The following is a 70,837-nucleotide window of genomic DNA, read 5'->3' on the forward strand; positions in this document are numbered from 1 at the left end:
CATGATTTTGCTAATTACTCAATTACCCATCTCATGATCTTGCTAAAAAACTAATATTTTCTTAATTGGGTTGTCCAATCCGGGTTTCGGATGAGTTTTTGAGATCTGGGTTGTGTTGTTTTTTTTTTTTTTTTAGTTATGTAAAGTGGGTGTTAGTTCAATTGTGGAAGTTGAATTATGACTCCTTCAACTTATATAACATTTAATCCCTCTAACCTTCTGATTCATGTGCTCTGGCATTAGTGATTTGATGAGAAGACACTGTTAATAGAACAAGTCAAAGGATGGTGCTGATTGGTTTGCTTCGTTGACATTATTATTATGCTAGGTTTTTGGTTTTTCCTACAAGATCTTATGAATAAAGTAACTGCCCATTGTCCATCTAACTAAAAGCAGTTAAAAATTCCAGCCATATTGATTTACACATTCACTGCCAAACTTATGAGCCCTAGTCATCCCCACATTGCCACATGACCTATTTATGCAATGAGTTTAAACAAATATGAAACTATGTACTATTGTACCAACAAGTGATGGGTCTGAGTGGTGCCGAGGTCTCAGGTTTTAGCCTTGTAGATAGAAAAAATGTGGTTGGAAAGGAAGAATCCGACTAAAGGTGGTCAGTTAGGTTTTCCAACTGAGATTAGTCATCGACAAAACTGGTGAATATTACATACCAATAACATGATAACCAAAAAAAATATACTGTTATTTCCTTTGGTTATCACTAATGAATTTGAAAAATCAATAATCACATAAATTATAGTTTCAAAACTTTGTACTATAACACCAATTCTATTTCCAATTGAGTGGCTTTGTGATTTTATCCTAAATCGTAATGTATTGCTCCCTTTCTCCTCATCTAACTTCAAATTGAGTATGTACTTATCTCAGTTTCTTTCTGTGTGTTTCTGCAGGACTTAGCAACACTTCCTTCGGAGGTTGGTTTGTCTCCTTGATGAACTACTGTGAATTATATAAATAGCCCATTTTATTCTTGTTATAATTTTTTTCTACGTACACATACTTGTATGATGGTAGGACTGTAGGTATTAAAGTAACATTGTTCTCACTTATAAGTAGTAAGATAGATACATATTTCTTCTCCTTATATGAGATCATCATTTAGGATCCTAATCCCATGCATCTTTTTTATGTTTTCCTTTTTATTTTAAAAACAATTGACTCCTGGGATATTTTCATGTTTAAAAAATCTATTTTTAGCTTTTTGTTTTATGTCAACGCAGTATTCATGTCAATTTGCTAAATAAATTTTTGGTACTGTGTAGCTAAATATTGCTTTGAGGCAACTTAAAATCTATTGTGTTTAAATTAAGGCATCAAACTAATGAGAATGCCTATATCCTTCTTGTCCTATACTAAACTCGCTTTGATTACATGTTGCTTCATGGTTCAGGTGTGCTGTTGCCCGCTTTAAATATGAACAACAAATTTTAATCTTGTACTGGATAAGCCTCTGCTAGAAAAAGAAAATGAAATCTCAATAACACAAATTTTATTTTGCCTGCATTGCATTGTCATAAAACATATTGTTTTTGACAATGCTTGTTTTGGATTCAACTAACATTAACAAGTGCCGTTTCTTTTTTCTTGATTGGAACTGCTATTCAGATTGTGCAAAGCCTGACCCAGAAGTGAGTGGAGACACTGAAAAGAATTTTGCTGAGCTATTGACAGAAGAACTCAAGCTTCAGGAGAGCCAAGCTGTGGAAAATCAGCAACGTGCTGACATGGCATTGCTTGAGGCAAAAAAGATTGCATCTCAGTATCAGAAGGAAGCAGACAAGTGTAATTCAGGAATGGAAACGTGCGAGGAGGCTAGGGAGAAGGCTGAGTTGACATTAGTCACGCAGAAGAAGCTAACTGCATTGTGGGAACTTAGAGCACGTCAGAAAGGGTGGAAGGAAGGGCTTGCCAAATCTCATGCACACTCTCAAGGGAAAGTACAGAGTTCTTAGATACGTTACACAGCCACCTCCATGGAGGTGAGTGGTTGCATAATACTACAATAGTTTTCAAATGTTGGTAATAGCAAAAGTGAGTCATCGAGGCTCATGTGTTCATGAAAGGTCAAGTGTAAAATGCAAATGTTGTATTTCTGTCATTCATTTTTGGGTCTTTATTCCATGTGTAACACGGTTTAAAGCTAGAAATCACCAAATGTTGGGTAAAACTTGCATAAAAAATAGACTGTCTTTTTTGTATTATTTTGGCTTCAGATTTGAACCAAGGCTCGGACTGTTGCTTCTTCGTTGTGTTTAATTAATTTTAGATTTGATTGACAAGGATAATAGGGGAATCTCCTGGGTCCATCAACTAAATTAATTTTGCTCAATCATTTTAAAGTATTTATTCAGTTATTGGAGCTTAGTTAATATACAAAAAAAAAATCATGATTTTTTTTTTTTTGGTTTTATCAATCAATCGTTTCTATTTGTGATAAATATCAGAATAGGCCGTATTGTATAAGTACTTGCCCATTTGACCCTGGCAAGTTGCAACAATGTCCTAACTCGTATTCAAGTGAGTGAAGAATGATATCCAAATTGACTGTCCATGAATAGATTTCGTAGTTAAACCAAGTGTACTATGTAATACAGGTTAAAGTTGGTTTAAAATGAAATGATATAAATAGTAAGTGTATGGTTTTTTTTTGTTACAATAGTGAGTGTATTATGGTTTGCTCTAAGACGTTGCTTGTTTTAGATTAATTCAAAACATGTATTATGGTTGCTCCAAGAATGTGATCAAGCAACCATGCATCCGAGACTAGCATTTGTCTAGACACCTGGTATGGACTCTTCTACTATTTTAGTTGAGTTATTATAAATCTTCTAATCATAATTCTGTCTTAGATTCCTATGAATAAAAAAAACAAACCCACTCCTTGTTACAAGGTCACACTTTCCACTAAAGTTCACTCATCACTGTCTAATAGGAGAGATCTTATAGCTTTGGACAGAAAGAGGAGCTTTTAAAAGAATCCAATCATCTTTCCAAAAGCAAGCTAATGGAAGTACCAATCCCCCAACCTGTGGATCCTGAAATGATTCCCACATTTTACACACACCTTTCCAAACATTAGAAGAATTTCTCCATGTACTTCAATTGATAATTGTTACAGGAGAAAAACAATCGCAGTATTCAGCAATAAATTTGATTATTTCAGCTTGATAATTAATGGAAAATGGGGGGGGGGGGGGGGGGTGAGGAATAGGGAAGTGCGATTCAATAATCAGTGACTCATCCATCAATCTATGCTTTTATTTATACCAACACTAGCCATTCTCGTAAAAGCCTAAGCCTAAGCATTAGACACACATGAAACGGGCTGGAGTGGAAAACGAAATTAGAGCACTAATGCATGCTTTGAATACTTTCATGTACAGAATAACAAGACATCATGATTAGTCTGACATTTCCTTAACCGAGTGTTCAAACCACCATAAGCAAACTGATATTTGTAAACTCCAACCACAAAGACGGACTTGTTACTCACTTCAATGCTTTCTTGGACTTGTTACTCAACAGTGAAACAGTCCCCATCTGAAAATTACAAAATAAATATACATGTTACGTGTTTGAACTCTGAATGAATGAATCAAGCCAAAATTGATTATTGAATTATATTTGTTTCACCACTAGTAATAGGCATATTGAAGTCCAACCTTAGGAATAATTTTGATACCAAGTTTTTTATCAAGGTTTTACAGCCAAATCTGTTATCTACAATCCTTTAATAATATATTAACCATCCTAAAAAAGATTGAGAAAGCTCAATTAGCAGATGTTTATGAACAAGAAATAAGAAGGCGAAAAACCTCGAAGTGTGTTTAGATTTACTGAGTCAGGAAAGTTTCTAGTCAAAAGGTTTTTGGGGAAATTTCCATAGGTGGAAAAATAAAAAACATTTCTCCAAAAGCGTGCTAATCTTATCTTGAAAGGGGGAAAAAAACATCGGAACAAGCAAGGGGAACCAATGAAATGAACATCCATCAATCCAATTTTGACAAGAACAGTACCTAAAGCAATCGTAAAGTGCACATACCATTTTTTGATTCCTGAGCTGAAGAATAATTGAGTGAAGAGGAATCTAAACTGTTCCCCTTATAGAATCAGCAACTTGTGGAAGCCGTATGGCAAGATCATCCAAGTTGGAGGAGTTTTGAATGCTCAATCCTTTCTCATTTGCCAAATGCAATAGACATATGAAGCACAAATGAGGAGAGATGTCGCTAATTGTTGCAGCAGCATTGCATTCGCTAGGAAAGTTGGCTAATATATTCTTGAAAGATAAAGTATCTTTTTGACCCTTTAGAATAAAGAGAGGGTCAAAAAACAAATCAATGCAAGCATTAGTACTTACAATTCAACCACAAAAAGAAAAATAACTTAGATTGTTTATTTACTTAGACATAATATAACGGTAAGGTAAAAAACTAAAAATGTACAGTGTTAGCAATGGAACAGAATCCTGAAGAAAATTGAAATAACACAATGTCGTGAAGGGAAAGATTAATTTTAAAAGTTTAAAACTAGACAACACATATTTTGCACTCGCACTCCTAGGAAATGGAGAAATCTTGACATACCTCTAAAGGAAGTTTAACAGATTCTTGAACATGGTCCCAAAGAGTAATTTTCAGTGCATGAACATCAACTTGTTTGGAAGTCTTGTCATACTGGACTTCAATTTTATTGACCTGAGTTATTTGAAAATATGCATATGCGTGAGTTCTAACTGCAATATTTTCAACTGAAAAGTATTGATAACAATTATGTTTAACCGTTATTCTTTCATCACTTTATCTAAAACAACATATCAAGAGCAAGTGTGTAAATTATTCACTAAAACCCACCTGACGAGGCTGAGTAATTAGAGTGTTGGAGTCCTCCATGTCACTATGAAGATCACCTCCGTAGTCACCAGCGTCATCCCCACAAACACTTCCATTATCCCACGAAGGGAATGATTCATATTCGTTGGATTGTTCTCTAGATCCATCTGCAAAAAACACCAGAACTTGATACAGACAGAATCTAGTGACAGCTGAAAACATGCTAAAATGTTCTCTGAATTTTTTAATATTTATGTCTATAGAGCGAGAGATAAGTTCACATTACACCGAGTGTGATGTTGGTGTAATTTAATAGGATCAAAATACACCACATAAAACTAGGGAAAATGACACTTTTTAAGTTTTAAAGTTATAATTTTAGCAATTCAACTATTGTGTTGATAGTCTTATGAAATAGAATAATTTTACAAATTTTCATAGAATTTAAAAATCAATCCATACTTCACACACGCATGCACACATGCGCACACACATATTGAAATCACAAATTTAAAACTGCAAATTTTACCTGAGAACCTGTTTGCCTTCCTCCCGAGACACTAAAGAAAATAGAAATCATCAGAGATGTAAAATAAACACAGCTGCATGCCTTCACATATATAAAAGAAACTTGACAAGAAATCATCAGTGAGAACACTTTGAAACTCATATCTAAAAGAAACTACCTTCACATTAGACAGAAGAAATAACTTGACAAGATCCTCTGGCTGATAGTGGCAGTCCTCAGGAAGCTTTGTATTGCAAGGCAATCTGCTTTCGGGAAGCAGTAACAATTTGGGATTCTTGGGAGGAGAAAACGTATCTAGCACTTTTTTCTCAAGAGAATCTGTGAAATTTAAATCAACTTCTGTTTGTCTCTTACTCTTTGGCTGCCTACTTTTTAGGGTCGACCCATCTTCAGAAGTAGGATGAACCTCTGAGACTACAATAAAGATTCTAAAATAATTACCATACTGAATGCTAAAAAATATATAAGTATTAAAATCTTTATCTGGCATCCAAACCCCACCTTTGGATTTTCGATACTTCCAATGATCAGGCCCTGCCCATGCGTTTTGTTTTGAACTAAAACCCAGACTCAAAAATAAATACCCCTCAACATTTTCAAATCTGTCATCCATATCAGTTTCTGGGGAAGGAAATTGCTCAGCATTGTCCTACAAGTACAAGATTTGGAATATTTTAAAACAAGTGCATCATTCACATTAAAATATGTAAAGAAAAATTTTAAAAGCTCATTCAAGAAAGTCATATATGTTTCTATGGTTGAAAAATAGAAAAACCTGAGGGTAACTGGAAAAACTTGGATCTGCATCATTATAGTCAAGATCGGCAACAACTGTTTGGTCATCATGATCATCACTCCAGGCCGTGCAGTTCTCGTATTCTTCTCTATCAAAACCATTTTCATTATTATCAGCATTGTCAAGATCTTCAGCTGAACTCGGGCCTTGAAGTTGAATATCAGTGGGCCTTCTGTTACTTTCATCAAATTGGTTTACTATAGTCCTGAGACTTGGAGAAATTTCATCCTTTACACGCATGTCCAACACCATCTGATCAATACAATCTACAGATGAAAGTAAGTCATCATTGTCCACATTGAATGTGTTATTTTGCAGATGTAACAACAGTTTCACCATAGTATTCAGGACATCACAAACCTTTGAGAAAAGAAAGATCAATAGTATCTGAAATATCAGATTGATTTTGGCTTGCCATACACTTAGCAGGCACTTCTTGTGAATCAAAGAGCACCCTACAGCCACCATATACACCAAGATTATTCATTAAAAGACCCTTGGCTCCACCTTCATCGAATTTTGCTGTTGTTTGGCGATAGAGAGGATCCACGACAAATGCAGCTGAAACAAAAAAAAAACAATAATATAACCTATTTTTAGCACAACCTCAACACCACGCCTCATCAAACAAGTAACAGAAACAGAATAGGATTTGAGATCACCATCAAACTTCTTTACATTAAGTGCCTCAAAAGATGATTCCAATGTTGACAAAGGTGACAACTGCATGAAAAAACAACTCTTAAAACTAAGCAAAATGTTTAACCAGTCAAGTCCAGAGATCCAAAGACAACAGACCTTTTTGCTCGTTTCTTTCCTGCTTTCTTCTTGTCTACTTTCAATATTAACACCATCCAGGGTAGTGTCTGGCATCATAGCTTAGAATTAGGGCTAATTGAGAACAAAATATTATAAAACCAAAAGTAAATGTACTGCACTCTGAATTTTAAGTCATTCATTAATCATTAGTTACCAAGCATTATTTAGAATTAGAGCAATAGTCATATGATAAAGAAGCAAAACAATCCCACATAACCTCCACTCACAAAGCAATCACCGAGGGAGTTCACTACAAATGCAATTTTCATTTTTCAGAAAAAGAAAATGATAAGAGGGTATATAAATCACACTATGCTTGATCAAAGGCTATATAAATTGCATTGTGCTTGATAAAAGGGTATATAAATTGCAACCTTCCTCAGCTTCTTGGCCTGCTCTATTCATCCCACCAAGAACTTTATATGCCTCAGAATGCACTGAATCCACCCTTAATGAATAAATTTTGACTCCAGCCTCAAGAGTGCAGCTTGCCTGCCCAAAAAAAATTTCAATTTCAGTTAACATCTACATCTACATCTACATTCTACACAAACATAACTTCGCTTCTAGTGCCATTGCTGTGAGAATGGTAACAATTTCACTCTTGTTGATAAAAAAATCACTCGTGTAAGTTGATTTATGCAATCCATAAACAACGAAACAACCCTTCAGCATACCAATTTAAATATGCGTGCATTGCATATGCATTTGTTAGTATCGCAGGTGACACAAAACTATGCAATAAAAAAACCCTAAACAACAAAAATTATCAAACTGCAAATTAATCATAGGCTAAACTATTTATTTAATCTCTATACCTGTCCTCATTTTAAGTTTTAGTTCCTTGACAATTTTTTGTAGTGCTTTATCACCACCAGAAAGTTTACAATTTTCTCTCTTATTCAATGTTTGGGACTAAAGCTTAACTTCCACACATATGTAAGAACTAAAATTTACAATTTTCTCCAAACTGAAACTTAAAATGGATACAACAACCAAGGGGGCAGAAGAACAATTTAATCTTAATTGTAACATACCTTTTGAAAATTAGTCTCCGCATCATGCTCTTCTTCGGCCTTGATGATATCAGTAAGATGGTCAATCAGGTTCAACTCCCACGTGTTTTTCTGATTAATTTTCTGCACAAACACACAAATCAAAAACAAAAAACAAAGAGAGAGTCTTTTTTATTTTTTATTTGGGGGGGGGGGCTGTTTTACGTTTTCGCTGGCGAGTTTGATGCAGTTTTGGAACAAGTCGAGGATCTGCTGTTTGTTGAGGCCAGGATGGGAATTGGCCTGGAGGGGCTGGTTGAGGGCGAGGCTCTTGCGGCGGTTGGCGGCGGCGCGTGCGTCTCGTGCCCGGGCGCGTTCGAGCTGGTCGTTGTTGGAGCCCAAGACGAAGGGGCTGGTCGGAGACTGGATGCGGAGTCTCTGCTTCCGACCCATCGCGGGATTGGGGCTTAGGGTTTCCGCCATGGGAGGAATTTGCTTTGCAGAACGGTGATAGGGTTTGTGTTGGCTCGGAAGTGAGAACGTCAGAATCACAGAGACAGAGATTTGGGAGAAACGGAATTGAAGTGGTTTCCCTCCATTTCTGAGATTTGAATTGGTAGTTCGCTGAGAATTGAGAAAAACACGCACTTTACTTTTCAAAAAGAAGGGCACGTGTCTCAAATGGGAATCGTGATAAAAATCAATAAACCTAAAAAAAAATTTCCTTAGTGCAAGTGATTCGGATACTTCTTGGTTGAATTTTTATATTAGATAAAGTGGTTGTTCTCCACAAATAAAGTCACGATTCAATCTGGACAAAATATAATTAGAAAGAGATTGTATTAAAATGGATTATTTATCTTTTGAAATGGATGAATATTTCATATTAATATTATCAGTATTAAAAAAATTGATTGATATTTTAATTTTAATTTATGTAATGTAAATAGTAATGTATATAATAAAATAAATTTTAATGAAATTAAAATTCATAATGAAAAAATATTTGAATATCTATAAAATAAAAAATTGGAAGGTTTGAGTAGGTATAAATTAATAAGAATGTGTCTAACATGAATAAGTAAGGAACATGATCTATCATGTACCACAACTAAAAGTCTTTAGATTTATCAAGTTGTACAATGTTATCATTAATTCATCATCATTAGCAAATTTCCTCCGAAACATCTCTCTCTCATGCATAGGGGTGTTAATTTGATCCGCAAACGGGAATTCCCACGAGATTGTCTTGTATGGGGCCCTACAGATTGGGATTTTTTTTCCTGCGAAGACAAAGACAAGGATTACACCCTCCCCCCCCCCCCCCCAGCCCAAGGAAATTACATAATTATCCTTATATTAATCATCATCTTATATTTTTAATATTAAAATATTAAAGGTTGGTCTTATATTTTTACTACATTTAATCACTTAACACATACACAATTACACACACACACTGATACAACACATCAAGTAACAAACACACCACCATTCTTTTTTAAATTTACTTGTATTAGAATTTAAATTTTTTAAAAAAATTAGGGACCTATAGGGGCTGTTGGGACTCACAGGAATGAGAACAGGGGGGGAAAAATTCCCCAAGGTGGGGATTGGGGACGAGGTGGGGGTTAGTTGGGGGGCGGGGGCAGGGAGCGAAGGAGTACTCCCTACCCCACCTCGCCTTGTTGACATCCCTACTCGTGCATTCTAACATGGGCCTCTGGCGACAATACCTCTGACAATGTCTCTAATGACCAACGGTGCCTCCAATGACCAACAATGCCTTCACCTCTACTACAGTTTCGTCTCCATTGCACCTCCATTGTGTCATAGCTCTGCCTCTATTGCGACTTCACCTCCCTCACAACTTCATCTTTGCCCTAGATCCATTGTCATTGCGACTTCATTTTTGCCCAAGATCCACCTTCATCAAAGATTAGTTGTTGTTTTCGCACCATCTTTGTCGCGACCTGTCTTTGTTGTGACTTGTTATGTTCTTCCCCAATCTCTTACTCAAGCTATTCTCTTATACTCCCATGTCTAACTTTATTTTTTTCCTATTTTTTCAATTTGCACTTGGATTTTTTTTGGCATAGATTAAAAGATGATTGATGTTCCATATTCATTTTCATTTTTGTTTTATTTTATATGATCTAAAACTATAATTTCTAAATTCATGTTTTGTAAAGGATTCATGAGGTAGTGATGGAGTAAGGTTAGGAGTTGTAGGACTAGTGCAAAAGATGATTTCGTGTTTTCATATATTGATGGCTATGGGATCCAATGTGCCGTAGGCGGGGCGGGTTTGCCTATCCTCATCTCGTCCCCATAAAAAGACGGGTGGGTTTAGGTTTATAAAAGGTGGGGGTGAAAAAATGAAACACAACTCATTTTCGACAGGTTTTATCGAGTTCAAGGAAGGGAACTCATCTCACACTTTAAAGAAATAATATTTGTTTATATACTTTAAATAAATCATAGATTAAGGTATTAATTATATTTTAATTCAATCATTATATATAATCTAATAAAGAATAAATAATGTAAACATATTTAAGAATTAATTTATATTTTTAGCTAAATGTATAATTTTTAATCTTGTTATAATTAGGAATATGATTATAATATTATTTATTTAACTGTTAAAATGATTATTCCATATTTTAATAATTATAAATAATAAAACATGAAAATAATCATGTAATTAATAATTACATATAATAATAGTATTATATATAAATATATAACTATATTATTAATAATGATAAAAATATATGTAACATGACAGGTATGAGAGCGAAGGCTGGACGAGGGAGTGACATATCCAAATTCAACCTCAACTCAATTCCAATCAAAATTGGTTTTTCGTCAAAATCAGGGTGAAGTCGGATGGGGCACCCACAAGTTCGTTTTTATTGTCATGCCTAGGTGTTGCAAATATCGAAAAAGAAGTAGAAAAGAGGGGAATATTGCATCACCGTTGGAAATCGTCCTAACGACACACATGGTGGAGAGAGAGGTTTTTGAAGGTTGGGGAAAAAATTTGGTGTGCAAGATGTATGATAAAATATTACATTTTAGATCAATCTAAAGGCTATAAATAATGGTTCATGATAGACCACTTAAATCATTAGTCCACACTATACTTTGTCATAAAAGTACATTGTAGTAGTATTGTCTCAAATGAGAATCATTATTGTTGCTCTTTTTTTCCTTTTTTGTTTCAAAATAAATATCTTGTAAGGCTTAATTACAGTCTTTATCCCTAAATTTGAGGGATGTGTTTTTTTTTTAGTCCTAAGAATTTAAAACATGTTTTTCTAGTCCCTAAATTTTGACAAATTGAAATTTTAGTTCCTAGCATTATAAATTGACAACTTTATGATAATTTTTAACACTTTGTGACTGATTTTTAGCACTTTATGATAATTTTAAAAAACAAATTCAAATTGCTAAAAAATAAATAAATATGACAATTAAAAATTATCACAAAGTGTCTATTTATTATGATAGAGACTAAAATGAATAGTTTATAAAAAATCAAGGACAAAAAATAAGTTTAAATTTTAGGGACTAAAACAAACATATACATTAAATTTAAGGACTAAAACAACAATTAATTTTTTTTAATGAACCTTACTCCTTAAGTCAACCTTCTTGCTTTTTCCAATAAGATGTACACCATGCTAGAATAATACAATTATGAATAGTTCAGTCCACAACTCCTATACACCAACTTTATTGCAAAATAAAAATGTGAAAAGCATTGTTTTTTTTTTTTTGTTATTTGTCATCAAACCAATGGATTCATTTAACTCCAGTAATTATCTCAATAAAATTTCAGATAAGACTAACATTCAAGTACGAAGGTAGAGGTGTTGTAAGAAATAATTCATTGTTGAAGTCAAATGACACCATTAAATCATGTGCTAGCCAATTACATATTCTATTTAGGTATACATGATTATTTACACCATCAATATCAGGCCAACCGACATCAAACTTATTCCAAGATTACCTTTTAAATTATATATTTATCATAAAAAGAAACATGGGGTAGAAGCAATTTTTCCATGTCATGTTCATTATTAGTTACAGGATAAAAGTCCATATGTCAAATCTCCTTGTAATCATCTCTACCATGGCCATAACCAAACCCACAAAGATAAGGCATAAGGTTCCCATCAGATGATGGAAAGTTAGTGGGTTCTACAATACAAATACAATTGTTGTGTACCTTGGTGGAGACAAAATTTGTCATTAACAGCATAGTCCAAAATATAAAAACATTGGGTATTCTCTTGAACTGGAGGTGGTCAATCTAATTTGACTGTATGTTCAAACTTTTTTCCTGAAAGCAAATAAGAGATGGATGACCAAGGTCGTGATACAACGAAACATGTATCGTGGTCACAAGAATAATTACTATTAGATATGGAATTGTTGTTAAATAATAATACAAATTATGTAAAAATGATAATTAATTAACTATTAAGTTTAACTAGCAAAGTTAATGGGAGAGACAAAAATACAAACAAATATTTGAAGACTAAAACCGGCCAAACTTTTTTTAGGTATTAAAAACGTAAATCATGATAAAAAGAGTGATCATTTTCATGATTTATTTTTTTTTCTAATGATTTTGAAACCACGAAAAAAATAAAAAAAAAACATTAAAAATAATAGTTTGTCACGTGATTATCGCATTAGACTAATAGTCAACATGATTTGTGGCATGGATGCCAATCTGGATGTTACATGGTCACTTGATTGTTCAAGTTAACTACAAGGACTAAAGCTTAGGCAGAAAAATTATGTGAAGCTAATAGTGATAAATGTTTTTTAAGAGATGGAAGTAGAAGGAAAAAACATATAAGAAAGAAGATACATATATGATGTAATTTTCTTTGTTTGTGTCGGGGAGAAAGTGAAATAAAAATAAGAAAAATAGTTAATTTCTAATTTTTCTCTAATTTAAATTTCATATTTTTTTTCTCATTTTATTTTTTTCCTCCATGCTAAACAAAAGGTTAAAAGCATAAAAGATAAGGAGAAAAACATTTTTTTAAATTTTTCTTATATATAAAATAAGATGTTGAATATAAATCTTTTTACAAGTATATACAATATACTTACTTTTTAACTCAATTACTTTAAGAAATAAAAATTGCATTGACTCAACAAAATAAGATGAAAAATATAATAAGAGAAATGTTATGGTAACACTATATAATACAATATTTTAAATATATTCTTTCTCATTATTTGAAATATATTAAAAATCATAAAATTCACTAAATCACATATCTTATTTAAATATTCTTCTCTATTAATTTTATAATTTTTAATACATTTTAATAAGTAACAGAAAATAGTACATGCAAGAGCGTTTTGCTACCCTCATCATAAATTAATTATACCGTATAGATATATCAAATACAAGTAGTAATTAATATTTAAAATAAAGTATAATAATTTATCTTATCTTATCTTTAAATAGGTTTCATGTTATATCATGCTCCAATTACAAGAAAACTAAGGACACAAAAACATGTCAAGGGCAAGAGAGTAATTTTACTGGTTTGGGTTCCTCTCACACTTTCCTGGTCTATTCCTATTTTATTTTTATTTTTCCTCTGGCGGCACCTCCATTCCAAATCGGACCCTTCTTTCTTCCTCTTTTATTTCTTTCCAACAATAATTCCCTGTTCCTCAGTTTACCCAACAAACACAACACCTTCGCTTCAAGTCTCCCAAAACACACATAACTAGGAACCCGCTCCTTCCTTAACCTCTGCAACTTTCTCCAATTCAAAAGAACAAAAACAACAAAAGCACCCCCATCATTGAGAATCGTCTCAAGCTTCGTTTTTTACGTGCTGGGGTTGCTTAGATTTCAATTGGGTATAGAGAATGTTCAACGGTATGATGGATCCCGATTTGATGAGAATCGCTCAGGAGCAGATGAGTCGCATGTCACCCGCTGAGTTGGCTCGGATCCAACAACAGGTGTGTCTTTTCTCGTCCTCTTATGGTCTCTGCGATTGTGTTTATCGAGACTTTGAGGTGCAATGTCAGGATCAAGGTTTTAAATCGCGGTCGCGCAGTTTTGTCGCGATCCTTGACATTGCGGGAAATTGCAATCACTATGAGTAAAAATACCATGATGTTGCGGCTGAAATTGCTGTTGTGGAACGTTTTTAAAACATTGGTATTCGGAAGGAACGGAATTTTTTTGTGAATTCAACCCTCTCTGATGCCGGAGGATAAAAAATGGAAAACAAAAAATCATGGCCCTTGTTTAATGGAATTATAAATCTCTGGGGAGATTTTTGTAGTTCAAACCCTTCTTTTAATGCCCATATTTTGTGGAATTATAATTTGAACGTTAGGGTATGGAGTGTTGGTACTTAGTATCTAGGATAGAAGTGTGGTGATTTTGGTTTTTGATGTGAGGGAACATGTTTTGGGTTTTAGGATCAAGGTTTAATTGTGGTGTTGTGCAATGTTTCTTTGGATTGCAGATGATGTCTAATCCAGAGCTGATGAGGATGGCCTCCGAGAGCATGAAGAACATGAGTTCTGAAGACTTTAAACTTGCTGCTGAGCAGTTAAAGCATACTCGTCCGGAAGAAATGGCTGAGATTGGTGAGAAGATGGCTAATGCGAGTCCTGAGGAAGTGGCAGCGATGCGATCCCGGGTTGATGCCCAGATCAAATATCAGTTGAGTGCGGCTGAGATGTTGAAGAAGCAGGTTAGTCGTATAGTGAGAACTTCAACTGATTGTGTCTTCGTGAAAACACGAATCATAAACAACCACAGGATTTTTTTTTTTTTATCTGATATTTGATGAATTATCTGTGACTTGGGATGAATCCAAGGTTTTACGCAAAAGAAAGCCGGAGTAAGTTCCACTATTCTTGCAGTACACCCTGGTTGTGGTTTGAAAGAGTAGTTAACAGGCACATTCTAATTGCTACTGATGAAAGCATACTATAATTATGTGTTATTCCTTAAACCTTAATAATCCACTGAAAAACCAAATCATGACACCCTGAGGAGAATGCTTTTCCAGAATTATTTAGGCTTTGAGAACGATACATACATACATAAAATTACATTTTGGATAATACTTTAGTTCCATAGAATTGTCTGATTTGAAAATACACTTTTTGTCATTGTGTAACAAGACACAGATGTTATACTCTATCTACTACCCTGATAATTTTTTTTTTTATAATTTTTCAGTTTCTGTTCAAATCTATCATGTGCCTTGATGAACTAAAATTAAATCTTGCAGGGAAATGATCTTCATAATCAAGGAAGGTACAATGATGCTTTGAAGAAGTATATACTTGTAAGTAAATTTTTTGTGGCCGCTTAACATCCACTTCCACACCTCTTTCTCTCCACTTCCACACCTCTTTCTCTTATTTATCCCTGTTTTGAAAATTGAGACTTAGGAGGAAATTATCTGTTTCTTTGTTCTATTACATTAATTTCTTTTTTTATATTCTAGGCTAAGGAAAACATTAAAGAGGTACCATCTTTCCAAAGTAGAAAGCTTCTTTTGGCATGCTCTCTGAACTTGATGTCCTGTTACTTGAAGACAAGGCAGTATAATGAATGTGTAAAAGAAGGTTCTGAGGTATCTGTAATTCCTTTTCTTTTATGATGTTAATTGTAATAGCCAACTGCAATATTTAAGTAGTTGTATTATGAGGAAATTTATCAGCCTAGAAGATTGGAAAGAAAAATTACATTGTAATTGTATTATGCAAGAAAATAATGCTCCCTTCTGCCTTGCTTTTGTAATAATGCAAATATGGTCTTAGATTGTAATTTGTTATTATTTTAATTTTCAGGTTCATTGTTTGAAAATTGGCTGTTTATCATAGCAGTGTATTAATGTGCTTTAACTATGGTAGGTTTTGGCATATGATGCAAAGAATCTTAAGGCTCTTTATCGAAGAGGTCAAGCATATAAGGAACTAGGTCTTCTAAAAGTGAGCTTTCTTGTTACTTAACTGACATTTTGACATTAAGGTTGACATTGTGTTTTGTTTATATTCAACGGCATTTGTAATTTTTTTAGGATGCCGTTTCTGATCTGAGCATGGCACTTGAAGTGTCCCCTGATGATGATACAATTGCAGAGCTTTTACGGTATGATCTTGCTCCCTTCTACATACCTGCATCTATTTTAGAAACAGAACTATTTATTGATCTACTTATTATATATATGACATATCTGCTGTTGTAATTGATGGGTCTCTAATTATTATTTAGGATTGATTTTTCATCAAATTAATGTAATCAATTGATTGTATGCTAAATTAAGTATATCTGTGAGGTGTTTACCATTCTGCTTTTTCTGATAGAATCTTGTGTAACCTATAATAAAGGAATTGATATATTGGAAGTAAGCTGATATGAAGTGCTTATTTCAGGGATGCCAAGGAAAAATTGGCAATGGATGGTGGTGAGCATGCACCTGGAAGTATGTGTTCCCCTCATTTATTTTCTACTTTGCCTAATCCTCATGAGCTTTATGCTTATAAATAGATGCCAGGTTTAAGTTAACCTTGTTGGCGTCATGCATGTAGGACTAGTAATTGAAGAAATAACTGAAGATGTGCCTTCTGGAAGCTCTTCTTTGGAACAAACAGTGGTTCAACCAAAAAAATCTGGTGACTCCTCTAAGAGTTACAGTACAGCTAACAATGGAAATCCAAAAACAAATGCAGACAGTTTAGATGCATTGAAAAAAGATCCTGAAGCTGTCAGGTAGTTAGCATTTTTATAAAGTTTCTAAGCATTTTATGTTTATTTATAATTTAATGATTGGCCTACAAAAGATTTATGGTTCTTTTTTTTTCTTCTTTTTTTAGATCATTCCAAAACTTTATTTCAAATACCGATCCTGACATGCTGGCTTCTTTGAATGCTGGACAATTCAAAGACGTGTCTCCAGATATGATTAAAACTACCTCTGATATGGTTAGTAAAATGTCACCTGAGGAACTTCAAAGAATGCTTGACATGGCTTCTTCATTTCAAGGGGACAACCCATTTTTTAGAGGAGGTTCCCCTGATTCTTCTTTCAACCCTGGATCAATGCCTCCAAACGTGACACCTGATATGTTTAAAGCAGCAAGTGATATGATAAGTAAAATGCCAGCAGACGAACTTAAGAGGATGTTTGAAATGGCATCCTCACTGAAAGGGAAAGAATCTACTCCATTAGCAGCAGCAGTAGATGAGAATGAAAGAAATGTTTCGCGGTCAAACTTACCATCATCAAGTACTAATGGAACTACTGCTTTTGGAGAATCAAGTTCTCATAACGTGTTTTCAAATATGAGAAATGCTTCTCAGTCAAACTTCCCTTCCTCGAGTACCGATCTACAAGAACAGATGAGAAACCAGATGAAAGATCCAGCCATGCGGAAGGTATGCTTGTATTTCTTGTTAAGGAGATAAAATAGCCTCTAGCTTTCTTCCACATACCTGGCTGGAATAAATGCAATCAAGTTTCCTCTTTTACTTGTCATGTTACTAAGTAGTAATTTCTGATTTAAGTATTTCCTTTAATTATGTAAATGTGTTGCTCTTTAGATGTCACTTCCGTTGTCTAAGATTGACTTTTCATATTCTCATTGTATTTTCTTTTGGCAAGTAGTACAGGTACTCTATCTTGAAACATTCTTGTCTTTGGTATTTATATGTATATTCCCTTAATTTTTTAATGTTGTTTTGGCAGATGTTCTCATCCATGGTTAAAAATATGAGCCCGGAAATGATGGCTAACATGGGTGAACAATTTGGTGTTAAGCTTTCACCAGGAGAAGCTGCAAAAGCTCATCAAGCCATGTCATCCTTATCACCGGAGAGCTTGGATAAAATGGTACCTTCTCCAAACTTTACAATATATTCTTAGTTTGTATTCATGAACAAAATTTTGTACCTTACATGAGGATGGTAAAATGGAGGTGTGGCAATTCCAGGAAATGTAAGATAAAATGCAAGAGAAAGTGAGACTTAGCTTGTAAAACATTTGACTGCAAGATAATTCCATTGGTTAATTGAAATAGCATATAGGGTAAGATAAATTTAGGTTGGATGGTTATAGACTTGTACAGTAGTACTAAGATGAATCTTTTCACTTTGTCTTTATAGATGCTTTGGGCGGACAGGATTCAAAGAGGAGTTGAATCCGCGAGAAAGACGAAGAACTGGCTGCTAGGGAAACCTGGCATGATCTTTGCAATATTCATGCTCATTTTGGCTGTCATTCTTCACCGGTTAGGCTTCATTGGTGGCTAGAGTAAGAGGCAAACATTGTATTATGAGATTCCTTAGGCATTCAAACTCAGGCATAACCTTCTTGTGTGATGAGAATATGAGAAAATGATTGATTGTATTCTCAGCCTAGAGACAATGGAGAGAGGAGGAAGGGGACATATTGGTTATCTGGAAAGCAATGCCAAAATGGCATCTCATCAGATATGTCCAAATTGTGGATGTGATTGGCACTTATTTTTTTTGTAATATATTAGCTTTTGAGTTGTTTGCCATTTAGCACTTGTAGGGACCCTACCATTCAATAAATTTGTAACTTATTTTGTCATTCTTATACCCCTAGTCCCAATGTAGCATTGGTATGGTGCGTTATTATTTATAAAATTTACATGATTCCCTTTTATATGCTTTCCTCACTCACATATGGAACCACTAATTTGAGGATATAGTTTTATCCGAGTCTGAATATGATATTATGCTTTATCTAGTGAGTTGTGACTAAGGTGGACTTGTTAGTGAGTTGTGACTATGTCATTTTCCTACCAAGTCTTCAGTTCAAGTGTGGTGGCTGTGGTCTCAACTCTCACGTTTGCTTATCAATTATCAAGCTGAAGACCAAACAACCAAAAATAAAAAATTGCAATCAACCAAACAACCCACTGTATAGCCATAGTCAGATAATAACAATTTGGTTAAATACATAATTTAATCTTTACGTGTCGCGGATTTTCAATTTGGTTTCTATAAGTAAAATTTAAATTAGTTTTGATATGTGTAAGTGTTACTAGTTTGGTCTCAGTTGTCGTGATGTCGTCTCTAACTGATCTACTTTGACCGTTAAGTCCCTTACAACATTTGTAATTTTGTCTAATGCATTATTAATTTAATCTTTATATGTATAGCACATTTTTAATTTGATCTCTATAATATAACATAGTTTAGCCTATTTAAATGTAGCACATCCTTAATTCTTATAGAAATCAAATTAAGAATGTATTACATGTGCAGATACCAACTTAAGAATGTGCAATAATATAGGGATTAATTTAATAATTTTTATGTATAATGCCTAATTTGAGAATTTATGACATGTGTTGGGATTAAAAATCACTAATTTTTGGTGGTGTTACTTTTTATTTAATAACTTTTTTTTCCCCTGATTTAGAAGATCCATCAAAATGGACAATTTCTAATTAATTTTAATAAATCATAAAGAAAGTTTTAAAGAAGAGTATTATAGAAAATATCTTTAACATTTCTCTTCAATTTTACTTTCTTTCTGCCTTGACACGTGGTCATTTTGTTAATTCAACTGCGAGAGTAAAATTATGCGAAATTCACTTTAGCAATAAAATTACGGTGTTTATATAAATTTTATAGTAAAACCACATTTTAGTACTCCATAAAACCTTTATTTTTGGTAATTTAATCCCTTAAAAATAAATGTTATCAATTGGAACCTTTAGACATGAAATCCTCCCTTTTTCAGTCCCTATGTCGATTCACACATACGTTAGACAAACCATCATCACATTTTAGCATGTCTTTGTCTTGTTGCTTCATCAAACCATCATCAGATTCTTTTTTCCAAACCAAAGCCACGCCACGTGCTCCTTTACTGCAAGTGCCACGGAGACATTCGTGGGTGGGGATAAGGATGACACAGGATACCTCCTGGACGGTGTCGTTTAGGAGCTCTATAACTTTAGAGTATAATCTTATTTTAATGTCAATTTACTTTATAAAAATAATTGTTATCGATAAAACCTTTTAAATTTAAAATTATTTTTTTTTCTTAATTTCTTAGGTTTAAATGAACTTTTGGTGTTGAAAGTATATTTTTTTATGAGGTTTAATTACTCATTTAATTGTTATAGTTTTACGATTCGTATTTTTTTAGTTTTTATAGTTTAAAAATGATTTTTTTAGTCTCTATATTTTACATTTTAATTTTTTTTAGTTCCTATAATTTATATTTTAATTCTCTTATAGTCTATGTAGTTTTAAAATGATTTTTTAGTCCTTATAATTTGTATTTTAATTTCCTTTTATCCCTATAGTTTGAAAGTGTATTTTTAATTCTCTTTTAATCTTTACCATCAAAATATGAGTAATATTATCAATTACAATTATCTACAAAAATATTAACAAGTAATTTGTAACTAATTTATCGCAAGATAATTTTTAATACAAAATAGTTGATAATTTATAATTAATTATTTTTATATATTTTTTTTAATAAGGATTAAAAAGTAATTAAAATATAAATTATAAGGACTAAAAATATTACTTTTAAACTATAAAAACTAAAAAAAAATTAAAATATAAACTATAAGGACTAAAAATATCATTTTCAAACTATAAGGATTAAAAATATATAAATAATGAAATTATAGAGATCAAATAAGTAATTTAACATTTGAATGACTTTTGTTCCTTAAATTTTAATGAAATTAAATGAATCCTAATTATTATAATTGTGGGATTTTTGTTCCTTAAAATTTAATAAATTTTGTTGATATATGTAAGACTAACAAATAATATTGACATAATGACATGATGTTGATGTAACAATCAACACAATGTTAATGTGCTATTAAAATGTAGAAGAGAAATGATGAATTATCATAATCTTTAAAATATAGTATTGTTAGAAATGGACTAGAGATTGACTAAACGTGATGTCTAATCAAAATTTCTCTCCTCTTTTTCTCTCGTTTAAAGCAAACAATCCCTAAACCATATGGTGTAGTTAAATTATCAACGACAAGGAATCTACCTGCAAGCTGAATAACAAATGTTTGTATATGCATATCCTTTTTTGACTAACAAACGACATGTGCTGTCTATGCATTAGAAAATTACCTTCTGGACATAAGTTGGCAATTTAGGCATAATAATATTATAATAACGTAATTGCGAAAGTGAATTATAAATTAAAAATACTCAATTATCAGATGACCAGCCAGAAAAATTAAACGGAAAACCACTAACCCATTAAAGCACTTTATTGTGAAACCAAAACAATAGACATAAGATGATAATCATAAACAAAAACAACCACAAGGGAGCAAGGCAAAAGGGACACGCGACCATGTGTGTTATTATCATATTTTGAAAATGCTACTCTTTTTTGTTAGAAATGCTGCTTCATTTTAATTGTACTAGTAAATATCAAATAAGTAATGTAAATGAATATATGTTACATGTGAATACGAGTATTTTAACAACATGTTGGTGAATGGGTGGAGACGGATACACCCGCATATATAACATAAGTTAAAATTTGAACTTAAGATCTAAATCATTCTAATGAAAATAATGTAATTTGAATTTATACTTCAGAGTTATGGACATGTTTTAAAGAGTTTAGTACGTTCTCATGGAATTGTTCAGTATTATATATATTTGTTGCTAAGCAAAAAAAAAATATTTTTCATTGTTTTTTTTAGTTTTTTAATATTCATGAATAGCCATGGATATATGTGATTTTACAAAAATCTACGGATAGTTGCATAGGCGGGCACCAACACATACTTCCTGGTAGGATTCTAAGATAATTTTTATAGCTAGACTTCGATTTCCCTTTAAGCAAATTATGAAACTAATCTCTAGTTTTAAATTCAATCACATTTAAATTTTTTCATCTCTCTCCAAAAATGCATCATATGAGAATCAAGTTCTTCCCGCAAACTAGCCTAATTACAACTAAAACAATTTAACTTATATATAAATGATTTAATTGTTCACAACTTTTAATTTATGATTTTAATAAACATAAATCGTTAGTGTAACATTCTTTTCTTGGACTGAGTAGAGTGTAACAATTTTTATACTGTTAAACTATAAAAAATCATTTTTAATATACTTTTAAATAAATTTTATAAAAAATAACAAAATTATCATACACATTACACATACAATAATTAACATGTGCTTGAATAATGATAATATAAAAAAGTAATTCAGTATCACAAAAATCCATATAAAATCTACCTAATTGAGTGCGATATTTTCTCTAATCATAATTAATTGACCATCCACATGTTAATAAAGGAAACTAATTTATCAATTATATTTTTTTCCCACCTTAGGTGATAGTGTTGAAAGATGCATATCCAGAAGCTAATCATTATGCGAAACAATTAACATATCTGGCTCGAAATAGCTCTTCTGCCAGTTATGTGAGCCAACTGACGAGTATTTTGGTGCCTCGTTTTCCAGATTATTTTTGTTGATGAGATTATTTAGTGTGTTTTTTCTGATAGCACAAATTTACAGACATATAAACGAAAAGGTAATAACTAAATTCAGTAAATGTATTTTGTTTAAAGGCATATTCAGTTAACGTATGCTTGGTATTCACAAAAAAGAGTTAACATATGCTTGGTTATGAACTATTTTTTTTTATCAGTTCTTATTGGACTTGAATTTCTTTGATAAATTAATTAAATTGATGATAGGATATCCAGGTGTTTAATGTACATTTATGTTTAGAGGAAATGTACATGTTATGTAATGATGAAACAATGTACATGTTATGTGGAACCAACAATTCTGATGAAAATAGTAAATAGATCATCATGTATATGTGTATATATAACTCATACCAGCCAGGTTAGGTAGACTAAAAATATTAATCACGTAACTATGTCTTAGCCTTGCTTGGTTAAAACCTAAAGCTTCTAATATAATTCTAACAATTCCAAACATAGATTTTAACTACTTATTAAAAAAAGAATTTAAACCGTCACAATTAAAAACTAATTTGAAATCACATGCTAATGCTAATTTCCTTAAAGCACCACCTAACCTTATATCATGTTTGACACACGATTTTACAATCAGTCTATAATTGACATAGACGAACAGATCGTAACCAAAATCTGCTCTACTTCCGCGTATGATTAATTAAATAATTAAGCTAGTGGCCACGTGACGTATGAATTTCCAAAAAGAAAAAGAAAAAACGCAGTTTCAGATTTCAGTTATTCTAGAATGGTCATGAGCAGCTTAGATATGATTAGGAGCTAGTGTGTTTTAGGAACTAAAGTATACGTACAATACAATAGTGCAACACAATTGCTGAGGACAAAAAAAATAAAGAAAACTAGCAAATACACGTTTATTTTACGAAATCTGGATTGATTTTTGGAAACATGAAACATGAAGATCGAAATATATATTTTCATATTTATTATAAATTTTTATAAAAGTATTTTTGGGTAAAAGGTAATAATTTCCTTTTTATCGTGTTTTTCTAAGTAATATTTTTATGGGAATGTGACAATTTATTGTGCAATATACATATGTAATTTTTTGTTTATTTAAATTACTTAATTGAATCTGAGAATTGAGTGTAAGAAAATGTGGTGAAATTAATATTTTGTTAATTTTTTATTCAACTTTACATTAATGTTTCTTAATTATATAGTAACTTTCCATAGGAAAATAGGGTAAAAAAGTAAGTAATGGAAAAAAAATCTCAATAATTATACATCCTAATATTTATCTATAATAAATCCTAAAAACATAATAGAATCCCAACACTTATGTCTACCTCTTATTCTTGCTTTGTTAGAACATCTTCCATCATGATTTTTTATATAGGTTTTTTAATCATTTTTTTTTGTTTCCACAACACTTTTTGTCATTCTCCCACAATGTCATGTCACACTTAGCACAAAAAAAACATGATTTAGCGACCGACTGATTCGGTCTCTAAATCCCAAAATTTGGTCACTAAAACTCTTAGCCACCGAAATAGCGATCGAATGGTGTATGTCGCAAAAATCCTAGTTGCTAAACCCTTCGCGATCGAATTTCTATTCGGTTGCTATTTCACCACCGAACTACTCAGTTGCAAGCACACAAAATTCGGTTCCTTGATATTTGATTGTTATTTTGCTTGAGACCAAATCAGCAACCGAAGTGTAGGGTCGCTAATTCGGTCGCTAACAAGTAATTCAATTTTAAATATAAAATAAATTAAAATATGATATGGTTACTAATTTGGTTGCTAATAAAAATTTAAATTTTAATTGTAAAGTAAATTAAAATAAAGCACGATCACTAATTCGGTGGCTAAAAAATAATTAAGTTTTAAAAAATAATAATAATTTTGGTTGCTAATTTGGTCGCTAATTTTAAATTCTAAAATGCATTTTAAAAGTCTTTGGTCTAGTTTAATAATTAATTTTTAAATTTAAAATAAATTAAAAAAACAACTCGATTGTTCAAAGAAAATGAGCCATAATTTTTATTTTTTCATTTATTAGATTTTAACTTGTTTAATAATTATTAGTTGTAAATATAATTTTTAGTTAAACTATATAATCAAACTTGTATATAAAAGTGAGCATTCATAATCTATAAATACATCTAATAATAAAGTTCTAATTAAATATTGATAAAGTGTAAATTCAAAGTTTAATAAAATGCATTATGAAAGTTTAAATTCATAACTAACATGACATAATCAAACTAAAACAATAGCCAAAATGATCAACTTAAGCATCGTCAACATGGTGTTCGGTTCCATCCACATCTCCTGACTTTGTCGATCATGATTCTCTATCAGCCACAACATATTTTCCTCAAATGTCCTCTCCTTATCTATCTTTGCCAAAAGCTTAACATTCAATTTAGTAATTGTTTCACACATTTCTTCTATTTGGTCTTCCATGGGAGCAATAAAAGTAGATAAAGTTGATAATGAGCAACAAAACCTTTGGTTCAAAAATCTAGGGTGTACACGTTTCCCTTGTAATGTGGACGTCTAACAACATTTAAATATTTTTTAATAAATTATAAAATTTGATTGCTTATTATTTATCTAATTCAATAAATTTAATAAAAATAATTAATACATAAAACAATTTGAACTTTGAAGGGAGTCTTTAAAAAATTTAAAATAAAAAGAAACTTCTTTAAAAATTCCAATAAAAGAAAGATAATAGTATTTCACAAGGATGGCAGTCAACTCCAAATTAACAAAGCATAGGGAGTATTTCTATTTGATTTGATATGTTGTCTGTTGTCTCCTTAAATATTTGCACTTGTGGAATATGTTTTTTAATCACACTTTTGAATTTTTCATTTTCCTTGTAATATATCTTTTTCACATAATAATGCTAACTTTAAGCCATATTATAATTTTGGAGGTATCCAATGGAAGAGGAATTTTGCCACCAAGATGAAGGAGATGAGAAGGAGACAAGGAAGGACTAGAAAAGGGGAAAAATCAAAGAACTATCAATGTGGCTGTTTGAGGAGGAAAAAAGTAGTTTATCGGAGTTATTTTAGTTTACTGTTTTTTTAGAAGAAAGTTTACTATGTTATAATACAATTATATGTAATTTATAGTTATATTACTAGTATTTATCGTCCCATTCAAACAATGATATGGCTTATTTATCTTAATCAAATAATGTAAATATTATTTTCTTAATTGAAAAATATTACTAATATACTAATTTCAATATTTTTCTAGTATAAAATATATTTAAGTATATTATATATTTATTACAATTCATAATAAATAAAAATTTTGTTACTTTACTTATATAGAAAAAGGAGATTTCAGTCGCTAATTCGATCGCTAATCTCAAAATAGAAATATGCATAGCGACTGTATTATGCTCAATCACTATAATCTTGATATAGCGACTAAAACCTCTTCGGTTGCTATCTTCAACTACATATCGATCACTACTTCGATGGCTAAAGTACTTTTTTATTTTACATATACAGCAATTGAAATAGCCACCGAAGTTTTCAGCGACCTTTAGTTTCGGTCGCTAATTCTATCGCTGACACAAGTTAGCCATCATGATCAAATTCGGTCGCAAATTCAGTCGTGAGTTTTCACCATTAACTATGTGGTCGCTACTGCGGTTGCTAACAGAGACCGAAGTTTTTCGATCGCTAATTTTGGTTGCTAAATTGCATTTTTCTAGTAATGCAAAATTTTACTTTAATGTTAAGAAATCATAAAATTAAAAAAATTCACACATTTATATTTTTTTATTATAACTTAATTATTATTCAAATAAAATAATTAATTCATTTTTTCAAGTTCCCTAAAGTTATTGTGTGCAAAACATTTGAGATCCTTCCTTCCCCACTACCTTGTCTCACTTCGTCGTTCTCTTTTTTCTCTTCAAAATAGGATAAAAAAGTAAGTAATGAAAAAAAATCTTAATAATTATAAATCCTAATATAATAAATCCTAAAAACATAATAGGATCCCAGGACTTATGTCTACCTCTTATTCTTGCTTTGTTAGAACATCTTCAATCATGATTTCTTATATAGGTTTTTTAATCATTTTTTTTTTGTTTTCACAACACTTTTTGTCATTCTCCCACAATGTTATGTCACTCTTAAAAAATTCATACAAAATTTTATTTTAATGTTAAGAAATCACAAACTTAAAAAAATTCACACATTTATATTTTTTTTATTATAACTTAATTATTATTCAAATAAAATAATTAATTCATTTTTTCCAGTTTCCTAAAATTATTGTGTGCAAAACATTTGAGATCCTTCCTTCCCCACTAACATTTCTTTCTTTTCTCTCTTCACACGCCCAAACCTTTCTCTCTCTCCAAAACCTTTTCTCTCTTCAGGCATCACTAACCCTTCTCTCTTTTTTCTCTTCACACGTCCAAACCTTTCTCTCTCTCTCTCCAAAACCTTTTATCCCTTCAAGCATCACCAGCACCACTCCTTGTCACTGGTGCTGCTCTGAGTGACTGCAACCACGGTCTCCATCTCCCAGCGTCCACCATTAACTAGCAACGATCCTCTCCACTAGCCACCAGTGTCGATTTTCTCCACTGCAACTCATAGAGTCACCGACACTGGTCATCGTGCGTCTTGCATCGACGACTCCAGCCATCATTGCGTCTCCATCGCACCTCCTTCACTGGACTTGGAAGTCTATGAGGTCATCAATGTTGTTAGAGATTTGATTTTCCCCTTTCCCCCCTTTTTCCCTTTCATCTCTTCAATTTGGTTCATGGAGATCCTTTCTTCCTTAACCCCCTTTATTGTGTTGTTTTGAATTTGGATGTGAATTAGATTTTTTTGTTCAACTTTTATGAATTTTGAAATTTATTGTGGTTGTTCATTTGAGTTTCTGTTCATTATTATTTCTCTTGTGACAGTTATTGTTCCTCTAATTCGTATATGTAATATACTTGTTAGCTGTGAATAAATTATTTTTTTAATATTAAAAAATTGTTTCTTATAAAGGAATGACTCTGAAGAGTGAAAAAATGCATCCTGCCACATGGGTTTGCTCTAGTAACAATAAAATTTAAAGAACGAATTCTTCAATCTAAACACCTAAGAAAAAATTATATAGTTGGAGATGCTCTTAGAGTTGTTTCTTAATGGCTTTGTCCTTCTCACATTAATAAAAATGTGAATCTTTCTTTATTTTAGGTCTTCAACAGTTAAGAATCACAATAAATCAACTATATAGCAAAAATGTAAAATTAACTGTAATAATAACCGTTAAATTCCGTGCGTATATTGGTATATACTATATAACGTATAAGGAACGGCTGCATCACTCGTGTGTCAGTCTTCTGTCTATTTTTCAGTGTAAAGTGCCAACACGGCTTCCGTCACAACCGCTCCCATTTCCAATCCAATTTCTTCAAATTCGCTCAATTCAATTCTCTCTCTCATCCCTTTTTTCAAGCTCCACCATCCCTTCTCTCTCTTTCTCTCTCAAACAGAAAAAAAAAAAACCGTTTAAAACAATCTCTCTCTCTCTCTCTCTCTTCAATCAATGCCTCACCAAGTCATGGTCCGTTCGCAGCCAGCGAACGGCCACCGGAGGCGCGGCGTCGGCGAAGTGGCCGGCAGCGCCGCGGCAGACTGCACTGCCGTGTGCTGCTGCTGCCCCTGCACGGTCGTCAACCTCGTCGTCCTCGCCGTGTACAAGCTCCCGAAGGGGCTCGTGGAAAAAGCTGCGCACAAGAGACGACGCCGTATGCCGAAGAAGAACAACACCGGCGACGTAAAAAACGGCGTCGTTTTGTTGCAGGCGCAGCGTTCGAGCAGCGTGGAAACGCTCGATATTGCGGTGGGGCCCACGCGCTTGGAGGAGTTTATGAAGAAGGAGTGGGAGGACGAGGAGAAGGGGAAGTGCGAGAAGGAAGAGGAAGAGGGATTGGAGAAGGAGATGTGGGCCCGGTTTGCAGGAACTGGATTCTGGCGGAGCGAGTCTCAGCGTCAACCATAACCGGAGTGGACTGAAATGGATTATCCGCATTCACGCATTCCTGAATTTTGAACCTTCAAACAATTGAATATTGATATTCAACGGTTATTGCGATCAACTGAATGCTTGAATCAGAGGGCGTTGAAACGCCGTCGTATTCTGAAGCGCTTCGGCGAGGTTGTTTTGTGGGGCACGTGTGTGTGTGGTTCCTGGAGATCATGAATTCGGCAGAAGCTATGTTCCTGAGAGTGGAAAAAGCCACATGCGATGGTTATGGTTATGGGTTTTATTTTGCTTTCTTTCCAGATATTTCTTATTTAGAATCATCTGGTACAATTTTTTTTGAAAATGTTTATATTTTTTTTCTGAAATTGTTAGGATCCAAACATGATGATTAGAATTGCTGTTTTGGATTCGGGTGATGTTGATATGGAGGAACATCCTCTCTTGTATATAACTTTTATGTCCCCTCCGTTTCTGCCATTTATAAATATAATAAATTAAGAACCTTTTGGTTGTGGGTGGTTTTTGATACCTCCCTCCTATTCTGCAATTTGATGGTAGCTAGATACGCTTCTCTTAATTTTAAGATGGATTAATTGTTTTCTGTTTGTCTTACATACATGGAGCTAAACGATGCTGTCTTAGATTATTGTTTTTAATCAAGTAGGGATTACAGACAAATAAATGGTGAGGGATTGAAAAATTAATTAATTTTGATTAATTGATTTTTAATTGAAATTGTTTATGTTTAAATGTTTTTTTATAAGTTAGAAGTAAAATTATTTTGAATCCAACCTAAAAGTTATTTGAAGTTATTTTTACTATAATCAATTATAAATTTAGAATCAATTTTGAACTCTTATCCAACATAATACTAAACATATAAAAATATATCAAAAATCAATTCAACAACTTCAAACCAAACATGTTGTACATCCGTTGAGAAGTAAAAAATTATGTTTGTGGTATACAAATTGCAATAATAAATATGGAAACAACATATATATCAGTTTCTGCTCATTTCTTTCTTTTAGGGCACAGTTTTGAGGTCAAAACGTGAGTGCTAGCTACATGCTGATATCAAACACCTAACTACTAGGTTCTTAATAAACGGAAAAAATCATATCCAACGACTAACGTATGAGATAGGGAACCTGCAGACACTGTAATGTTAAACGCCAATATATGCCACTTGGTGAAAGTAATAGGTATGTATGACATTTGAGTGTATGTAGTTGTCGTTGACCATGTCTTGGCATTAGAGCAGTAGAATTAAAATCCATGCTGGAAATTTGGAGGCTGAATGAGTGTGATGGTTTACTAAACCATCCAGAACTTAGTCCCTACTCTAGACAAATTTCCTGTTCAAATTTATGGTGAGACAATAGCCTATGTGTTGAGTTTGAAATTATAGTTGCAAAACTTGACTGTTATTTTATTTGTATAAGAAAATCTCCTTCAATTAATTAAATTATGCTTTTTTTTAATCAGCAAATGAATATATTAATCAAGGTACCATAATCCATAAACAAAAATTCTGATCGCACCCCCAAGGTCAGCATGCACGGTTAGGTTGTATATATACCCAAATGATGAATATAGATACTAAATAACCATGAAGCAAGCACCAAAGAGACCAATGATAAATTACATCAAAGAAACCTAGCTTCTACCCACAACAAAAATACATTAATCCTTCCTGATCACCAAGCATAGCCATCACACAATAATATGGCTTATATTCCCCTTTCCATCCACCTTATCCCAGCTATGCATTGAGAGAATGAGTAGTTGAAGCTTTTTGATTTTCCTTTTAGCCAAGACCACGAGGTGATGAAGCTGATTTTCTGCATTGGAATTTGTGGATCACAGTGGCTTCCATTGAATATGCAATCATTTCTCAAGTTCCAAATGTTCCAAATCGTTGAGGCCCAAATAACCATCCAAGCTTCTTTGGCTTGTGAAGAACGTGCTGCCAAAAATGAGTCTCAGGGGACGCTGGTAGAACCGTATCAACATGTATCCACTTATAACATTGTTTCCAAATTCCCATCACCTTGTCACGTGTAAAGAAGCAGTGACTTAAAGTTTCTGGATTATTTGCATAAAAGGGACAAACAATATCTTGAGGATCTTCTAAAATATTTCTAATTTAAGATTATCCTTGGTTGATAATCTATCCAACTTCAATCTCCAAATTAGGAAAATTGCCTTTGGTTGAACTAATTGAGCTTCCAAATGCTTGGCATCAACTTCACATTTTGGCTTCCCACCATCTCTTCATGCAATGCTTTGTAAGCACTTTTCACCGAGTAGGCTCCCGAGGCATCCTCCTTCCACCACCACATATCATTTATATCTCTCCTTCAGTTTTACATTTTCCAAAATACTTTCTAGTTCCTCAAATTGATATTTTTCCCACTCGGAACATGGGCCTTCTCCACTCCCAAACCATATATATATAGCCTTGGAAACTTCCACAAAGCTCTCCTCCCCCGCCCAATTATCCAACCAAAACCTTGCTTTGTCACCCTCACCTACTTTCCACCTAAACCTTGTATCAAACCATTTAGACATGCTACTCCCTCCACACACCCCACACAAATCCCTCCACTAAATAGATGTTTTGTTATCACACTCACCTCTCAAAAGACCTTTCCATCCCAACATATTTAGAATTTAAAACTTCCGCCCACAACTCGTCATTTTTATTAAAAAGAGCCCATCTCCACTTGGCAAGTAGAGCTTCATTAAACAAAGAGATATTTTTTATGCCTAGCCCACCATGCTCCTTTGGACAACAAATTCTATCTCAACTAATCCAACACACCTTTCTTTTTTCTCCCTCACCCCTCTAAAGAAATTTTCTTTGAATGACTTTAATTTCCCTAGCTACTTGAGAAGGCATTTTGAAAAAAGAGAGATAAAAAATGGGTAAAGAAGATAGTATCGAGTTTATCAAGCAAATTCTTCCCTTCCCGCATATGAAAGAGACTTGTATTTCCATTGGGCAAGCTTCTTCTAGAATTTTCCAATGATTGACTTCCATGTTGTCACTCTTCTTGGATTGGCTCCAATAGACATTCCCAAGTATGTGAAAGACAATGTAAGTAGGCTACAATTTAACAATCTTGCAAACTTCTCCACTTCACTACTCTCCACTCCCACCGCCCCAAAAGAGATTTTGGAGAAATTAACTTTCAAGCTGGATACTAGTTCAAAACATCTCATGATACACTTAATGGTAATCACATTCTCCAATGTTACTTCTCCCAAATTAATAGTATCATCCATGAATTGGAGCAAATTAACTTCCACTTCATCTATTCCCACACGGTAACTAGAGAATAAATTCTTTGATATAACTTCTTTCATTAAACTGCTAAGGCCCTCCGCAACTATAACAAAATGAAAGGGTGCGAAAGGATTTCCTTGTCTTAGTCCCCTTTGCAATTTGAACTCATTAGATGGACTCCCATTGACAAGAATCAAGACCATACTAGTATATTCAAACAATCCTCTATCCATCTAATTCACTTCTCATTAAATCCAAGCCTTCTCATCATGTAAAACAAGAAATCCCTATAAATAGAGTCATATGCTTTCTCATAATCCGTCTTAAAGATGAGACACTTTTTTTTCTTCTTCTAGCTTCATCAATAACTTCCATTGCCAACCACTACACTATACACAAGATTTCTTCCTCCAATAAATGCACTTTGTCTCTTGTCAATGACACCATCAAGTACTCTTTTCAACCTATTAGCCAAAATCTTCGCAAGAATTTTATACATGCATCCCACAAGAGAGATTGGTCTAAAGTCACCCAAACTTTGTGGCTCATTAACTTTTGGGATTAAAGTGATAAAAGAAGAATTGCTACCTCTTGGAAACACTCCATGCTATGAAATTCCACCAAGAACTGCATAGCATCATCCTTCAACAAATGCCAAAATAGCTTGATGAATTTGAAGTTGATCCCATCGCCCTGGGCATTTCATGTTACCACAATCTAAAACCACTTCTTTAACTTTCCCCTCATCAAAATTAGCCACTAACATTATTATGTTGCTCAAAGGTTCTTTAACCCAACACCCGTCCACATTGATCCCTCTAAGCACAGTCTTCCATTTCCTCCAATTCACCACACTATAAAAGTACCTTGTGTTACAATCCCCTTCCATATTCCACTCCAATCTTGCCTTTTGTCTTAAAAGAGATTCTTTGTAATTGTTCACCCTCTAAAACTTTTGCAACTCCTTTTTCCTCATTATTTCCAAATCACTAAGGCTTGTGATTTCCCCTTTCAATTCAATTTCATTCATCTCTTTTTGACCTTCTTCAAATCTGCTTTCCAAGTTGCCAAAATGCTCCTTATTCCACTTCTTCAATTCCCTCTTCAACCATTTAAGTTTCTCCTTCAATACAAACACTCCCCAACCTTGCACTTCTAATTTCCTCCATGCATCCTCAACAAATTTTTGGAATCTCCCATCATCAAATCAACAATTCAACACTCTAAACGGTTTGGGACCTCAATCCACTACGACATTCTTCGGAACAAGCGGCAACAATCGAATATGTTTCTCTCCAAGATGTATTGTGAAGCTTCCAGCTACCTACCAAGCCATTCTCTATTCACCATAATTCTATCAAGCCTACTCATAGCCTTTCCATTTGGTTTAAACCAAGTAAATTTTCTTCCATGCATTGGGATGTCTTCTACTCCCATATCGGCAATGAATTGGTTGAGTTCCCTTCTCTCACCCCCTCCACCACTAGTTTCAGCTGCCCCTTTCCTTTTGTTTTCCCTCCTGATGCAATTAAAATCATCAACAACGCACCAAAATTAGAGTTGCTGTTGGACTTCATTTGCACTAACTCCTCCCAAACCCTTCTCTTTTGTAGCAAGCTAGTCACATGGAGAATATATGTTAGCAATGGAAATACAACAGCCCTCTTCCCTTCATACAGATTTGACACTTCCAAACAATCTTTATTCCACACACATAACAGCCCCCCAGCAGAATTAACTGCAGGACTAAAAAAGAAATCCACCTCCTTGTCTCCCTTACAAAGTCATAAACTTGTCTGTATGTTATTTTATTTGTGATTGAATAATAATTAAACTAATTTTATATTGTTAATGTATAGTTATTAAACTCTTTATTTTTATAGACTTTTAGTGATTTTTTATAAGTTTAATATACATGCACTTTTTATATAAGAAAATAGGATATGATATGACATGCTGGAACTTCACAAGACTTCCTCGGTGCACCTATTGATTTCGGCCATACCAGATATTGAACGCATCAGACACTGCTCCATCATCAGCATTTGTAATGAAACCTCTTAACCATTCCAGAGATGAAAAAAATCTGGTTTGGTACAATACGAATTCTGGACATGTTAAGATAGCATGCTCAACAGTCTCTAATTATAAATGAAACTTTTAGTGATTTTGTTTTTGAGAAGAAAAAAAAAGGGTCATTGACTGTTATATCTAAAAAATTTCTCTAACTCAGGAGGATATCATACCATAAATAAGGCTATAATCAAATTTGGCTAAAACCAGACAATCCTCAAAACATATTTAAATTCATCATACAGGAACATAGCATGTGAGGATGGGAGAGAAGAACATAATAATTCCTAAAATAGTCAAAGATAATTGCAATATGGAATATATATAATTTATAACTAACAGGCCGATAGGATAGAATAGAATAATAGAACAATAAGTTTATCACATATTTAGTTTATGGTGTTATTTTAACAGTTCAAGCTCAACTAAAATCACTAGAGTACATATTGCTTATTGGAGTTCAAAACAAAATTAATCGTTATCCTCGATGCGTTTCGCAGCAAAAATAACAAAGAATGCATTAATATCATGTAACATTTTCAAAAGAAAAAAAAAAACAGATGCATAAATCGAACCAAACTGAGACATTCTTTCCCAACCAAAACAGATAGTTTTTCCAAATAAAGTTTTGAAATACTCAAAATATCCAACGTGTACTACAATTGAAAATTTCTCCCAAATTAAACTTAAAGACCACATTTGTTACTTTTTATTTACTTGTCTTACATATAGGAAGAGTCCAAGAGCACAAGAAGGTGGAAGTAGAGATGGTTTTTTCACAACACCGATGCTTAGAAGTTATAATGTTGCCTTCGAAGTAGGCTCAGATAAATTACAGCATATATTAGTTTCAAAGGGGAAAAATTTATTACAATTGCAGTTTAGCACAAAGGTTTTAAATATCGGTTGCGATTGCGCTGCAATTTTGTCATGTTTGTTGATATCGTGAAAAAATGCAGCTGATGCGATCCCAATTGCGAGCGTAACATGATCGCAGACAACTAAATTTTTTTGATGTTACAGCCCAAATAATGGTAGTGGACCGTTTTTTGAAACCTTTGCACAACTTTTGGGTAATGCATAGATGCTTAGAATGTTGTTTTTTGGTCATTATCATCACTCGTACCTAAAACCAAGTAGAAGTTAAAATGCAATAGTAAAAGCTACTACAATAAACAAAACATGCATGTTGTAGCAGACTAGTAGTGTTTGAAGCGCTTCAAACTCTAATTCCCCAGATGTTTCTCTATGAAATGTTTGACAACCAGCATCAACTTGTTTGATGGTTCAGAGTTGGAATCATTAGTGAAGAACCCATGTTGTTGTCCTTCAAATTCTACACACTCAACATCTTTACCCCACTCCTTGAGCCTCCTTGCATAATCCTCTGTCCTGTCTCTTAAGCAAATCACTTCCTGGAGCCACCACTAAAATTGGGTCTAGTTTAGTTGCTTCAAGGCTCTTGCTATTTGGCCCAAACGGATTCACAAGAGGGTGATAACTAGTTTCCCCAACGGGTAAACAAAGCCTCCAATACCTGTTCATTAAGAAACAAACACATAAACCTTTCTTGTTCTATGCACACCAAAATGGCAAAATTGACATTTTCTTTTTAGAGATTACAGTTATTTTTTTCTTAAATTTTTTTTATTTAAGTTGGATAGAATTACAGTAAAATACAAAATCTTTTTTAATTATTTAATGTCTAAAACTCATATTCAAGACAACTTACTAGAACGCTAGTTGATGCACATGTTCATTCGGTGGTAATTCTGACACTATTTACATTCATTGACTTGCATACCTTATCAATTAAGGTTTGAAATTTTGAATCATTATTTTGAAAATAAACACAATATATTTAAATTACCAACCTATCAATAAGTTCTAAATTGAGAAAAGTATCATTTAGTCCTTTAGTTTCTCACTTGGTTCGGATAGTCCCACTAAAGAAAGGGGTCCAATAAAAGATAAACCCTTACCCGAACCGGTGCCAGCTCGGGAGACCCAAATCCAAGCCGAGCCGAGCCGCCAAATGGTGAACTATGTTCCCTCCAGCCGAGTCACCCAAAACAAACACGCCGCTAAAATCAGCCACGTGGCTCAACCACGGATCCAGCTCATTACTCACGGCTTGATCTTGAAGCCACTTAATAGGTTTAAACATATTTTTTTTATTCCTATAAAATAAGCGAGTTTTGATTTTAATCATAGCTATTTTTTTTCATCTTAAAAAATATGAAATTATTATTTTGGATCCTTGATGTCAACTACTCATGTGTTTAATGAAAAATCAAATGAACATCCACGTCCACTAGTATTTGCGGTATCATATCAAGATGCAAAACCTCCAAAAAGTTATGTAGAATTCTAAAATGAATGTTATTTATCAACCTTAACAAGAAAATTAGGGACAAAAAATAATGATTTCGGCTTTTTGAGTGATGAAAATCAAAGAAAAATATTTTATAACGATCAAAACCTATTCAATAATTTTACATACATTAAAAATAGTAATTTCAAATTTTAGAAGATGAAAAAGAAGAAAACATCTTAGAGGAACTAAAAGCACAACTCAATCATTTTATAAGACTAAATATATTTTAGAAAAATTCAGTAAATTTTAACCAAGAATAGATAATGTGATGTGATAGATGGGATACGATAAGAAGGGTGTTTGCTGTATCACTCCTCTTTGATGATTTGTGTTTGCTAATCTGATTTTGGGTACTGCTTACTTGAAAGTTTGGAATTTTAGCTCTGTAGCAGGTTCAGAGAAATTGCAAGAAATATTATCAGCATCGAAGGGGAAAGATTTATTACAATTGCAATTTAACACAGCTTTTGGGCAATGCATACTTGATGCTTAGAAATGTTACTTTGTTCCCTTGTCATCACTCGTACCTAAAACATAGTTAAAAATGCAAGAGCAAAAGTTACTACATTAAACATGCATGTTGTAGCTAGACAAGTAGTGTTTGAAGCCCTTCAAACTTTCCCCAAATGCTTCTCTATGAATTGTTTGATGATCAGCATCAACTTGTTTGATGGTTCTGAGTTGGGATAAATAGTGAAGAAACCATGTTGTTGTCCTTCAAATTCTACATACTCTATATCTTTATTACCCCACTCCTTAAGCCTTTTTGCATAATCCTCTGCCCTATCTTTAAGCAAGTCACTCCCTCCAGCCACCACTAGAATTGGGTCGAAATCAATTGCTTCAAGGCTCTGGCTATAAGGCCCAAAAGGATTCACAAGAGGGTGATCAGTAGTCTCCCCAATGGGTATAGAAAGCCTCCAAAACCTATTCAACCATTAACAACACATACATACACCTTTCACTAGTTTAGCAACAAGACAATAACAAAAGAAAATTGTTCTATGCATGCAAAAATTTTGGCACTATATATTTGTACTTTCATTGACTAATTTACTTACCCTATTAATTAATACTTGAATCATTGGAAAGCTGGTGTAAACATGATACAAAAAAAAATGATTCACATACACACAAAAATATGGTGCAAAATTCCATTTTACTAACCTATCAATAAGTTCTAAATTGAGAAAAGCATCTTTTGGTCCTTCAGCTTCTGACTTGGTTCGGATAGTTCCACCAAAGAAAGGGGCCAATAGAACATAACCCCTAACCCGAACCGGATCCAACTCGGGAGACCCAAACCCAAGCCGAGCCGCTAAGTGATGAGCTATGTTCCCTCCAGCTGAGTCACCCGAAATGTACACATGGCTAAAATCAGCCACGTGGCTGAGCCACGGGTCTGGCTCATCACTCACGGCTTGAGTTTGAAGCCACTTAAGAGCCTCAAAGCCATCCTCGATCGCATCGGGGAGTCGATTCTCCGGAGCAAGCCGATAATCTGGGGCAACAACTACGGCTCGAAGCCGAGAAGTAAGCTGGAAACAATAGTTTTGACAGTTAGGCCAAGTGCGCGAGCCGATGCAAAAGCCGCCACCGTGGATATAAATGAAAATGGGAAGCTTGGATCCGGCTGAGTCGTCGGCTGGCTTATAGAGCCGAAGCTGAAGATCAAGTGCAGTGTCAAAAACGACATCTTTCCACAAAACGGTGCCATCGTCGTTTATAGGTACGTTGAAGCTTGGACGTGAAGAACGTACTATGGAACCGTCGTTATAGACATGAAGAACGCCACGACAATCTTCCACCACGGTGGCTTTGGAGTTCGATATCTCAGACATGTTTTTCTTATCCCTTGTCCACTATTTATTTTTTTTGTGTGAGGAAAAGTTGTGAATATAAAGAGGTTATTGAATGAGTCAATGACAATGGATATGCATTGTTATGTGAATGGCGTTTTCTCGTTGTGCTTGTTTAATTTGTTTGCCATACAAAACAAACACAAAAGGCTCAAATGCTTGTGTGGAGTGTGTCATCGTCGATAACTTCTTCTGTGTACGTTGTTTTGTGCGGCTCTTTAGTCTTTAGTTTTGACATTGTCTTAATCCGCAATTTTAATCTATTAATTTTAGAAAATCCATAATTTTTATCTTAGAGATATTTAATAATATTTTTATAAAAAAAAGTTACAATTATAATAAAATGTAAAACTTTGGACATAAATTATGAGACTCCAAGATGAAGTTAGGGTTACATATTACACTGGAGGCGTACTAACTAGAATTATATATACTTTAATTTCATTATTACAGTAATTCTGGTCGTGACATAACAATAATTTAGTCTTCTCTTTTCTTATACCGTGCTTAATTACACAAGTAATAATATGTCTAAAATTAATCATACATCTCAAAGTGCCTATGTTATGAAACACGATGTCTATGAGTGCTTCTGCTAGCCACGCAGCATTGGCAATGTCATTGTTCAGAGTCTTTTCTAGTGCAATGGATTTGATCCATCAACATCCATGGCACAAAAAAAAGAATTTTAGAGATTTTTTTTTTCCAGCAGACAAAAATACACCTAAACAAAACCAGTGTAAAATACAAGTGAGACGTCCATTATTCTAACAAAACTATAAAATACATATTAAAGAAAACAACATGTTGAATTTGTGTAATCATTAAAGGACAAAAATAAAAGCAAGCACACTTGCTTTGACGAGAGATTTTGTTTGATAGCAAAGTCAAGTTGATATAGTCCACAATACCCTTTTATCATCTATAAGGACTTTTAAGTTTTGAACATACTTTTAGAAGGGTATTTTGGTGAACTCAAACTTCTCGTATCTATATTCCTTGCCAACTACTGAAAGATATGCCAAAGTCACAAATTATAAATACCATAGCTTAACATAATTGTAATGAAATGATTATATATAGTGCCACCGACAGATTTCTATGAGGAACGTACAAGGAGATATATGCACCGGGGGCACACAGAACTAGCAAGGAAAAGGAAGCAAAATAGGGCTTATAAGGTCATAGTTTTAATACTTTTTTCCCTAAAAGTGCCTTAAGCTTCTCTCCTACCATACTGTTGAGGGATACACGAAACCAAACTCATTTAATAATGTGACCAAAATCATTGATAATTATACAATAATGGATTCTTCTACGCCCCCACCAAATACTGATTATAGAATTACTTAATAATAATCACTTCCACTTGTCCTTTTATGAGCCAAATCTATGGTCAATTCATTTTTATATGACTTTATGAGAGCAAAGTAACCGTGACATAGCCACTTCTCATACTCTTTTTTTTTTTTCATGGCACAGGCATACTATTATCTTCATTATGTCTTGTTCTTCGAAATTAATTGTCGTTGATGTTCTTCAGCAAAAAAAAAAATGTGATTATATATTATGAGTTTAACTTGAAATGAAATGTAAATATTAGAATGAGATTTTTTAAATAGATACTGCAAATATCTTTTATGATGTATTTGGTAGAGTGGAATGGAAAAAAAAGAAACAAAATTTTAAAAAATTGAGTTAAAGTAAATTGATAAATGTGTGACATTCACACTAATTTTTTAAAATTTTCCTTTTTCTCCACTCCATTTCACTTGTCTCAAAACACACCAACAGGATAAAATCCTTATCAACATTAAATATTTCTCTACAGATATTTAATGTAGTTATATAATTAGTATTTGAAGTTGATATACTAATTAATCTGAAATAATTTTATGTCATTTGATCTATGAACTTGACGCTGTTAGTTGAAAATTTTAAATGAAAATAAATTTAATCGATCCGTTGGGTGGCATTATCATCCATATCATTGTTCTAATTAAGTCAGATAATAGCTAGAGAGAAACTTGACAAGTGAATCCATTATTCAAATTATGTATGCAATGAGGTTAACATTCACAATATTTATTTAATAAATAAACCGATGAATTCTTTCCCCATCAATCAAAGATTATTACCACTTTTGAATCTTCACATTGATGAGAAGATAAAAGTGAAGACGAAGTAAAGAAAGCTCAAGAGATAGACTGATAGCCCGTCGGTGGGGGATAGGTCATAGGTCACCCTCCATACATAAAAGACTTGTCCTTAATTGCTATGTCATTATAGGGAAAAGTAAGAAAAAGGGTATGAACCCCCTATTTTATTTTCAAACGTCTTCACCCAATTGTTTAATTAACTTTCCTTCTAAACCTATTAATCTACATACCCCAACAAATAGTCTTCACCAATTGTCTAATTGGAGTATATATTATCCAATCCCTTATTAATGTTAATTTGTTTTTTTCTTCTTTTTTGTCCCTTTCAATTTATCTCTACCAAAAACAGGATGAACTCCCACATGTACAAAGAGTTCTGTGGTTCCTTCTTGCAATCCCATAAGCTTTGGCAAAAAAATATTTTGCATTCTTAATGCCAAATGTCTTTTTTTTCTTTCTAGAGTTTTGCAAGCATTTTTATTCCATGGTTTTGTATGGTACGTACACATGAGTTTCTAGAGGACAGGAACAGCTCAGCTAATACATGAACACAAATAGCATATGAGGGAACCCAAGGCCAAGTGGGGGGGCCAATCACCACTCTTAATTAATTCACAAGTCGTAATATCTTTTTTATAATTGCTTCGATGCATCTATTCCACGGTGTAGACAATCCATACATTAAACGCACACAATATACTCATAACCTAATAAACAACATATTCTTAATGAATAAACAACTTATTCTCTGCGTGCTAATTGCAAAGTATAACTTTTTTTAATCCGTCAGGTCGAAGATCCACTAATCAGACAATAATATTTACATTACACACTAATCTTAAAAAAATGTCAATATTATATTATGTAATGTATACTTTTAAACTCATTTTCTCTTAATATTAATGAAAATTTATTAAAGTTACAAGTTTTGTGAGTTTTTATGAGTTTTTTTAAAAAAAATTATGTATCATAAAAAAATGTATTAAAAAGTACTACAATACTGTATTATTATTAACCCTCCTCTTCCATCAAATGCACACCAACACTAGCTACTTATAAATACAGAGAAAAAAAAGTGTGTTCACCTTCACCACGGTCTTCATTCTACAACTCATGCAGAAGGTGAAAAAGTCAAAACACACCATTAAGATGGTAAGAAAAGAAAATTATTGACAATAATGAAAGTGGGTTTATCTATCTATCCATCCTTCATTTATTCACGAGCCAGGTAGCAGTTAGGGTTTCTGGACCCCACACCAATAGAACCCTGTTTCTCACTTCCCCCTCCCAATCAAATCCCGCCACATAAGCCATTGATTTTCACAAAGCAACCGACACCCCTTTATTCATTTACCCACATCCATTAATTGGCACCAATTAACAACCGCAACAACACTATTAATCCCAACATTTTTACCCCACCCTTAACCAAAACAAAAACCTACCTTGTCTCCAACATACATAGGCACTGTCTCTGTTTCTATTTCTCACTCTCTGAACTCTGAACACCGAAAATCCGCCATGGATTTTCGCATCTATGGCGTCACGATCCTTCTCTTCCTCTTCCCAACCCTCACATTCTCAATCTCACAGGGTCAGATAAACTCAAACTCAATCCTTGTCGCTCTGTTGGACTCCCATTACACCGAACTCGCTGAGCTTGTGGAAAAAGCCATGCTTTTGCAGACTCTGGAGAACACTGTCATGAACAACAGCAACAACATCACAATCTTCGCTCCCAGAAACGAAGCCCTCGAACGCGATCTCGACCCCGATTTCAAGCGTTTCCTCCTCGAACCCCGCAATCTCCATTCCCTCCAAACCCTCCTGTTGTCCCACATCGTCCCCAAAAGAATCACCAAACCCGAATTCAAAACCGGGTCGACCCGACACAGAACTTTAGCGTCTCACCACCACCTCACTCTCCAAGCCCTGAATTTGACTCACTGGAATGTTGAGTCTTCCCGGGTTATTAACCCGAATTCGGTAACCCGACCCGACGGAGTGATCCACGGCATCGACACTCTCCTCATCCCTCGCTCAGTCCAAGACGAATTCAACCGTCGCCGGAATCTGATCTCCATCGCCGCGGTAAAACCCGAACCATCCCCGGAGGTCGACCCGCGAACCCACCGGTTAAAGAAACCGGCGCCGGCATCGCCGGCGGGGGCCCCGCCGGCGCTCCCGATCTACGACGCGATGGCGCCGGGGCCATCGCTTGCACCGGCGCCAGCGCCGGGTCCGGGTGGGTCTCACAAGCACTTCAATGGGGAAAAGCAAGTAAAAGATTTCATCGAGACGTTACTCCACTACGGCGGCTACAACGAGATGGCGGATATTCTGGTAAACCTAACGTCCCTGGCGACGGAGATGGGAAGGTTGGTTTCGGAGGGTTACGTTTTGACGGTGTTAGCTCCTAACGACGAGGCCATGGCGAAGTTAGCGACGGAGCAATTAAGTGAACCGGGTTCGCCCGAACAGATTATGTACTATCACTTGATACCCGAGTATCAGACCGAGGAGAGCATGTACAATGCCGTCAGAAGGTTCGGGAAGGTCCGTTACGACACGTTACGGTTGCCGCACAAGGTCACGGCGCAGGAGGCTGACGGCTCCGTTAAGTTCGGCCACGGGGACACGTCTGCTTACTTGTTCGACCCCGATATTTACACGGATGGACGGATCTCCGTTCAGGGAATTGACGGCGTTCTGTTTCCGCCTCAGGAGGAAGAAGCCGCCGGGCCCGTTACCCGAGCCCAGCCCGCTAAGGTCGTCGTCAAGCAAAGAAGAGGTGAGCTTTTTTTTTTTCTTTCACTTTTGCCTTTTTTTTTTGTTGGTGGTGTTTGTTTTGGGGGTTTTTTAAGTCAAGATGAGGATGACGTGTGTTTAATTTGGTTGGCTAAATTTATTTTTGTTTTTTTTTTCTTTTCGTTTACTTCTTTTCTTTTTTTTAATTATGTGGCTAGACTGGTTCTGGTTTTGGGTTAAGGTTGTCAATTATTGAGGTTTCATTTTTGTTTCTGGGCTAGTATTGGTTTGGACAAGGGAGTGCATATTTTTATGTAAGGTAGTTTCTTGAATAGGGTAATAATGTTTGAATTTTAGGTGGGAGAGTCTAAGATTATGTTTAGGGTCATGTTTGGTTACCCTTCAAAATTACGTTTGACAATACAATTTGGCTTGCAAATTAATCTTGGAGAAACAAGACTTGGAATACTTTTGAAAACTTAAGTTTGGCCCCTGGAATCTGTGGGAATTTCATGCAAGGTGGAAGAAGGAATATATTGTTTGTCTTGCTTGCTCTGGTTTGTGTAAGTTACTAGTTAGGATTGATTATTTGGAAATACTACTGAGAATATTATTGATGTGGAAAATGGGATTCTTAAGATTTAAGAAACTAGTAAGAAAAAAGTTTATAAAGTGGCAGTGGTACCACTCAACGTATCGAATTGTTTGTTAGGTCAAGCTTCTGCAAGGTGGAAAAGAAACTTTTGAGGAAAATGTTATGCCCAGAGGGTTCTTATAGCTAAACAAGAAAATTGGAGTTGAATCCCTTTGAATTGAATGGTGGTGAGGGGAGATGAATGCTAATGGAACTTCATGAATCTTTTAGCTTGTGATACCAATAATTTTGTTGTCGTATGTCTACACCTGTAAATAATTAAAGTTGTTGAGAAAAAAAAAAATCAATGATTGGTGTTTAAATATATGCATGATTTGTTTTATCATAAAAAGTAAATTGCTTACTTTAGAAAAGCCAGGTCCACGTTTTTCCCCACTAATGATAACTAGCAATCATATTTGATGATAATCTTCAAGTTACAACCTTTTGCTTCTTAGATGGTCCATCATCATTTCTCACAAAATTGGTGAGTATTTTAGTAAGTTCCTACTTTGTGCAATGCTTGAATATGAGAACTAGATGGAAAGTAATCATATGTGGGGAAAAGAAAAGAAAAATTGGAAATGGAGGAGAGAGACCAGAAGAGGAAAGTGATGAATGACGTAAAAGACAATTATCCAGCTAGAATGAATTTTATGTTCGTTTCGATGTTTGTGAGCTCAATCTTGTAATATCAAAGTCTATGATTGACTTGATAAATGAATTTTTCTTGTTTTCTTTGATATCTCTTTTCACATGCTAATCTATATAAAGAATTTGTTTTATCTATGGTCTGCTTGGTTTTTGTTTTTTTACCTCATTTCAGTGATACTCCACAACTGATTATATAAATATCATTTCACATAGTTTCTGTTTAAGCTAAAGTTTGAATGGGGAATGAATGGCAGGAAAATTGTTGGAAACAGCATGTTGGATGCTTGGAAGCTTTGGACAGAACTCTAGATTCATCTCTTGTCAATGAAGAGCTCTTATCTGGATGCTAGCAAGACTAGTTAAGAACGAAAACCGTGAGATTCTAATTTGATATCTGAATGATGTTACGTGATAACTAGCTTAAGCCCATTAATCAGATCTTGTTAACTTGAATAAAGGATTAATTATAATAAAGAGTGTTTATGTTTTCCTTGCTCCTGCCAAATCACTAGTTTTTCTTGTTGTTCTCACATAGTTCATAGTTCCATTGATGTTTACTGTTACTGATAATGTAACAGTACAAAATCCAATTGGTGAAATTGGACGTTCAAAGCAGAATTTCATCTCAGTACAAAATCTGTTTAAAGTTCAAACACAATGAATGCATGCATGCATGCCATCAGGCCTTTGACCCGGTTATGGTCAGTCACTTGGTCTTAAATGGGTGTTCTCTCTCTACCATGTGAGATTAAATATCAAATGCCAAAAAATAAAATATAAAAAGAAAAAAAGTAAACCTCAATTTTTTAGGAATATGAAGCTTCATGTTACCCTCCCAATATTCATTAGAAAAAAACTTATATACAGTAGTAGTTCTTTTAGTGCTGTTCGTTCTGTTTTTCAATCAAAATTTATAGTTTAGCCTCAATAATATGCATACTCCTCTAATACAAACCTTTGTTACTTAGATTACTTATATGAAACTCCAATTCTGATGGAAGAACAACACAAATTGTATTTTAACCTTTGTCCACCTCATTTTGATTACTTAACCATGTGATTTTCCTAATTGTCATTAAGTTGACCTTCAACTTTATTATTTTCCTTTAACATTTTCTGTTTACTTACACTGATTGCACATGCCTTGATGCAGCTGCACAGGAAATTCCAAAGATGTAAAAAGTCAACGGAATATGAAGGCCAGGTTACTTGAAATGGGTTAATAGCAGCAGCTGCTATGGATTTGGTTTTCCCACGTTTTTGTGATGGTCTTTTTTTCTTTCTCCTTCTCGATTTTTCTTCTTGTGGATTTGGGTCTTGGACTTGAGAACAAAAGTTTCTCAAGTCTAGTGAAAACAATATATAGTGCAATTTAGATTCAGTTAGGAGGTTGTGTTGGTGGGATGAGAAGGTTTTATGTAATAAGATGGCAGTGAAATCTGTGCCCGATTCAGTAAGTAATTTTACAAAAATGGAAATACAGTAATAATCAATAAAATGATTCTTTTCTGTAATTACATTTTGTACATTTCCTCTTCATCCCCCTTTGTATTACCTATAATATAATTATCACCCATCCATTTGGAAAAATTATATTTTAGTTTTTTTTAGTCAGAAATTAAAAGAGGGATTATTGTGTTGGTAAAACTATTTCATTTTCTATGTCTTGGTCTTTGATTGGGAGTAATGGACATGTTCAAAGCAAAGTATTTATGGTTTAAGTATCCAATAACTACCACTTGTTATTACTCAATTGCTGATATCAAATTCTGGCTCAATTTTAATTTATTTCTTGCTCTCGTCATTATGGTCAATAAGTTATTATTGTTATAATTAATAAGGTCCCGTCAATGACGTGGAGAACTTTGAAAATGCCGTGCTTATTGTCTCTAATTCTCTATGACTATATCAACTCTTTGGCATGATGCTAGGAAATGGCAAGTCAGGACTTGTTCTTACATCATGGCAAAGTACTTAAGTAATTGATTCTTAATCACATTTGAGAATTTTCTTGATTTTGAAGAACTGCTAGAAAATGTTGCATTACTCCTAGAAGTAGCCAACTGATCTTAACTTTCATTATTCTTTTTCCATTGTATTAACTTAGCCTGGAAAAGAAAAAAACAATGTAATTAAACTGAAAAGGTTTATATATATTTTTAGTTTTTATAAAATGAGTGTTTTAATTTTGGTACCTATAATTATTTTCTTCATTCCACTAAAATTTAAAATTATTGTGAATTTTAGTTTTGGTCCCATAGGGGCTAAATTGATATACTCGTCAGTTTTTATCACAATTTCTCCCCATTTTTTTATTTATAATTTTCACATACAAAAATAATGTCCAATCATTAAAACTCAACATCATAGCTATAAAGTCTGTTAGTCAATGATTGCGATCCTAACAATACAAATAAAAACAAAAAATGGCCAAGTTTTAAAGTATTTTAAAAATATATATTTCATTTAATATCATCCATGTGCTTTTATATGTTTCTAATTTATTAGATGAACATTAAAAATAATAAATATGTTTACCTAAAAAAAATTATTTATCATTTATTATTACTATTATAATTATTATCATCTCTAGATTGGTCACTCGTGTGGAGGAGTTTCTAAGATGAGTCGACAAGTCACTTTCCTAATTTTTGACCTCACAACAACCACATATAGCCCACGCAGATTTGGATCTTCTAACACAATGCAATTCATAAAGTGATGAAGAAGATGCAGAATTATAATGGTTGGTGAGTGATATCACAAGGCATTTAATGAATAAATGATAATTCACTCAGTTTTCTCATCAACTATTTGCAGTTATATATTTTAGTCGATAGTGTACCCTCAATTTAGAACATCCGAATCTTGGGGGAAGGTGTTTGGAAGGCTTCCCCTTAGTTAGGGAGAGTAATTATATATAAAAATAAAAACAAAAAAAAAATCATGTACTAATAATATAAAATAGTATGATAAATTTACATTTTTTTATAATAATTAGCTTAAAAGTTAGAAATAATAATTTGCAAGTTTATGATTAGATGACACTCAATGAGGATCTGGCTCATTGGGTGTGGAGGTAATTATTTTCCACAAGATTTCTTTTTTTTACATGATATATATAACATTTATTTTTTGCCCCCATAAAACATTTTTCTTTAAATGAATATAGAGTTATAAGAGATAAAAAAAAAAGAATAGATTGATATTAATTTTATTACTTTATCTTTCCGATTTTTTATAGTATTCACAATGAAAAAAAATCATATAATATTTTTAAAATATAAAAATGTGTAAAGAAAAATTATAATTTATACAAATATAGGTATTTTAGTTTTTTTCCTACATATTGTGCATTTTGTAGAAGCTTGTAATTATTTTTTCTTTGAAAATATTATAATTTTATTTTCTCCCCACTAGAAAAAATTTTAGGATCAGACAGTCTGTAAAATTGTATAAAAAATGTATGCTGATATAAAATATAAATAAATTTTAATTAATTTTATCTCTTTTATTTAATTGAAACTGTATTTTCAATAAATTTCTATTGATATCAAGTTTAAATGAGAGTCAAATTAAAAAAAAATATTTTCTAAATAAGATTAATAAAATTAAATAATACTCCACTAATAGATACTTTTAATTGGCATGAATTTGTTTTCTTGTATTCGAATCAGACGGAATACTTTTTTTCTAAAAAATAACCGGATTTTGCTGATAAATTTCATGAGTTTCAAGTCTAAAAATAAACTTGTATACATTTGATATCACTTTTAAGATAATTATGATAAAAATCAACAAAATTACGAATGATTTGTGATTAGATAATATTATAAAATTACATTTGTTATCAATAGACTATTTTTTAAATTTCATTTTTGCTACAATTAAACATTTCCTCAAAAAAGAAAAAATTGTAAAATCTTTCACTTATTTACAATCAATTCATTCAATTTCCCCCCTTTTGAGTATGCAACATTACTCATCCAGGCAGCATCATATCCTTGCAGAATATCAGGGAATAAAGGAGTAACAACTCAATCCAGGAATTCTTCAAAACATAGCATGCAAAGTTCTAATTCCTAACGTAGACACATCATCTAAATTCAAAAAACAGAGGGCCACCATAAGTAATCATCCATGTCCTCCTTGGAAAATTTACTAAAGTCAACCCTAAAATTTGTGAAGGCACAATTACGTAAAGAGCGGGGTTCTATACAATTCCTCCAAATAGTGGTTCCGGAGAAAGGCACATTGTTTAATATTTCTTCACCATTTTCTTTTTGCAGTAGTCTTTGGAGCTTGAGCAACCTTCTTCCCAGATGCAGAAGCACCTTTACCTCTACCACCCGATGTCTTCTTGGAACTTGAATTTCCCGTTCCCTTCAGTTCCAACTGAATTTGCGTGGCTACATGCACGAATATAGATCAAAAATCAATGATGCTCATCTATTTAAAAGGATAAATCACCAGAAAGCCCAATCAATCAACATGCTAATGGCATATGATGACCACCTACCCTTTGAATTATAGCTTTGAAGTTCTGATTGCAGCTTCTCACCCTTGGTGCCCTCTAAAGCATCATAAAAAGAAAATTGTAAAAGCAATCAATTAATATAAAAGAATAATAATTAAAACCACATAACTTACCCAACTCTTCATTATCAGAGCTGTTCTCTTCTTCGCTCTCGTCTAAGGTGTCACCTTCACCTTTTTCCACTTCTTCACCAGCTGGTTCCAGAATAGCAGCAATACGCTTCTTAGGGACCTTTTTTACCCCTGGAAGAGTGATTAGATCTGCAACTCGAACAACCCGAGATGAGCTTTGCTCTTTGTATGCTTTTGTCAAGGCTGACTTAACGGCAGGCTGTATGCCATCTAGTGGATTAGGATGACCCTGATTCATATAATATCAAAAAATTAACCACACTTTGAGAACAGTTTGTAGTAAACACAACATAAAAATAATATAGTCAAGGAACCTTGAATTTTGATAACTCTACTATAGTATCAAAATCTTCTTGACTGATAGAGTATGTATTCATCAATTCCACAACTTGCTGAACTGCTTCAGCCTGATCATTTCAAAAAGGGCAATGAGATTCAATCAAGTTCAGCATTTCAGCTTTAAACATTTGGTATGTTTAAAACTAAAGAACACGTGTACTTCAACCAACCTTAGGCAGGGTTCGCAGGGGCTCTGTCATTTCTTTAAGAAGAAGAGTAAGGTATTCCATGCGAATGGTATCCCTGCAACCATTTAATGAAACATGATTATAATGAGTCTACTAGACATCGTTGTAATGGAGATCTAGGCTACCAAAAGTCTACTGGACATGTAATTTCCAAAACATAATACATAAGCACATCATACCATTCTCAAATTATCCCATATTTGTAGTACATAAAACAGAAGAGCCTAAGCTAAGATTGACAATTTAACACATGAAAATCAATAACATATTGACAGACAAATTCAAAGGGTTGGAGCTGCACTTGATTTCTATCCAAAATCTAACCAAAATCATCAAGGTTTACAAATAATTTGCAAGTATTGACAGAAGCATTCAGCAAGTAGCCAGATGAAATTAAACTCCCTGAATTAGATGCATGAGAGAAGATGCAAACTGAAGGTAAAATATTGAATTCATATTTACCTTCCCGAACTAGATTCACGAGAAGCAAGAATGTGAACATGAAGATCATCCAAAAGCCTTAGGTTTTTTCCCATTGTTGAGTTCTTTCCCAGCCACCCACCAAACCGGTTGAAATTTCGTTCTCCCTGCAGATATAATGCAAGTTGTGATACAAAACTAAAAACAGAATCAGATGAGTTCAATGAAAAAGACAGTAGAAAAAAAATAGGAAAACCCACAAAAGCCCACCATGCTGCACACATATGACAACTACAATTTGTGATGTAAAATCATCCATGACTCTACCTAAATGTTTTAGGTGAAGATATTCCAAACAGTTTTAACGGTTTTATATCTCTAACTAGTATCTAAATCGGGGGGGGGGGGGGGGGGGGGGGGCAATGAAACCAAGTCAGAAGTCCAGCCCATAATGAGATTAATACAAGGGCATATAGTACATGTAAATTTAAGAATCACTGATGCAAGATTTTCCTGTACCCTTAGTTGTCAATCTTGTATAGTGGTGAGCATTGTGTAGTGACCAACTCTGAACACTATAATAGATAGCAGGATAGCCACTACTGTGATATTTCTTTTATACAATTCATATGATTTATTAATTAATAGCATATACATATAAATGCTCAATGAGAGTCTTAGAATGTGGGTTTGGGCCTAACTCAACCCAAAAAGTTAGCTCATAGGATGAGGGTTGCCTCTCACTTAAAACCTCTCAAAACAACGTGGTGTTAAGGGCAAACATGAGATTTGATATTTCCTCTTTGTAGCAGTGCTATAGCACTGCAAACCCAGTTTTATGGGCTATAAATATTAAAAACAGATGACACCCGTGAATGAAAATGCACCCCTATCCATGTCACAGCTGATGGCTGCTCTGCCACACACCGCTGCAAAAATGTGCCATTGATAACTATGCTCGCTCCCTAAAGCCCAAAATAAAGTGGCAGAGAGAAGGGGGCAGGGTGGGAAGGACATATTGCAATAGCCTGAACAAGACAAACTATTTTTACCTGTTCAAGTATTTCCCTTTGCCCATGTAACAATGATGCACTGAAACAAAGATGAGAAAGAGAGGATGAACAACTAGGTGGAACAAAATCTAAAAATGAAATATTTTATTTTCCAGAGCACTAACAAGGCTACATACGGAATTATGCTTGTAGCAAGGGAACTAGTTTGAGAGAGCTGCCACTGTCTATATCTGCGAATCTGTACATTCACTATATCCCCATCAGCAATAGACTCAGCAGCACGGGCAATCAGGTTCATGCGTTTTATGCCACTATCATCCTTACCAGCCAAGCTTGGTCTATAATTAATATAATTTTCCTGCCATGCATAATGCCATAAAGAATAGTTATATGAAGAATATTTGAAATAAATCGTATAATTCAAGTTTGCAGCATTCTAGAATAAGATTGTGCAAGGATCAATTTTACCTTGGGCAGTTTTCAGATATATTTTCAATATAGTCAATTCTAACATCTAATTGGTATATCAAATGATATTGATATCTAATACCCATTTCATTTTTAACCAAAATCAACTTTAATCAATCATTCTTTATTTTTTGCTAACAAAATGTGGTTAGTACAAATATATATGGCTAACTTAATAAAAACATGTGAAGTCAAATTTGATTAATCAAAGTTGAATTAGGTTAATGCAAGTGGTATCCACACCATTAAGTACCAATTTCATCATGGAATGGCCTTCAAAGATAATAATTCCAAACAACCTAAATTGAAAAAAAAAATGGAATGAATCTAAGAACCTGGATAATAAGAGGAACAAGATCAGGATCACTCATGCTGAGATTTATCCTCTCATCCATTTTCAACTTCCCAGCATTAAAACCAAAAAGCCTACAAGATAAGAGAAGTTATCATGAAATTAAATTCAGCCACAACCTTCTGGACTGATAATGCTTCAGATTGCAAAGGATAAAATCATAGCCATGCACAGCCCCACTGAATCACTGATGAAATGCCAACAAATCCACAGATCTACAACTTATAAAGTATAAGCCTTATAAATGTCATCACATTCACACTTGGATCAGAGCAAACTAGAGAAAAAGAACATAATAAATAGCAGTTACAAATCAACAGTTGAAATGAGAAGTTGGGATCCTTAAACTGGCTACTTGAAAATATAATCATTCCAAGGTGGACATAGTTGATAATAACAAGTGTTAACTGGAACAAAAAAGATAGTTAAGAAAACCACATTTTATAAAGAACGATGTTTATAGAATAAAATCCAACTGTTTGCCAGAGACCATATCAATTCGGTTCTCATTCCAAACAAATTTTTTCTTAACCCCTCAGTACCAATTGAAAGTCCATACTGTCTCCAATTGAGTCCCGAATTTCCTTTGAAAGTCACAGTGGCAGATCCAGAAAATTTTCTAAGTGGGGGCAAGAAATAGTTTATACAAACGAAAAAAATGCTTAAATGATTTGGTCTCTATTTTAAAATAGAGACATTTAGCCTCCAATTTTGCAAAATCTTCGATTTTGGTCATTTAGTCAAACTAAAAGTGTCGACTATTAAGAGATTAACATTGATTATGATATGGATCACACAAATAATCTTGTGTCACATCACTAAATTTCGGTCTCATCTGATTAATCTCTTACCAATCAATATTTTGGAAGGACCAAAATCGCAAATTTTACAAAAGTGAAAACTAAATGTCTCTATTTAAAATAGAGGGATTAAAACTGTAATTTTTCAAAAATATGAGGACTAAATGTCTCTATTTTAAAATAAAGAGACCAAATTTATGGATTTTAAAAAATAGGGGGACCAAAAATTGCATTTAAGCCAAAGAAAAATATCACAAGCTTTTATAAAATACATAATGTCATGACAAATAAAATCCAAAATACTTAAGTTTCTACAAATTATAATTGTCATGTATGTATTTTTATACTTTGAAAATGTTCTACGATTTTTTTTCATTTTCAATACTATATAAAATGAAAAGAATAAAGTAATAAAAGTAGTATCAATTTATTCACTTTATTTTATTTCTTATATTTTTTTATTATGCATATACATTTGGAAAAAAATCTTATGGGCGCAATTGCCCCCACAACCCAATACGTGCATCCGCCATTGCATGGTCACGTACAGAATTTTTCAGTACCACTTGTACTACTTTGATCAGATTATTAATAATATATATATTTTGTGCCTTCCAAAAAAAGAACGTACAGAATTTTTCAGAAAAATCTAGCTAAGAATTTGTTGATATTTGATACCGAGCATGTTTCTGGGGGAATAAAATACTATTATTTTAGTCCTTTACAAAAGCTCATTAGAATTGCAATGCCATGAATGAAGGCATGCAATATTCAATTATAGCCACATCATTGATTTTTACTTCTAAATATCAGAATAATCTGATAACACTAAACAGATCACCGAGGGTCCAATGCCAATAAATAAATTCAACAGTTTGAAAGGGGGAGAAAAATTGAATGGAAAGTAAGCAACCACAATATTAAGAATAAAGATACAACTCACAACAATGTAAGCCAAACAAGCAATTAGAAATTTAGAATTAACATATATGACAAGTTTAAAGATTAGTTCAGAGATATAATATAAATATTATACTTATCAACAGCTGTGAATGGTGAAATGTCTTCATCTTTTGCATTGGTAAGAAAGCGCTGCCTAATATCATCATAGTTGATAACTGACATAGAGAGGCTCATATACTGTAACTGGTTTAGTGCCATTCGCATATCTCCATTAACTCTTTCTGCTAGTTCCTCAAGTGCAATCTGAAACAACCATAGTGAACAATTCAAGAAAATAGGTTAGTCAATATGAAGAAAATATTTTATAATTTGTAAGAAATGGATATAAAGGATTCAAGTAATTTTGTACCCTCAAAGTCCACACAATTAATTAAAGTTAAAAATCTGCACAAAATAAGATGGAACTTCATAAGTTATAAAGAAATCACCTCGTTAACTTGAAGTCTTTCAGCCTTTGAAACATCCATCAACCTCTTTGCCATCTTGCATAAATAAAATATTAAGTTCAAAACTCTCGATCCTTAGCATATTTGTTTTAACATGCAAAGGAAATTATGAGAAACTAAAGCTAAATGTTGTCAGATAGACTTGGCTGACTTGAAGGGTATGCAGACTACATAAAAAACTAAGTCAATCAGATCCTCATATATGATGGATCACATGTCAGTGATGTCACTGAACAGTAATAAAAATCACTTTCGGGATCTAAAGAATTTGTTATTCAGATTATACACCCCATCTGTCAGAGGGGAAGGGGAATAAAATGGGATAACCTGCAACATATCATTACATTAAAAAATTAACAACCAGCAATCCTTGCTTCCCTCCCCAAATCAATTAAATGATTTCTACAGTAGAAGCAACATACGACACTTAATAGAGTTTTATTTGGCCGGAGGTACTTCATTTACTATCCAAATTACCATAAGAATTCCCTAATTTTACTTCCCTTTTATAAAGGTTAGATTCCCTTTCCCTTCTCTCTTTTTTTCTCCTTTACCATGAAAATAAATCTTCACTTTTTGTATTGTCTTCTACCTATTCTTTATCCATCTGGCTACACATAATCTTTGTTGGAATATGAAGTCAAATATTTATATTCAACCAAGGAGCTAGATTAAAACATGGGAGTTTAGAAAATATATATACTTTCTCCGATAATAAGTTATAAGACAAAAAAAAACAATGGAGGTTCATATTTGGAATTATAAATTAAAAGTTATAGCATTCAAGAACATGGTAAATCCAATAAAAGAAAGCACATATTTAAAAAATGTGTGAGCTTATGTATAAAGCTTGTTCCCGTTCCATAGTAATGTAAAATAATGTGGTCTTGAAAGAGACAAGGATTATTGCATGGTTAGAAGTCCAGTATTAATTAGCCTTGATGAAAAGGGTATTTCCAATTTTCCATCTCCCAGAAGTCCAAGCAATATAAGATGCATTTGTTCAAGTAAATGGCAAAGTCAACTCTAATATTACGAACATAAATAACCAAAAATCAGTGAAAAGACGGTATGCCTAATGTTTTCACAAGCTAAATAAACAACACTGGAACAAATGCATATGGTTCAGTTCAAAAGAGAGCAACAAAAGGACCTAATCAAAATAAAGATTTTAAATTAAAGTAAAAGAGAAACAATAACTTTTTTTAATAATAAACAAAGAAAGACCTGTTGCTTTGTAGGCTTCCGAAAACTTAGAAGCAAACAGTAGTTCACAAGGCTTTTCAGTTTCTGGCTGTAACGGTCATTGCAAATGCAGATAATAGGAATTTTTGATATCTTGATGCTAGCAATAAGATCAGCAACACCACCCCTGTCACCAGCTGACATCCCATCAACCTCATCCATAATAAGCACAGATTTGTAATGCTTTGACCTGAAATTTTTACAATTATAGAGATTTAACAAGGTGCATTATGGACACACAAATTACATATTATGATGAAAGACCAACCGTTCCATATTAACACCAATGGCCTCGTTGGTTACAAGTTCCTTAACGGAATTTGTTTTGCTTCCACTAATTCCTTTTTCAATTTTGCTATCAGCTTTTCCACGGCTGTCACTAGCATTTACCTTCAATGCATGTATGGATGCAGGTGAGAGAAATTAGATGGCAAAATACCTTTTCCAAACATATAAATTTAACAAGAAATATTTCCACCTCTATGGCTTGGAAACCAAGCTCCTGGCAGACCAACTTTGCTGAAGTTGTTTTTCCTATACCAGGAGTTCCACTTAACAAGACAGCTTTTTTCAAACCAGAGTCATTTTGCTTTTTTCCCTGCTTTTTGTTACCAGTGTCCAAAAAATGCTCATTCCAAGCTTTCAACCAATTACGAAGCTGTAAAACCTGTACACCATTACATTTAAGAAAGTGAAAACTGATTATTCTAATTCAGGTATATATAAAAACAAAATATAACCATCAAAATATGATAATGAAGACTAGTGATTATACAAGTGACTGATTCCCTATGATATCCTTTGGATCTTTAGGTCGATATTTTTCTGTCCACATCGAAGAAGACTGAACAGTAGTAGCAGTTTTCGGCTTGGCTTGTTTAGAAGGTGAGCGTGAAGACAGAGGGACTGCATTTGTCGATAAAGGAATGCAACTCAGAACATAAACAAACAAATAACCTTTGATTGTAATAAATAATTTTAAGAGCTGTTGCTAATTCATGAATATCGAAAAACAAGGATAATTAAAAGCACAACCAAGCAATGCAGAAGAAAATAGAAGGCACCAAGCATACACTTATTAGGGCTTACCCTTAACTTGTGATTTCGGAGAAACTTTTGACTGGGATGCTACTGCAACAGCCTTGTTCACAAGTTTCTTGTCTTCTTGTGAAGAAGCTTTTGCAGGTTTTGAGGCACGAATCATATCAAACAATCCATCCTCTGTGAGGAAGGAAGTTCTATATAAAGAAAGAGAAATATGCAACATAAGTGGTAGTACAATGTAGAAACTCTTAAAATACTTTGTAAATATAACAACGCTGACCCTAGCTCTTTGGCTTTTTCAGACTTCCGTCCCCCAATATCTTCGTCACATAACAGATAATTCTGCAAACAAAGGATGTTAATCACAAACTGATCCAGTGACACGGCCACCATGGCTTTTATGTAAATTCAATTACAATTGAATAAAAAGCCTTATCTAACCGTTTTCTTGCTGACTGATCCAGTGACACGGCCACCATGGCGTTTAATCAAATCTTCTGCTTCTTCTCGTTCCAAACTGTAAAATATGCAAAATAAAAATATATAAAGACTCAAATTAGTGAAATGTGATATATAGGGCTAAACATTCAAAAATAAAAAGAGAACCAAAACAATAACAAAAAAAATGGGGTAGGGGCCAGGAGGGATAAAAGATGAGGAATGAATAAACTGCAAGCCAAGTTCTGAATCATGTCAAGAAAAATATGTGAAATCTATATCAAATATAGAATTAAATACCTGTCCAGTGTTCCACTGATCACAAAAGTCAAGCCAGCTAAACAGTCAGGAGCACCTTCAGGGACTTCCTGACACACAAAAGAAGTTTCAATGCATTGGCCAAAAAAAAAATCTATAGATCCATAGGCTTCATAAATTTGAACCTTTTCTCCTTTGTGTGGAGGATCTTTTCTTTCTCCAAAATTCATGAATCCACCCCTACCACCCCCTCTACCTCTCCCACCAGTTGATCGCCCCGGTGCTCCTCTTCCACCACCACCACCACCCCTTCCAGCAGATTTAGCAGCAGACACAGCATCTTTGTCATCATCTTCATCACTTTCTTCCAAAACTGCAGATTTCTTTGGAATCCCCCTACCTGATCCACTCTTCAATTTTTTTGTTGGAGTGGTGTCAGCTAACTTCTTTTTATTAGTGGGCAAGACAGAGTCATCTCCATCGTCTTCATGAATTTCCTCACTGTCCTTCGCATTCTTTCTTTTAGCAGGGAGCTCCTGCTTTTCTTTCTCATCTTTCCCCTTTTGCTTGTTCGAATTAAAATATTTGCTAGTTATCCTCCTCCCTGAACTTTCCTGACCTCCAGCCACCTGAAAGAGGAGAAAAAAAATCAATTTTTCTCCTTTCCACTTAAAAAATTTTCATACATTCAATTACCCTACTATCCCTAAGCCCTAACAATTAGTTCCTTGAATTGCAAATCACTTGATGAAAAAACCATTTAACTAGAACCTATCTAGTTATGACTCAGCCAAATTACTAAAAATTCACAATATTTAGTTGAAAAACAAAAACCACACCAAAATGGCAAGCAACAACTGAAGGAGTTTCCTTTAATCCATTAGTTGTACAAGCAAACAAACCCTCAACAGAAATTATCCCAAAACGACATATTTTTTTTAGAGTGATAAAAGTTCAGGTGAGCTGGATCCTGGGGACTCACCAAGGTCAGGGCAAGCCTCAAGGCCCAAGGAGCACTTACAGAGGTACTTATACATTACCCACCAACAAGATCCACAGTGGGAATCAAACGATATGAACTCGTTCCTTACCAACTGGACCAACCTTTGTTGGTCCCAAAACGACATATTGTTTCAGAGGGCAATGTAAAAAACAAATTCTCACATTCTTCAAATTTCAATCTTTTTACCACCCATGCCCAAACCGTTAAACCATTGAATACAGAAACTAAACCTACACTCTAACTACACAGGAACAATGCATTTAAAAAAATTGGATAAATAAATAAACAAATCATCATCGTGAACTACTTAAAAATAAAATAAAATAGAATAAAATAAATAACAGCAAAAGCCACCGTTTTCTCGGACTGGGGTTTATCGGAAGAAGGCTTGGAAGAAGCGGCATTGTTGCCCTTGTCATGTGTTTTCATGAACCACTTCCTTATATCACTCTATAATTCGAAAAAAGAAAAAAGAAAATTAGGTAACGAATTTGAAAGCATGAAGGAAGATAGATAATCGAAATGAGCGAAATAACGGTATTTAAGAAAAAGCGAAGAGAAGAGAGAAGAAGAAAGAAGAAAGAAGAACCCTAACTTACCATTTTTGCGTTGAGGCGGGAGAACAGAGAAACTCTGCTCCAACAAGCTGAACGAGTGTGTGTTGTGTTGTGACCGAAAACCTCTATTATTAATTAATTAATTACTAAATTCAGTTTGCTTTGAAAGGAACACTGGAAAATCGTATATGATCGACTTGCTTAGTGAGTAACTTTTTTATTTTCAATTTTTAAATATTTAGTCAAATATTATAGTAAGTTGATACCTCCTTAAATGAAAAAATTATTCGTTTTGATATAAAGTCAAATATTAAAAAAATATAGTATTGAAATAATTGCTTTTCAATATTAAAAAATATTAAAGTTTCTTTCATAGAATAAAGACTAAAAACACATTATTATCGTTTGTTCAAATTTTTTTTATATAGTGAACATCAAATACAAATTTTCTCATTTAAAAATTATTTTCAAATGTTTATTTTTAAAACATATATAAAATAAAGATTTATTTTAGAAAAATAATAATTATTCAAATATGTGTTATGGTTGATGTTTATTTATTTCTATACTAGCATATTTTTAGAAACTAAAAGTAAATAACATTTATTTTTCTTGAAAAATAATAATTGAAAGATAGATTAATTTAAAAATCATATTTTAAAAGATTAAAATATATTTGAATTAATTTTTAAAAAAAATGAAATTTAACTTAAAAATAAAATTTCATTATACTATTTTTTTAACATAATAACTTTTTATGTTGTAAGAATATTTAAATTTTAAAAGGAAACTCCTCCCTATTGAGATTAGTGGGGATGTTTTTTCATTTATATTTTTCGTTTCATATTTATTAAAGTTTACACAAAGAAGAGTGAAAACAAAATAAAATAAAATAAAAGTAATAGTAAATTATCTTTAATGATGTCTGCATAATTTTCTTAAAACAATAAATAAATAAATAAAATATTTCACAAACTAATCTATCTTTCTTAATTTCTTTTCAAATAAATTGTAAAAAAATTGTAAATTTTATTCTATCTCCTCCACCTATTTTCACAAATACAATCACCATTACCCAAAATGTATTGATAAACTATTCATTTTCAGTTTTTCACGGTGGAGCAGTAAAAAAATTGCTACTTTTATTATTTCAATTAGATAATCATTCAACACAAATTTTGACCCATTTGATATCCATTGTGTACAAAATTTTCTTAAGTCAGTGATAACCAAATACCATGAACAAAATTAATTTCTAATTCAATTTTTAATCCACGAATTAGAAAACACTCATGCTATTTAACCTAAGGAAAAAAATATATCAATCATCCTCTCCTATTTCCACCTATATAATACAAGTTTGATTTCCCGTTTAATTTGTTGCCACGTGAATTTCAAGACAAATCTAACCGTCCAACACAAATTGAACAAAATAAAAAGGGATGTAAATGCTTTTGTAAATGTCATTTTGCTACCAACTTGCGTTTGAAACAAATTACACAAGCATGCATACTCACAATCATTACACAGAATGTATTCCATAAAACTTTTCATTTTCACGGTGGGATTAGCTTTACTCTCGGGTAAAATAAATTTGTTGATCTCAAATCAAACTATAATGTTTTTAGTAGAGCAATTTACTAAACTAACTAATAAGATAAAAGCAATTAAATATATAATTATTATGAGGTCAAGTTAAAACTTTGATCCGTATACATTATGTTTATTTTCCCCATACGAAAAATGTTATTGACTTGGTACTTACACCGGAAAATATTTTCAAATGAATCCGTATTGCTTTCATCTTCTTAACACTTCACCATTTTTCATTCCACGTGACTAACAAATTATGATGTAATTCTAGTTTGTAATTATATTTAAATAGTTGTGTCGGATCAGTTTTTGGTCACTACATATAATATTAATTTTCAATTTCATCCCTAACAAAACAAATAAATCAAATCAACCCCTAATCACTCTCACAATACCAAATAAAATGGATTAATTTCGGTTATCTTATTCCTTAGCAGTTCTTCTATTTTATAGTACTTTCAAGTTTCTAACAAGTTCACTCTTTTTGAAGACCAACATGTATAAACAAACACTTTCGAAGATCAAACCAAGCCAAAGTAATAGTATTCTTTCATGTAACATATTGCATATTTACTCTTCATTTGTTTAATTTCAACCAGAAACAAAAAATGCTGATCTATGATGAAGAATTTAGTAACCACTAATGGCAATGTGGAAGCGAAAACCCATCTCAGGATTTTCAACCAGGAAGTTAAGGTCCATTATTGATAATGTTGAATCAAAATTCAACTTCTTCAACTGGCCAATTCAAGATAGAAAAGAAAAAAATAGATCCTTGGTGGGGGAGAATCATCTAATCATCGGCATCATTTCAAGTTGTATACTGCAACAAAAGGCATGAGAACACTTCCCATCCAAAGTTTACCATCCTTCTCCTCCACTTCACTCACTGCTTTAACAACTTTCCCCTCACTGTCCTCCAAAATCTGCAAAAGTTTACCTTCAGGGCTATACCTGATAACCGCTGCGTGTTGGCGACCCCCGATTTGAAGCAGGTAATGAATCTTTATTGGTATAGGAAGCTTGAGTATTATTTTCCTCATCTTTGGGTAGATACCATTGTAGTATGCATACATATACCTTCTAGAATGAAGAGCTACCCAAAAATCACCATCTTCATTGACTCTCACATTGTCAGGATATCCAGGTAGGATGGCTAAAATCTCTGAAGTTCCAGCTTTTTCTCCTTTCAGCCAGTATTTACGTAACCTACATAATAATAAATGATATGAGAAAGTGACTCTTGCATTAACTTGAATTTGCATCATTTGCAAAAACCTAGAAAGATCTTTTAGTATCAGTCTTAGTAAATAAGAACTGGGGACATGGTAAGTTTATGCAGAATTAAGCATAGAGCATGCACATATAAAGGTAAATAGAGACGACGGGGAGAAACTCTAAGGTTCCCCTAAGAAAGAGAAGTCTTTTGCAATGTATCATTAAATGTGTAGCATGTGAATTTTGCATTAAGCTATAGTAAAGTGGGAAACACATTCAGTAGTACAACAACAACAACAACAAAAGCCAATATCCCACTATATGAGGTTAGCTACATGGATCTCATGAGTCATGATATCATTTGCTTCATTTTAAAGACCATATCTTCAAATATGCTATTTACTATGAAATCCCTCTTATGTGAAGCAAAAAAAAAAGACGAGAAGAAATTTTTCTTACTCTAAAGAGAACCTAAGAATTTCTCCATGAAAGGTTAGCATATAGAAAACGCTGAAAGCTGTTATGTGATTATTAGATTCACCTGCCAACAACCCCTTCACAAAAGACAAAGAAGGAACCATCCTTGCTCAAGGAAATGCCATTTGGGAATTGAATGTTCCTCACAAGAACAGTGGTTTCCTTAGTGGCAAGGTTGTATTTCAAAACCCTGCCACTATCATCCCCAGAAAATACCAGCTGAAGGAAATTCCTGTACAAAAATTATGTCAGAATCAACAGAACAAAACAGATGAAACAATACAATATCGGCATTTTAGAATTTAAGCTTCGAATCGTCAAGGCAATGACTTTTCATAAATTTAACAGCTGAGTATCTCTACATCACATTGGGATGCTCAAAACTCAAAACAATATCCTACCTCCTTGGATAAAGAGCACTGCTTTCCGTAAAATAAACATTCCCTTCCGTATCAACATCAACATCATTCGTAAATCTCAATGGAATCCCTTCAGCCTCAGTTACAAGAGATGTTGCTAAACCACCCTCGGGTCCTACCTTCAGGAGCCCAAAATATGCATCTGCAATATACAAATCACCTGTTTTCTTGTCAAATCTGAGTCCCAAAGGCCTTCCACAGATATGCTCATTCTTCACATAACTAAATGGTGTTGCAGATGCAATAGGATTACATATCTCTGATCTGTGTTTAAAATGGAGATATAAAAGATAAAAAAAAAAATAAAAAATCATTACCATTTAGTCATACTATATTGTAAACATAAATAGCCATAATATAGATGAGGGGAACAGTTACCATTTTGTCATCAGTCCAATGATCTAAAAAAATAAATTCAGTACCCACTTGTCTTCAAAGATTTGTGCTTAAACTTTAAAAAAAAAAATGAGACTATGACTTGTAAGATTCATCGATTATGTCACAAGCAGGTAGCATCTCCCAACAGTATGATGGAATATGAAATTTGGGGAGGAAAATGAAGCAAGGAAAAAGAAAGGCTTGAAGAATATTGTTGGTATACATTGGTCTGTTAGCATCTTCAAGTAAAGAACGCACACATAGGCATTACATACACTAATCTATTAATTTAGCTATGATGGATTTGAAATAGGCTGTTTAATTATGTACTTTTCATCCTTAATAATCTGATTTTCCAAGTAGCTCTACAGGTGCCGTGGTCACCCTGAAATATTCTAACCCTTTTAATTTACTATATAAAAAAAATTGTGGCACCCCATATTACTAGCTGAGTAGCTTCTCATTAAATTTATAAATTTACTATTAGTAATTTCATTCAGATAACTAGCTCAGAAGAGACAAAATTATTTATGAACCATAATTTTATAGCGTTATTAAATTTATATATTAAGAACTTTAATTATAATACAATTTATATATTTGATTATAAAATTTAATGATATAAAGACAAGCCTTTATACTATAAAACATTGGTAGTACATACTACACAGTACTCAGTATCCTAAAAGCACAAAAAAATTGAGAGAAAGAGAGAAATGAAGTACCTGTTGGGGGAGGTATAAGCGAAGTGAAGCCAGGAGTGACCATTCCAGAAGACGATTGTTCCATCGGCGAGACCAGTATAAGGGCCACGACCAAGAGGGTCGAAGGCAATGCTTTCTGGTCCCTGCACCTGATTCGCGAACTTAATCTCTGACTTCTGCAACAAATTGTGCTTGTCTTGGTCGGTGGGAACCTCGGACCATGCGGGCATGTCGACCCTCTTGACCTCGAAGTCCGGGAAGTGGGCTATTGGGCTGTGCTGGAACGGGTCCAGCCCACAGTACACGGCCAACAACACCAGCACAACACCCAGCCCTCGCCCCATAGCAGCACACAACAACACAGGAAAGAGGAAGGAGGAAGGTTGTTGTGTTCTGTGACTAGAAAATAGAAAATGGTTGTCGTTGAAATTAACGATTATATTAATAATAATGAAGAAGGTGGGGTAGCTGTTTGGTTTGGTTTGGTTAAACATAAAAATGGAGAAGGGTGGGTAGGTGACGACGCATTTGCCTCGTGACGGGTATGGATGGATACCACCTAAAGTCTTCACAGTCTTTCCATCTATGTTACATTTCTTTTTCTTTTTTAGGTCAATTAAGGCATGAGTGAACTCTAGATTACTTACTTAATTAAGAGATACATAATATAAAATTATTTTAAACTATAAATGTATAATTATTAATTTGAAAAGCATTATACTTACACCTCTTATGTATTACACCAATTCTTAATTATTGAAAAAATATTACACAGAATTTCTCTTCCATGAGAGGTTGTTGAAAATGTTAAACAAAATGTTTAATTTCACAAAACCTTCAAAATAATTAGTGTAATTTACCCTTTGATTATCTTTGATGGACCTTGTACTATTGAATTATTATTAGGATAGGACTCTTGTATAAAGTGATTAGGAAAATATTAATATTTTAATATATGTATAATTTATTGTACATATATAATGTTCATTGTTTATTTTTAATAAAATAATTAATCTTATTTATTTTATTTTTTTAAAGTGAATTATTTAATTCAAAGAAACTTTGTCACAAGAACACATATTTTGACTAAGGGGGATTTGGGTTTGTAGCACATGACTTGTATAGTGTTGACTGACTGTCAACTAACTGACTAAGAATAGAGGGTCAATAAGATTGTATCTATTGGGCCAACAATCTGAGGTGGATTGGGCGATCGATAGAATTAGAGCAACTAAAAAGGAAATTGCTACTTCCACCCCTTTTATTATAATGCATTACCCTTTCTCACTTTTTATCCCCAATCTACCCCGCACTAAGCACACTCCCCTCCTCTCTCTCTCTCCTATTGTAATTTTCTTCCGGAAAAGGTAAGAAAAGCACCCCAATCCGTTGATGCCGTTTATTTATTTTAAAGAATTCAATTTTGGGCGGTGATTATTATTTGGGTAACCTAATTTGAAAGAGATGTTATTTAGTTCAATCTGATTTTAGAGTTTGAATTTTATTTCACCAAAAAGAAAAGAGTTTGAATTTTATCACAAGTACAAGAGTTAGAATGGAGTGTTTAGAAAAACATCTCAAATGATGGAAAATGTGTTTTTTTTTTAAAAGAGTTATGTGGGAGGTGGAGGGTTTTTTTCCCCAGAAAAGTAGTTAAATAGGGGGACAAAGAGACGACAAAGAAAAGTGTGTTTTGCAGGATAATTTAGGTAAAAAAGATAAAAGAGAAGTGTATTAGTATAAAGAAAGAGTGTATATAACAACTCCCACTAAAAATATATACATTAGTAAAAGGAAAAAAGAAGAGGGAAAAAAAAACTTAATTTCATTTGACTATATTCGACTTAGCTGCCTCTAATAGTAGGTAAGTCCTAAAAGTGAGATTATCACGACGATTGCTATAACTACAGTTTCTTTCAATTTATTTAAAATAAATATTTATCTAATTAAAAAAACTAATATTTTAACTTGTGCAGTTAAATATTCTGATAAAATATGAAATAAAATGTTTATTTTCATATAATTAAAATTCAGAATAAATAAAAAATATTTTAATATTTAAATTATATTATATTTAAAATATATAACAAATATATTTAAGTTTCTAAATATTTTAAATTTATAATAAACAGTTTAAATATAAAGTTATTTTTAATTATTGAAAATTAATTTTTTTCTATTGAAATTAGGAATAGAATAAAAAATGCAGATTAAAAGAGATATATAGCTAAAAATAAAAGACTTGGTTCAAAATAAATCATCATTAACAATGTAAGATGATATAAATTGAAAAATTAGATCCTTTGGTCTTATGATATGTGCAATATTTTTTATGTTCCTTTATTTATCCTATTGTTGATCGCTTCCAAAATTTCATGAAATATTTTACTTATGATTTCGTCAGAACACTGAAAACACGTACTCTCCAACATTCCTATTATAGACACCTATGATAATTATATATACATATTCTAATTAGGTACTTGGGATGCCACTCTGATATTGGTTATGTACTTGGGTGCCACCATGACCTTAACAAAAGTATTTGGTATTACTAAACTCACGTGTGAAAATATTAATAGTTAATAAAAAAAGTATGCTTTCAATTTAACAAATCATTTAATTTATGACCATATTGATTATATTCTTTATAAACAACATCTCAATCACTCTCCCGAATCACAATAACGAGTATCTTTCTGATCACTTTTCTTATCTCCCTCACCACCCACATTCACAAATTTCACAGGTTGATCAACATTAAATCCATAGAGGACCCAACGACATTTACACCAATTACATAGTTTTCTTTAAACAATTGATTTCATAATTTAAATGTATCAAAATTTATGTTGTTTTATAATTTTGATAGATTGTATTATTTAAATATCCTTTCTTTAATATACAATGTTAATAAAAAAAATTAAGCATTTTTTATACTGTACGGTATTACAAAATTAAAAATAAATATCAAATGTAATTTTTATATTAATCATATGCAATGCACTTTATTCAAATATAAAGTGTGTGCGTGTGTGAACACATCATGCAAGGTGAAGAAATGGTAAATTACATGTTGTTAAGGTTTAGAAATGAAAGGAAGTTGTAAGTCGTAACCACATATTCATTATACTTCGTCTTAAAAAAATTATTTGTTTGAAATTTTAGCATATCCTCAGTTATATATATATATAAAATGCAAATTGTATAAACTAACCATTACATATTTAACTATAATATAATTTATATATTTTAAAATATTTATTTGTTTATTATAAATTATAAACTTTGATTATATAAAACAAACGTGTATTCTATGCAATGCACAAAATAAAAATACTAGTTTCATCTTTAAAAGTATTATCTAAAAAAATTCCAGCACTTTACAATTATATAGGTAATGCTATTCTATCTCAATTATTTAGGGGGAAATTATTATTATTATTATTATTTGGAGTGGGGGCTAGTTGTAGGTAGTACGATTCGTATGCCTACTTTGTGCTACTTCACATTTTGTAGTTTCGACAAGTGCATGTTGTCTTTGCTTTGTTCCTTTTCCTAAATCATATTTTATAATAAGATTTATTTAATAAATCGAAACATATAGGTGATGGATACCTCTCAGTTTTACCAAACAAAGAGTCAATGACATGCTACAGAGATCAGTAAATGTCAAAAAGAGTTTTCTTACAAAAATCTTAGTTGTACACTTTGCTTTAGATTTACTTTGTTACTTGAAATCAACACACATATATAGGATAATACTCATAAAATATGGTTGAGATATATGTTCAAATTATTTTGCGGAACATAGATTTCATAATTAAAAATAAGTAAAAGTAGAAGTCATAAGTTTCATAATAACCTTCTAACATATATAAAAATAAATATTTTCATCTTATTTTCAGGAATAAAAAAAGATTACGTAACAAATATCATTATTATATATATATATATATATATATATATATATATATATATATATATATATATATATATATATATATATATATATTCATCTTTTCCCACTATTCTTGCTTGGTTCCTTCAGACAACCCTCAAGAAACAACTAAATTATTAAACACTTGTATGCTACAATTAAAATTATGCAGATATATATATATATACATTAGTCTTCTTCAAGTTTAACCTTTTTTTCCTACTATGTCTGCTTGAGCCCTTGAGTACAACCCTCAACAACTAAATGAGCACTTGTATGCTACCATTAATCAATCATGCAAAAAACTATTTCTAGACGTCTTTTATTGAGAAGCATGCAGCTGGCACGCATTATAATTCGTTAATTATTTATCTCTCTTTCACAATGAATGATGTTCAAAGACAATGTGAAAGAATATGATGTTGTACAAACGTGACCAGGGTGCTGATGGACATGCATCGTGTCTTGGCACACACACATCGCAGGCATCAACTTTTAAGTCGCTACAAGTTATAACTAAATATAGAAAAACCCCAAAAATTCTTCCAACCTATGTTTTTGTCCACTGTTAACTGTTGTCACACAGCCACCACACTAGTCATATTAAATTTCAAACATGTTTTTATTTTTCTTCTTCTTCTTCAACTCTTTTTTGGTCTGATTATTTCACATTTATTAAAAAAATAGTTAAATTGTATCATTCTTAATTAAAAAACAAATACTTTTTTTAAAATTATTTTTCATTGAAGCTTGATATCAAATATAAAAGAAATCTTTAGTCATGTTAAATGAAAAATATTTTTTAAAAAATCTCGTTTACTTATGTTTGAGACAACAAAATAAAAGACTTTTATTATTTATATTTGAGACCAAAAATAATTATTAATTGTGCATTAAAACTTTACACGCATTCTCTTTTCAAAAGAAAGAATATGTTTCTCCAATTTTGTTCTTCACTTTTATTTTCTCAAAAAGGAAAGTAATATAGTCTAAAAATTAAACAGAAAATATAATTAGTTAAGTTTATAGAGTACTACTATTTTTAATAAATTATTATTTATAACAATTTTATATAAAGAATAAATGAAGATATAAAATTATAAAATAAGGTTGATAAGATGAAAAAATAGTAAAATCATGTAATCTTTTAGTAAAAAAATAATATAATATCATGCCAGACAAGTGCACATGCTTTTTTATAAAAAAATTATTTATAAAATTGATTTTTAAGTAAAGTAATTTATGTTTGAATTCTTATATCCTGAAAGCAAGTTTGCTATAAAAGTTAGTATAAATTTTTAATTCAACACAAAACTTTTTTTTATCACTTGGTAAAAGTGAAGCTTTGAGGAAAATCAGTTTTATCGCTAGTAATAACCAAGTATCTATATTTTTATAAAATTAAATTTGACTGCAGTCAAAACCAATTTTTATTACTAACACTATAAAATCAAACACACTCTTAATGCGTATTTGATTTTAAGTTGAATTATAAAAATCATGTTAAAATATTAGTTAACACAATTTTAACTAGATTTTCATTTGTTTCATTTCATGTTGAGGAACTGAGAACATGTTTGGGTTGTAGTCTAAATTATTGTGCATGAATTCCAATATCACATTCAATGACTCAACACAAACGGAATGCAAAAGGGAGAATTATGATGCTTTGCAAAGTTTTGGTTCCAATGTTAGCGGTGGTTATTCAATCATGTACTAATTTTCAGTTTGGAATTGATTTTGAGTTAAAATAATTTTAAATAATTTTTGTGTTTGATAAAAAAAATTGGTATTATTTTAATATAAAATTCAAACATAAATCATATTATTTCAAAATCAATTTTATTTTAAAATATTTTTTTAAACACTATTCAATCCAATCACACGCTAATTAAAGGAACTTATACGGCCAACGATGCAAAGTTATTTTACATTACTAATAACCACCTTGAAAAAAAAAATACTTCACTCTCAATTAATAAACACTTTACTTAACAGATATTCATCCATGCAAATACATCCAGAAATCAAAATCTTCATCGATATTTAAGGGGCATGATTAATATGAATCCTGCCACACTAAATTTGTGACACATGCACGTGCTGCTGTTGGATTATATGCCCGTCTAGGGGTTCTTCACTTTGTTTACTTTTGGATCTGAGTATAATTAGGGTTTTAATTAATTTTATTAACTCAATAAAAAAAAACGCATACTAATTATAGTGACAAATTCCACGTGGAAAGTTTCACGGGGAAATACATGACATGAATGTGTACAAGAACATGTCTAATCACTTTACACGCAGTACACCGCCATAGATAAGCAGAAACAAAAATGGACAAAAGTTAATTTCCAGCTCTTGCTATTTCCATAGTCTTTTCAACGTCATGATTAATCCGTGTGAAAGCTTTGTTGACTTATTATGCAATTAACTATATTATAATGCATTAACATTCAGATTGAACTTCTTAATCCTGATATAAGGGAATGTTTGTTCTAGATTTTGGAAGCGTCCAAAAGTGCAGTTAATTCGTTGTCTTAATTAATTCATTTTGTACATAATTCGTTGTCTTAATTCATTTTTGTACAATAAGTGTACCTGTTCAGCTTTAATTTGTTTGAGAATAGATTTGCAGTGCTTGTTTGAAATAGTTTAAATTAAAGAAATAGTGATTTTTTTAAATCTTCCTAAAAAGTTTATAAACAGAAATTATTATTTTTTAAATATTAAGTTGAATTAATCATGCACTTATTCTACTAAGATTTACCGTAGTAACAGTTCCCTTTTACTATATAAAGCTAGCTAATATTTTATGCTTTCTTTTACTAGTTTTACATTCAAAAATATTTTATAATATTACTTCAATAAAAACTTCAGTAACTTTTAAAACATGATTTGTAAATAGAATCCAAGTTTTAATAGTGGCCATAAATTAAGTTATTTCTATAAAAAAATGTTAATTATAGCTTAAAATTTAATACTTTTCTTTCATCCAAAATATCAATCTTTCAGATTTTTTTTCAACCATCATAATTAGAATCTTTGATTTCTCAAAGAATCCCCACAAGTTTGATTATTTGAACCAACTATGAAATTAATCATCTGAATTTTAGTCACATTTAAAAATCATCATCTCTCCCATGAGTATATTATATATGCATAAGTTGAACCTAAATCCTTTTCTACAAACTTAAGATGACATTGAATCTTCAACATTTTTGTTTCTTTATCACTCAGATCAACCAACAACTATATGCATATAGTAAAATTAATTTAATTAACAACTTACGTATGTTAATTGTTTTAGCATGTTATAAGTTCAAAATATCCACCAAAATTATAATATCTATCACTATTTTCAAGAATTATTCACAATACTTAAACACAAAATCTTATTTAAAGAATTTAATTAAGTCCAGTCATGCGCTCAAACTAACATAATGTAAGTCTTCCATATCTTAATTTAGTACTTAAAAAAACATATCTTAATATAGTAATGCATGTTATTTTATTTGTTGTAACTAATAAATACATCTTAAGAAAATGATTAATTATAT

General features: G+C 32.7%; 9 protein-coding genes across 11 annotated transcripts in view; 4 read left to right on the forward strand and 5 right to left on the reverse strand.

Annotated features, from left to right (window-relative positions):
- Nucleotides 1-2,228, forward strand: part of LOC100499986 (uncharacterized) — a 2,667-nt gene extending 439 nt beyond the window's left edge. The window contains exons 2-3 of the mRNA XM_006582303.4: nt 918-941; nt 1,633-2,228. Of these exons, the coding sequence (XP_006582366.1) occupies nt 918-941; nt 1,633-1,979 (371 nt within the window). The 3' untranslated portion in view covers nt 1,980-2,228. The remainder of the gene's footprint in view (nt 1-917; nt 942-1,632) is intronic.
- Nucleotides 2,229-3,253: 1,025 nt separating this feature from the next.
- On the reverse strand, nt 3,254-8,678 carry LOC100799781 (condensin complex subunit 2). The gene is made up of 14 exons (XM_006582307.4): nt 8,224-8,678; nt 8,041-8,142; nt 7,378-7,495; nt 6,983-7,050; nt 6,847-6,907; nt 6,545-6,745; nt 6,164-6,450; nt 5,890-6,037; nt 5,546-5,802; nt 5,389-5,419; nt 4,881-5,026; nt 4,614-4,724; nt 4,070-4,333; nt 3,254-3,567 (listed from the first exon to the last, which is right to left on the reverse strand). The coding sequence occupies exons 1-13, from the start codon at nt 8,479-8,481 to the stop codon at nt 4,115-4,117; spliced, it is 2,007 nt and encodes a 668-aa protein (XP_006582370.1). The 5' UTR covers nt 8,482-8,678; the 3' UTR covers nt 3,254-3,567; nt 4,070-4,114.
- A 4,944-nt stretch (nt 8,679-13,622) lies between these two features.
- Nucleotides 13,623-18,707, forward strand: LOC100800315 (outer envelope protein 61). The gene is made up of 11 exons (XM_003527458.5): nt 13,623-14,010; nt 14,526-14,756; nt 15,303-15,359; nt 15,522-15,650; nt 15,931-16,008; nt 16,098-16,168; nt 16,453-16,502; nt 16,609-16,789; nt 16,894-17,455; nt 17,766-17,909; nt 18,182-18,707. Exons 1-11 carry the CDS (start codon nt 13,915-13,917, stop codon nt 18,326-18,328), a joined length of 1,746 nt encoding a protein of 581 aa, XP_003527506.1. The 5' UTR covers nt 13,623-13,914; the 3' UTR covers nt 18,329-18,707.
- Nucleotides 18,708-27,800: 9,093 nt separating this feature from the next.
- Nucleotides 27,801-29,053, forward strand: LOC100796231 (uncharacterized). Its single transcript, XM_014776836.2, has one exon. It carries the CDS (start codon nt 28,110-28,112, stop codon nt 28,563-28,565), a length of 456 nt encoding a protein of 151 aa, XP_014632322.1. The 5' UTR covers nt 27,801-28,109; the 3' UTR covers nt 28,566-29,053.
- A 5,638-nt stretch (nt 29,054-34,691) lies between these two features.
- On the reverse strand, nt 34,692-36,567 carry LOC121175091 (probable carboxylesterase 15). The gene is made up of 2 exons (XM_041016751.1): nt 35,898-36,567; nt 34,692-35,452 (listed from the first exon to the last, which is right to left on the reverse strand). Exons 1-2 carry the CDS (start codon nt 36,125-36,127, stop codon nt 35,269-35,271), a joined length of 414 nt encoding a protein of 137 aa, XP_040872685.1. The 5' UTR covers nt 36,128-36,567; the 3' UTR covers nt 34,692-35,268.
- A 140-nt stretch (nt 36,568-36,707) lies between these two features.
- Nucleotides 36,708-38,355, reverse strand: LOC100801391 (probable carboxylesterase 15). 2 transcript variants are annotated; one of them, XM_014776837.3, is made up of 2 exons: nt 37,460-38,355; nt 36,708-37,147 (listed from the first exon to the last, which is right to left on the reverse strand). In XM_014776837.3, the coding sequence occupies exons 1-2, from the start codon at nt 38,131-38,133 to the stop codon at nt 36,904-36,906; spliced, it is 918 nt and encodes a 305-aa protein (XP_014632323.1). In that variant the 5' UTR covers nt 38,134-38,355; the 3' UTR covers nt 36,708-36,903. The 2 variants fall into 2 exon arrangements, with proteins under 2 accessions (XP_014632323.1, XP_003527508.1); XM_003527460.5 differs by having other exon boundaries at nt 36,708-37,219; nt 37,460-38,351.
- Nucleotides 38,356-41,297: 2,942 nt separating this feature from the next.
- Nucleotides 41,298-45,860, forward strand: LOC100802279 (fasciclin-like arabinogalactan protein 16). 2 transcript variants are annotated; one of them, XM_003527462.5, is made up of 3 exons: nt 41,298-43,101; nt 44,601-44,720; nt 45,500-45,860. In XM_003527462.5, the coding sequence occupies exons 1-2, from the start codon at nt 41,832-41,834 to the stop codon at nt 44,672-44,674; spliced, it is 1,344 nt and encodes a 447-aa protein (XP_003527510.1). In that variant the 5' UTR covers nt 41,298-41,831; the 3' UTR covers nt 44,675-44,720; nt 45,500-45,860. The 2 variants fall into 2 exon arrangements, with proteins under 2 accessions (XP_003527510.1, XP_006582372.1); XM_006582309.4 differs by having other exon boundaries at nt 44,601-44,704.
- Nucleotides 45,861-48,276: 2,416 nt separating this feature from the next.
- LOC100802809 (replication factor C subunit 1) lies at nt 48,277-58,720 on the reverse strand. The gene is made up of 22 exons (XM_006582310.4): nt 58,591-58,720; nt 58,346-58,441; nt 57,174-57,617; nt 57,031-57,098; nt 56,734-56,809; nt 56,573-56,634; nt 56,338-56,486; nt 56,024-56,154; nt 55,727-55,915; nt 55,517-55,638; nt 55,231-55,438; nt 53,986-54,039; nt 53,631-53,800; nt 51,778-51,868; nt 51,151-51,332; nt 51,014-51,053; nt 50,004-50,128; nt 49,524-49,596; nt 49,329-49,421; nt 48,997-49,243; nt 48,866-48,919; nt 48,277-48,755 (listed from the first exon to the last, which is right to left on the reverse strand). Exons 1-22 carry the CDS (start codon nt 58,591-58,593, stop codon nt 48,616-48,618), a joined length of 2,817 nt encoding a protein of 938 aa, XP_006582373.1. The 5' UTR covers nt 58,594-58,720; the 3' UTR covers nt 48,277-48,615.
- Nucleotides 58,721-60,662: 1,942 nt separating this feature from the next.
- LOC100803331 (protein STRICTOSIDINE SYNTHASE-LIKE 3) lies at nt 60,663-63,922 on the reverse strand. Its single transcript, XM_003527464.5, has 4 exons — nt 63,359-63,922; nt 62,238-62,519; nt 61,901-62,068; nt 60,663-61,350 (listed from the first exon to the last, which is right to left on the reverse strand). Exons 1-4 carry the CDS (start codon nt 63,829-63,831, stop codon nt 60,948-60,950), a joined length of 1,326 nt encoding a protein of 441 aa, XP_003527512.1. The 5' UTR covers nt 63,832-63,922; the 3' UTR covers nt 60,663-60,947.
- Nucleotides 63,923-70,837: the final 6,915 nt, after the last annotated feature.

Source organism: Glycine max, chromosome 6, assembly GCF_000004515.6.
Source record: "Glycine max cultivar Williams 82 chromosome 6, Glycine_max_v4.0, whole genome shotgun sequence".
Classification (NCBI taxonomy): domain Eukaryota; kingdom Viridiplantae; phylum Streptophyta; class Magnoliopsida; order Fabales; family Fabaceae; genus Glycine; species Glycine max.

Coding starts and splice junctions, on each gene's coding strand:
- LOC100796231 (XM_014776836.2), top strand. CDS start 28,110: ATGCCTCACCAAGTCATGGTCCGTTCGCAGCCAGCGAACGGCCACCGG.
- LOC100801391 (XM_003527460.5), bottom strand. CDS start 38,133: ATGTCTGAGATATCGAACTCCAAAGCCACCGTGGTGGAAGATTGTCGT. Junction 37,220..37,459: donor AATTTAGAACTTATTGATAG/GTTAGTAAAATG, acceptor ATGGTTGAATAG/GTTTTGGAGGCTTTCTATAC.
- LOC100799781 (XM_006582307.4), bottom strand. CDS start 8,481: ATGGCGGAAACCCTAAGCCCCAATCCCGCGATGGGTCGGAAGCAGAGA. Junction 7,051..7,377: donor AGGCCAAGAAGCTGAGGAAG/GTTGCAATTTAT, acceptor CTATGATGCCAG/ACACTACCCTGGATGGTGTT. Junction 5,803..5,889: donor GAAGTATCGAAAATCCAAAG/GTGGGGTTTGGA, acceptor TCTTTATTGTAG/TCTCAGAGGTTCATCCTACT.
- LOC100802279 (XM_003527462.5), top strand. CDS start 41,832: ATGGATTTTCGCATCTATGGCGTCACGATCCTTCTCTTCCTCTTCCCA. Junction 43,102..44,600: donor CGTCGTCAAGCAAAGAAGAG/GTGAGCTTTTTT, acceptor AATGAATGGCAG/GAAAATTGTTGGAAACAGCA.
- LOC121175091 (XM_041016751.1), bottom strand. CDS start 36,127: ATGATTAAAATCAAAACTCGCTTATTTTATAGGAATAAAAAAAATATG. Junction 35,453..35,897: donor CCGAGCTGGCACCGGTTCGG/GTAAGGGTTTAT, acceptor CTTAATGAACAG/GTATTGGAGGCTTTGTTTAC.
- LOC100800315 (XM_003527458.5), top strand. CDS start 13,915: ATGTTCAACGGTATGATGGATCCCGATTTGATGAGAATCGCTCAGGAG. Junction 14,757..15,302: donor CTGAGATGTTGAAGAAGCAG/GTTAGTCGTATA, acceptor TAAATCTTGCAG/GGAAATGATCTTCATAATCA. Junction 16,790..16,893: donor AAAGATCCTGAAGCTGTCAG/GTAGTTAGCATT, acceptor TTCTTTTTTTAG/ATCATTCCAAAACTTTATTT.
- LOC100802809 (XM_006582310.4), bottom strand. Junction 56,635..56,733: donor GATCAGTCAGCAAGAAAACG/GTTAGATAAGGC, acceptor CTTTGTTTGCAG/AATTATCTGTTATGTGACGA. Junction 54,040..55,230: donor GGAAGCCTACAAAGCAACAG/GTCTTTCTTTGT, acceptor TATTTATGCAAG/ATGGCAAAGAGGTTGATGGA.
- LOC100803331 (XM_003527464.5), bottom strand. CDS start 63,831: ATGTTTAACCAAACCAAACCAAACAGCTACCCCACCTTCTTCATTATT. Junction 62,520..63,358: donor GCTTATACCTCCCCCAACAG/GTACTTCATTTC, acceptor TTTTAAACACAG/ATCAGAGATATGTAATCCTA. Junction 62,069..62,237: donor AGTGCTCTTTATCCAAGGAG/GTAGGATATTGT, acceptor ATTTTTGTACAG/GAATTTCCTTCAGCTGGTAT.